The sequence below is a fragment of the Coregonus clupeaformis genome, chromosome 8 (assembly GCF_020615455.1).
Source record: "Coregonus clupeaformis isolate EN_2021a chromosome 8, ASM2061545v1, whole genome shotgun sequence".
In the NCBI taxonomy this organism is placed as follows: Eukaryota; Metazoa; Chordata; class Actinopteri; order Salmoniformes; family Salmonidae; genus Coregonus; species Coregonus clupeaformis.
The window spans coordinates 59,810,172-59,867,573 of NC_059199.1; the positions used below are offsets into that span (position 1 = coordinate 59,810,172).

Sequence of the window (57,402 nt, forward strand, 5' to 3'; positions counted from 1 at the left end):
CATCTCTTTAAACTAGGCCAAGCGCACAGGGAGGGGGGGAGTCCTCATCAAATGTTAAATCACCATCTCCCCCCTCTCTCTAAATATTTCAACCCCTAATTTAAGTTAATTTCCCCTTTGTATTCATGCAAATGATATAAAGGCATGAGAGATACTTATTTTCAATGTAATAATAAAACAATTTGTTATCTATAACTTTGTATAGGGAAAATACAAGCAATAAAAGGTAATAATAAGAAATGTAACTTTACTATGATAAAACATTCTATACAATTGCTGACCACACAGTGTGATGTCTGGTGTCCATATTAGGAAGGCCACAGTCTCATCCTGTTCTGTTTTGCCTCATCCATCCTGCTTATGTTTAATAACTGCAGTCACTCTGTGTAGTATTCAGAGATTATACCATAACAGTGTAGTATTCAGAGATTATAACATAACAGTGTAGTATTCAGAGATTATACCATAACAGTGTAGTATTCAGAGATTATACCATAACAGTGTACTATTCAGAGATTATAACATAACAGTGTAGTATTCAGAGATTATACTATAACAGTGTAGTATTCAGAAATGATACCATAACAGTGTAGTATTCAGAGATTATAACATAACAGTGTAGTATTCAGAGATTATACCATAACAGTGTAGTATTCAGAGATTATACCATAACAGTGTAGTATTCAGAGATTATACCATAACAGTGTAGTATTCAGAGATTATACCATAACAGTGTAGTATTCAGAGATTATAACATAACAGTGTAGTATTCAGAGATTATACCATAACAGTGTAGTATTCAGAGGTTATAACATAACAGTGTAGTATTCAGAGATTATACTATAACAGTGTAGTATTCAGAGATTATACCATAACAGTGTAGTATTCAGAGATTATACCATAACAGTGTAGTATTCAGAGATTATACTATAACAGTGTAGTATTCAGAGATTATACCATAACAGTGTAGTATTCAGAGATTATATCATAACAGTGTAGTATTCAGAGATTATACTATAACAACGCCAACAAAACACGAAAGTCCATAATCAGAAGTATCAGTGGTAAGATGATAAATAGTGACTGTGTATTATATTAATGGAAGAATATATTTGTAATTTTGTGACACAGTTACTCAGATGGGGGTCAGTCTGTGTTCGTGTGGATGTTAGCATTCATTTTCTTATTTACAGTAATATCCCTACTATGTGAGTGAGTGTCTGACAAGCCTTCGGAAGCCCAGGCTTCTCACACGAGATGAGATTTGGAAGGAAGTGCTGTCATCAACGTTACTTAACAAACAGAGCCATGTAGGAGCATATTTGTATTTATAAACTGGGGGGTTTGAGCCCTGAATGCTGATTTGTCATACCCGTGGTATCAGACCGTCTACCACGGGTACGACAAATCAGCATTCAGGGCTCAAACCACCCAGTTTATAAATACAAATATGCTCCTACTAAATACTTTTTTCCCCCACTGTACCACGGCTGTCAGCCAAACATTTATTTTTACTGCTCTAATTATGTTGGTAACCAGTTTATAATAGCAATAAGGCACCTCAGGGGTTTGTGGTATATGGCCAATATACCACAGCTAAGGGCTGTATCCAGGAACTCCGTGTTGCATCGTGCGTAAGAACATCCCTTAGCCGTGGTATATTGGCCATATACCACACCTCCTCGGCCTTATTGCTTAACTATGACATGACTGGAATACATAATTAAACAGCTATATTTAACGCTTCTGTATTTTGAGTGTCAGGATGTTTGAATAGATGAATACTAATAATGAGGTGGCAACATTATGTCACGCACAGGATGGAAACAGGAACAATAAACATCCCATATAATCCCAGAACTACAATCTAACAGAAATTAATATTCATTTACATTAGTCATTCTTTCAACAGATTGCAGCTTATACTGTGTGTCTGTAGGATAAAAAATCTTAGATACCAATATATAAAAATATATATTTGTCAATCTACACTATGGCATCTTTTATATGTCCAATAAAATCATATTTAAAAACAAAAAACAAATGCCAATTTTTTTTTTAAAGCAAAACAAATAAATCACACACACATAAGAAACATTTACATAAAAAGCCACTCAACAGCCCTGGGGAATGCGTGTTATAGACGGCACTATATAGGCATTGGTTGAAGCCCTACCATCATATCTAGGCCAATATGACACCATTCTCAATGAACATTTAAAAAATCAACCTGGAGGTAGACAACACACTCGTCAAGAGCCGTCCGTCCGTCACGGAGAAACCACATGCCGTTATTTTTTTTATCAGGGTTTTTCCTGTCTGTGTTTAACCTTGCATCTTACTCTGAGACACTTGAACGTAAGTGGGTTTTTTAGGTATCACTTTGAAAGAGGGGTGTTTTATAGGTTGGATGTTATAATACAATTTCATTATGAATAGGAGGGGTTAGTATATAAAAATGAAACCTCCCACATTTAGTTCACAGCCCGCTGTCATAACAACTGCTCCTATCCTTGTGTCAACAAGCATTATCAGTTGAAGAGGAAAGGAATAAAAAAATAATAAAAAAAACACCTTCCCAAGTCTATCTGTCCATTCTCTCCCTCCATACCTTTGCTTATCTGTGGGTGAACGGTCTCTGTCACTCACACAGTACATCACTGAGTACTGTAGAGACGTTGGCCCCTTACACACTCAAGTTATACAACTGATGTTACAATGCAATTGGTACAACAGTTATGATACAACGGAGAGTTTCACTGCGAAAATAAAAAAGGATTACATGAGCTTTGTGGAGACACTGCACAACACACTGGTTGTGGGGGGGGGAAATTGTGCAGACGAACTCTATTATTCTACAAAAAATATCTGTTGTATCACAACCATTGTGTCAAATGTGTTGTAGGCATACATTAGTTGTAGTACGGGGCCAGTGAGCGGCCAAATCTAGTGCAAACGCACGGTGTAATTTAATTCCCAGTTCAGTGGAATGTAGTAATGCATCATTGCACCGTGTGGTATTACTACAGGGCCGACCGCATCAAGGCCACCACCGGGCTGGAACACCGCAGAGGTGTTTACCCACTGAGGAGGTGGGCTTCACCAGAAAGCTAAATCGGGGCTTAAAGTGGAGCATTTCTTTTTAGGTGACTAATTTGACAACATGAAAGGCCAAAGATAGATAGAGAGTCAGCTTCACATAAGTACAAGGGGAAGTCCCATCTTTTAACCTACTAGCTTTGATTCAACTTGAACCATGAGAGCTTTCTGGTGGCCTTATTCAATCTCTATTTAAAAGTTGGTCTTGAAATCATGTCCATAATTGTCAGGTGCCTCAAAAATGATAACAAAAACAAAAAAAATCCTTTAAGAAATCCCATATCAAATGAAACAGTTGTCAAATATGATATTAAAACTCCAATGACCTATGAAAGTTTTATTAAATGTCACGTGAAAGTCTCTTTAGCTGGAAAACACCATGAAGGAGAGTTGACAGGGAAGTAGAACCTAAAACCGCATTAAACCAAAAGGTCAGTTGAAAGATAGAAGGCCATTCTAGACAGTAAGATAGCAACACTGTGAAATATAATAATAATAATAATATAAAATATCACCAGAAAGGAACAGACATCATTGTGGTGTATTGGTGTTTCCTTTATATTTTCCCCATTTCTATTTTTATTGGTTTTAGTATTGGCCTGAAGGTTACGAAATAAGCCCTTCCTGTCCTAAAGCCCAGTATTACTATATACATGACTATGTCTTGAGAAAGAGTAGAATGGAAGGAGTGGGATAGAATGGAAGGAGTGAGAGAGAATGGAAGGAATTGGAGAGAATGGAAGGAGTTGGAGAGAATGGAAGGAGTTGGAGAGAATGGAAGGAGTTGGAGAGAATGGAAGGAGTTGGAGAGAATGGAAGGAGTTGCAGAGAATGGAAGGAGTTGGAGAGAATGGAAGGAGTTGGAGAGAATGGAAGGAGTTGGAGAGAATGGAAGGAGTTGGAGAGAATGGAAGGAGTTGGAGAGAATGGAAGGAGTTGGAGAGAATGGAAGGAGTTGGAGAGAATGGAAGGAGTTGGAGAGAATGGAAGGAGTAAGAGAGAATGGAAGGAGTTGGAGAGAATGGAAGGAGTTGGAGAGAATGGAAGGAGTTGGAGAGAATGGAAGGAGTTGGAGAGAATGGAAGGAGTTGGAGAGAATGGAAGGAGTTGGAGAGAATGGAAGGAGTGAGAGAGAATGGAAGGAGTGAGCTTAAGCTTTGTGGAGAAACTGCACAGCACACTGGTTGTGGGGGGAAAATTGTGCAGACGAACTCTATTATTCGACAAAAATATCTGTTGTTTCACAACCATTGTGTCAAATGTGTTGTAGGCATACATTAGTTGTAGTACGGGGCCAGTGAGCGGCCAAATCTAGTGCAAACGCACAGTGTAATTTAATTCCAATGACCTATGAACGTTTTATTAAATGTCACGTGAAAGTCACTTTAGCTGGAAAACACCATGAAGGAGAGTTGACAGGGAAGTAGAACCTAAAACCGCATTAAACCAAAAGGTCAGTTGAAAGATAGAAGGCCATTCTAGACAGTAAGATAGCAACACTGTGAAATATAATAATAATATAAAATATCACCAGAAAGGAACAGACATCATTGTGGTGTATTGGTGTTTCCTTTATATTTTCCCCATTTCTATTTTTATGGTTTTAGTATTGGCCTGAAGGTTACGAAATAAGCCCTTCCTGTCCTAAAGCCCAGTATTACTATATACATGACTATGTCTTGAGAAAGAGTAGAATGGAAGGAGTGGGATAGAATGGAAGGAGTGAGAGAGAATGGAAGGAATTGGAGAGAATGGAAGGAGTTGGAGAGAATGGAAGGAGTTGGAGAGAATGGAAGGAGTTGGAGAGAATGGAAGGAGTGAAAGAGAATGGAAGAAGTTGGAGAGAATGGAAGGAGTTGGAGAGAATGGAAGGAGTTGGAGAGAATGGAAGGAGTGAGAGAGAATGGAAGGAATTGGAGAGAATGGAAGGAGTTGGAGAGAATGGAAGGAGTGAAAGAGAATGGAAGAAGTTGGAGAGAATGGAAGGAGTTGGAGAGAATGGAAGGAGTTGGAGAGAATGGAAGGAGTTGGAGAGAATGGAAGGAGTTGGAGAGAATGGAAGGAGTGAGAGGAAGGTGGTCACAGGTGTAATGGTATGACAAGTGAAACTGACAGGTAGAGAGAGGAGGATAGAGGGGCATTCAGAGCTCTGACTAAGTGAAACTCTGTGGCTTCCCTCCTTCCTCTCTATAGTAACTGTTACGCTGCTGCTGGTGGTGGTGGTGGGGTAGTGGAAGGTGTGAGTGGCAAATATTGGTCCACTAGTGGTTTAAGGTTAGGTTAGGTCGGGCCTCCCGAGTGGCGCAACGGTCTAAGACACTGCATCGCAGTGCTTGAGGCGTCACTACAGACCCGGGTTTCCTCCAACACATTGGTGCGGCTGGCTTCCGGGTTAAGCGGGCGAGTGTTAAGAAGCGCGGTTTGGCGGGTCATGTTTCGGAGGACGCATGACTCGACCTTCGCCTCTCCTGAGCCCGTTGGGGAGTTGCAGCGATGAGACAAGATCGAAATTGGATATCACGAAATTGGGGAGCAAAATGGGGGTAAAATAATTTAAAAAATAAATTAAAAAATAACAAGGTTAGGTCAGGATTTTGATCTATTCAATCTCTCATTCAATCTCCCACTGAGCTACTGTATAGCTTGGCACCAGTAGTTTAAATGACAAAAATCTAACAGCCCTGGTAACAGGCCTGGTCAAACAGTTGATAGGCCTAAATCTTGAAAATGCCATTGATGGATAGAATAGAATAGACCAGGGTTCTTCAATTCCGGTCCTGGAGGGCCGAAACACCTCTGTTTTTCATCCTCTCCTTCTAATCAGGGGCTAATTCAGACCTTCGGACACCAGGTGAGTGCAATGAACTACCAGGTAGAAATAAAACACAGAAGTGTTTCGGCCCTCCAGGACCGGAATTGAAGAACCCTGGTATAGACCCACCTTGTTGTCAACGACCCACGACTTCTCTACTTGTAGCCCCACCGTGTGGTCATGTCTGTTAAGTGTAACACATCCAAACAATTTCACCTCAAGGAGAGTAATAGGTTTATATGCTCTGTTTATAGGAGTTTTTCTTAACTTTCATCAATGCATATGTGGATGTGTTAATGTTAGCTTTTGATATAGAATTTTGAACAAGATCTCACATCTTCAAATAAATAGTCTTGTGCTTTTCAGTTTTCACCTAACTATCACTAAGGACTTAAAATGGTCAACACACACCTAACTATCACTAAGGACTTAAAACGGTCAACACACACCTAACTATCACTAAGGACTTAAAACGGTCCACACACACACGCACAGTTGTGAAGAAGACGCGACAGCGCCTCTTCCCCCTTGGAGAAGTTCTGCAAAGAACAGTGGAACAGAATCCCTCCTGAGATGTGTGAAAACCTGGTGGCCAACTACAAGAAATGTCTGACCTCTGTGATTGCCAAAAAGGGTTTTGCCACCAAGTACTAAGTCATGTTTTGCAGAGGGGTCAAATACTTATTTCCCTCATTAAAATGCAAATCAATTCATAACATTTTTTACATGCGTTTTTCTGGATTTTGTTGTTGTTATTCTGTCTCTCACTTTTCAAATAAACCTACCATTAAAATTATAGACTGATCATGTCTTCGTCCGTGGGCAAACATACAAAATCAGCAGGGGATCAAATACTTTTTTCCCTCACTGTATATACATAACAGAAGACTGAAATATAACAAAAATGTTTGACATAGAAACACCAGATTGTCGGCTGGTTTTTAAACAATAACATTTATTAATTAAGAAATAACATTCCACCCATGAGGCCACGAGGTCATTTGACTGCAGGAAAGGGCTCCCTATGTGGAGGAGGTGAGGAGGCTGGTCTTTTACAGTTTTAGATGTTCCAACTCTGGCTACGTCCCAAATGGCACCCTATTCCCTATACGTCCCAAATGGCACCCTATTCCCTATATAGTGCACTACTTTAGACCAGAGCCCTATTCCCTATGTAGTGCACTACTTTAGACCAGAGCCCTATTCCCTATATAGTGCACTACTTTAGACCAGAGCCCTATTCCCTATGTAGTGCACTACTTTAGACCAGAGCCCTATTCCCTATGTAGTGCACTACTTTAGACCAGAGCCCTATTCCCTATATAGTGCACTACTTTAGACCAGAGCCCTATTCCCTATGTAGTGCACTACTTTAGACCAGAGCCCTATTCCCTATATAGTGCACTACTTTAGACCAGAGCCCTATTCCCTATGTAGTGCACTACTTTAGACCAGAGCCCTATTCCCTATATAGTGCACTACTTTAGACCAGAGCCCTATTCCCTATATAGTGCACTACTTTAGACCAGAGCCCTATTCCCTATGTAGTGCACTACTTTAGACCAGAGCCCTATTCCCTATGTAGTGCACTACTTTAGACCAGAGCCCTATTCCCTATGTAGTGCACTACTTTAGACCAGAGCCCTATTCCCTATATAGTGCACTACTTTAGACCAGAGCCCTATTCCCTATATAGTGCACTACTTTAGACCAGAGCCCTATTCCCTATGTAGTGCACTACTTTAGACCAGAGCCCTATTCCCTATGTAGTGCACTACTTTAGACCAGAGCCCTATTCCCTATATAGTGCACTACTTTAGACCAGAGCCCTATTCCCTATATAGTGCACTACTTTAGACCAGAGCCCTATTCCTATATAGTGCACTACTTTAGACCAGAGCCCTATTCCCTATATAGTGCACTACTTTAGACCAGAGCCCTATTCCCTATGTAGTGCACTACTTTAGACCAGAGCCCTATTCCCTATATAGTGCACTACTTTAGACCAGAGCCCTATTCCCTATGTAGTGCACTACTTTAGACCAGAGCCCTATTCCCTATGTAGTGCACTACTTTAGACCAGAGCCCTATTCCCTATATAGTGCACTACTTTAGACCAGAGCCCTATTCCCTATATAGTGCACTACTTTAGACCAGAGCCCTATTCCTATGTAGTGCACTACTTTAGACCAGAGCCCTATTCCCTATGTAGTGCACTACTTTAGACCAGAGCCCTATTCCCTATATAGTGCACTACTTTAGACCAGAGCCCTATTCCCTATGTAGTGCACTACTTTAGACCAGAGCCCTATTCCCTATATAGTGCACTACTTTAGACCAGAGCCCTATTCCCTATATAGTGCACTACTTTAGACCAGAGCCCTATTCCCTATATAGTGCACTACTTTAGACCAGAGCCCTATTCCCTGTATAGTGCACTACTTTAGACCAGAGCCCTATTCCCTATATAGTGCACTACTTTAGACCAGAGCCCTATTCCCTATATAGTGCACTACTTTAGACCAGAGCCCTATTCCCTATGTAGTGCACTACTTTTAGGGCTCTGGTCACTATATAGGGAATAGGGTGCCACTTGGGACTCGCACAATCAAATCAAATCAAATCAAATTGTTTTCGTCACATACATGCCAAATACAACAGGTGTAGACTGTACCGTGAAATGCTTACTTACAAGCTCTTAACCAACAATGCAGTTCAAGCAATGATTAGCTTTACTCATCAACTCTTCTGTTATATTGACTGGGTTTGACTGACATGGGCCAAGGGCTACTGGCACCAGACGGAACATCTGCAACAGAGGGCTTTAGTCAAAGCCTAAAAGGCACTACAACGTTCTGGGTGCCTGCTCATCTGCAATAAGCAATATTATGATATCATCTTCCAAAGTAAGGCATTGCTGGTACATTGGCTTGATACAGTAAGGCCCTTTATCAATAATATCACATTATATCACCATATAATTAAAATGATTTGGTCTCAGATTGGCAATCCCTTAGCCCATGCTATATGGATGCTCTTGACTTCATAGTTTGTGGAAACGAACACAACTGTGTATTATACTGGACAGACAATAACCCCTTACCCTACAGTCTATCAGAATAATAGCAGTCTTGCAGCTTGCAGAGATCACTGAGACAGAGAACAGGTGCGAGCGTTAGAAGGCTCTGGGCTCGTTCATGAGACACCTTGGCTTTCCTAGCAATGATAACGAACAAGACCGGACACATTTACCGTAGTGCAATGTATAAATGCACACGTTTAACTTCAGGCTGTGTCACACGAACTGATACTGATTTTCTATCGAGGCATTTTAAAATGTTGTATCTTGCCATTGTTTATTTACTCGAGTTGTTTGAATTATGGACGTTTAGTAGACTACGCATTCATAAAAGGGTAGGCCGTGTTTTTTGGTTGTACTATGGTATCGCCTTTCCTGGGAGTGGCTCCAGTCCACAACAGACAGACAGGATTGATACAATATTACCACTGCATGGTCGGCCTTTTGATACTGTAGCTCGTAGGCAATTGATAACATGGTTTAGTGACTGTAAAATATTGCCAATGCAGTGTGTCTTCAGTGGCCAATGTTGCTATACTTCGAGGTTGCTAACGTCGTTAGCTAGCTTTGCTAACAGCAGTGATATTGTTTTCCCGAATTAGCTAGCTGGCTAGCCTAGCTCCACGTTAGAGAGCAATAACATCTGCGGGAGAACTGATTTTATACTACGAGATAGCCGCCTTTCAAGGAATATGGAAACCACTTTTGATGTAAACCATCTTTTCCCTGAAAAGATTACAGTTTTGGATCAAAACCTAATTGCAGGTGGAAAATCGCTGGGAAGGTAACGTTAGGCTATTCGTTTTCTGCAGCCAGAACAGATTTTAATTTAGCATAATTATTTTCGTTTGGCACATTCGCTGATGATATGTAAGTCTAATGTGTTTTACGCTAAGTTTACGATCTCTGGCTACATGTGATGTGCTTTATAACATGATTGCACAGAGTATCCGCCCTGTCAGCCCAATACAATTGTGCATGACGTCAATATTGTATCGATATGCCTCGTTCACGTGCCAGTCGGAACTAGTGCGGCGTTAAAAACAATTGGGATCTCGGAAATCTCAGACTTTAGTGTGTTCAAGACAACTGGGGAAATCGTTTTGAATTGTCATCCAATTCGGAATTCCAAGTCAGAAACTCGGGCATCTTTCTAGAACTCTGACTTTCCGACCTGAAGATAAAATATTGATTTTACCTCGTTTTTACCCCGAGTTCCCAGTTGTCTTGAAAGCACCACAAGAAATGGAAACGTCAGACTTGCTAACTGGTTGTATTTATACACATGCAGCATTCAATCAGTTATCAAGTCAGAAATGTCCGTTTTTTTAGTTCCGACTAGCACGTGAACGAGGCAATAATCATTAAATCCCTTCCCCAGCATGCTAATGCAAAGTGACAAACTGTCTATAAAGCCTATATGTAACCTACATTATATTCTTACGTTTTGACTATTTTGGATAAAAGATTACTGACCAGTTTGAAACACTAGGCTACCACATTAGACCAATACTCTAAAATACACATGAGATCAAAAGAGACCCACAGTATAGGTGTCATAATGCCAATAAAACCTGGCGGTCAAACAGGGAAATGGTTCCAATCGTTTTTCCATCATTCATTTTAGTCATTTAGCAGACGCTCTTATCCAGAGCGACTTACAGTTAGTGAGTGCATACATTTTCTTTCACATATATATATTTTTCATACTGGCCCCCCGTGGGAATCGAACCCACAACCCTGGCGTTGCAAGCGCCATGCTCTACCAACTGAGCTACACAGGGCCCCAAAGGGAATTTTATAAACACTTAAAATTTGATAACCATGTAAATCTCTCTCGGGCAAGGTGACTTTTAACAATATATTCGGCTCTATTTTACTCTGATTCGAAAATGCTAATTAGCATCAAGGTAGACATCATGCAAGACTAGCTCCTGCACATTATCTCTAGGTGACACCTTTCCTAACAAGTATTGTGTCAATTTAAAACGTACCAAGACAGTTCACAGAATTGTCAATTAAAGACATTTAGCCAATTTATTATTATTATATATATTTTTTTTGTGGTCAAATTGACATTTTAGTCATTTAGCAGACACTCTTATCCAGAGCAACTTACAGTTAGTGAATGCATACATTTTCATACTGGCCCCCAGTGGGAATTTAGCTAACATTACGTAGTTAATCCAGAGAATCTCACCTTTGCCTCGATTTGGCAGTCTTGTCCAGATCATCATGGCATTTGTAGTTCTTTATGATAGCAACATTAGCAGCTAATTAGCATTTAAAAAATTTTTTGGGGGGTAAATACAGGCAAATATATTGATTAAAGTCACCTTGTCCTAGAGAGATTTACACGGCTATCAAAACGTGATGCCAGGGTAAGCCTACACAAAACACAGCCCTTATTTTAAGTGTTTCTAAAATCCCCTATGTGAAAAATGAATGGTGGAAAAACGATTGGAACCATTTCCTTTTTCGACCGACAGGTTTTATGGGTATTATGACTCATAGTGTGGTACTTTATAGATGGGTTGGTTGTTTAGCAACAAAACCGACATGTGAGCAACTATGGGGCAAAACAGACGGGGCTTAGATTAACAACATGTAAACTATATTTAGTCTCCAAATGTTTATTAAAAACATAAATACATTTGCACAACGAGCTCTTGTTGTCTCTCAAATACATCCTTACAGTTGTTGGTTAGTTAGCACATGTTTTGCCATATTAGCATAGACATGACATCAGTCAAAATCAAATCAAATGTTTATTTGTCACATGCGCCGAATACAACGGGTGAATACCTTACCGTGAAATGCTTACTTACAAGCCCTTAACAAAAAATGCAGTTTTAAGAAAATAAGGGTTAAGAAAATATTTACTAAATAAACTAAAGTAAAAATATAATAAAAAAAGTAACAATAAAATAACAATAATGAGGCTATATACAGGGGGTACCGGTACCGAGTCAATGTACGGGGGTACAGGTTAGTTGAGGTAATTTGTACATGTAGGAAGGGGTAAAGTGACTATGCATAGATAATAAACAGCGAGTAGCAGCAGTGTAAAAACACCTCAAAAGGCACGGTATCATCAGTAACAAGATACAACAAGCTGAAACGAGCCACCTACGATTCACCACAAGGCAGCTTCTTGTCATTGTGGGTAGCTATCTGACTGTTCAGAATCATAACAAAGCGCGGCTTCCGGCCACATCGATGAGCGTGCATCATTTTGGTGTCAGCCAACCAGTCTATAGGAGATGTCCAGGGCCCTGCCCAGTATCTATGCCTTAGAGATCTCTTAATGGCCAGGAAGCTCCAATTCAAACTCCCATTAGACAGCTCTGCAAGCGTTTTAATGTCAAAATACATTAAATATGGAGTTTCGCTGAGCAACTATCTTCATTTACTGCACTTCTAAAAAAATAAAAAAAATAAAATTAAAACATTGTACAAAAGTACATACCGGCTGTAACGGGGATAAATTAAGATAGTTGCTCAGCGAAACTCCATATTTGGTGAGTAACAAACTTATTTTGACATTAAAACGCTTGCAGAGGTGTCTAATGGGAATTTGAATCTGAGCTTCCTGGGCGTTACGCCTCAATCACACCGACTGCGTCATTGCGCAAAATGGCACGCAGCATCATCAGTTCAACATTCACCTTCTGCTACCATTTCTGTCAAGCCGTCTATGCATAGAGTTTGATGCATCTGTTCGATAAATCCAATGTATGCACCACAAAGGACACACTGCAACTGCCTCTGCAACGCAATGCTGCAAGGCTAACGCAGCGTTCCATTGGAAATGAATGTACTTCTGGTGTACCAAAACGCAGTGATGCTGTCGGTGTGATCGAGGCATAAGAGAGCAGACCCGTCATACTCATCGTCACCATCTCTAACTCACAGATACTGGGGCACAGGGCCCGGTTTCCCAAAATCATCTTAAGGCTGAGTTAATCGTTAGAACCTTCGCAGGAGCATTGTTAAGTCTCCAAGCCGTTTCCCAAAACTACTAAAATTGCACTTGAAAACGCTCATTATTTACAGACTGCCTCAGACCACTCGTAGAACAGCTACGTGCGTCGTTAGATGCGTTTTTTTCCCCTACCGAGTCACTTTATACACAGAAGTATGAAAAATGTATGCACTCACTAACTGTAAGTCGCTCTGGATAAGAGCGTCTGCTAAATGACTAAAATGTAAAATGTAAGATCTCCGCTAAACATAGAATCAAGATGTTAATCTGTCTCTCTGTGACCGCCGATAACTTCACAATGAAGATGACTACAAAAACAATGTTGCCAAAGTTGTTAATGTCTTTTGCAATTGTTACAAACAAGAGATGGATAAAATGATGCCTCAAATGAAAACCGAGATGACTAAATATACTGTCATTGCCTATACTGAACAAAATATAAATGCTACAATTTCAACGATTTTACTGGGTTACAGACCCGAATCTATGGATTTCACATGACTGGGCGTAGGCCCACCCACGTGGGAGCCAGGTCCAAAATGAGTTTTTCCCCACAAAAGGGCTTTATTATAGACAGAAATACTCCTCAGTTCAATCATCTGTCTGGGTGGCTGGTCTCAGACGATCCCGTAGGTGAAGAAGCCGAATGTGGAGGTCCTGGGCTGGCGTGGTTAGACGTGGTCTGCGCTTGTGAGGCCGGTTGGACGTACTGCCAAATTCTCTAAAATGACATTCGAGGCGGCTTATGGTAGAAAAATGATCATTACATTATTTAGAAACAGCTCTGGTGGACATTGCTGCAGTCAGCATGCCAATTGCACGTTCCCGCACAACATGACACATCTGTGGCATTGTGTTGTATGACAAAACTGCACATTTTTAGAGTGGCCTTTTATTGTCCCCAGCACAAGGCGCATCTGTTAGATGGATGGATTATCTTGGCAAAGGAGAAATGCTCACTAACCGGGATGTAAACAATTTTGTGCACAAAATTAGAGAGAAATAAGCTTTTTGTGCATATGGAAAATTTCTGGGATCTTTTATTTCAGCTCATGAAACATGAAACCAACACTTTACATGTTGAGTTTATATTTTTGTTCAGTATATTTCAATGATATTAAAATCAATTTCATGAGGCACCATAGCTCAGTTCCATTACATTACACATACGAGTCATTGGATGAAGGTGTCTTCTCTAGGGGGGAGTTTTGTTAAGATCCCCGACACTCGGTCTGAACTTTAACATGCATCGCTTGTGGTACCGTTTTATAAGCATAAGGACCTTATCTTTCATATCAGTGAGATTTTTTTTTCTAAAAACAAAAGGTTAAATTGATACACACCTAAATAAGGTTAGGGTTAGTGTAGTTTAGTAGGATGGAGGCCCCATAGCTGTACGGATCTGTAACTGCTACAGTAAGTATCTTTTTTATTTTAAGGATACTTTCTCGCTGATAAAAAATAAGGGCCATATGTTTCGAAAGACGTATCACAAGTGATGATTATTGAAGTTTCTAAAACATCGTCGTGATTGTAGTTCACATGAGAACTGTAAAGAGAAGGCAGAATGGCTGAGAACTGTAAAGAGAAGGCAGAATGGCTGAGAACTGTAAAGAGAAGGCAGAATGGCTGAGAACTGTAAAGTGAAGGCAGAATGGCTGAGAACTGTAAAGAGAAGGCAGAATGGCTGAGAACTGTAAAGAGAAGGCAGAATGGCTGAGAACTGTAAAGAGAAGGCAGAATGGCTGAGAACTGTAAAGAGAAGGCAGAATGGCTGAGAACTGTAAAGAGAAGGCAGAATGGCTGAGAACTGTAAAGAGAAGGCAGAATGGCTGAGAACTGTAAAGAGAAGGCAGAATGGCTGAGAACTGTAAAGAGAAGGCAGAATGGCTGAGAACTGTAAAGAGAAGGCAGAATGGCTGAGAACTGTAAAGAGAAGGCAGAATGGCTGAGAACTGTAAAGAGAAGGCAGAATGGCTGAGAACTGTAAAGAGAAGGCAGAATGGCTGAGAACTGTAAAGAGAAGGCAGAATGGCTGAGAACTGTAAAGAGAAGGCAGAATGGCTGAGAACTGTAAAGAGAAGGCAGAATGGCTGAGAACTGTAAAGAGAAGGCAGAATGGCTGAGAACTGTAAAGAGAAGGCAGAATGGCTGAGAACTGTAAAGAGAAGGCAGAATGGCTGAGAACTGTAAAGAGAAGGCAGAATGGCTGAGAACTGTAAAGAGAAGGCAGAATGGCTGAGAACTGTAAAGAGAAGGCATAATGGCGTCTAAGAGTTTTAGAGAGCTACTCTAACAGAAGGTGTATTATTATTGGATAAGCATCAGAATAACCCGCCTCAGTATTAGCAGCCATTAGGCGATAACACCTCTCTGCGAGCTGATCCGTCGTCAGTATTGTGGAATAATTCCAATGTTAAGGTAATATTTGAATGGAGAAAGCTGATCCGAGAGCAGCGCTCCCTGTCTTTCAATCCTATCAGTATCGACACATGCCTCAACGATGCAGTTAGTGACCGTTCTCTCTGCGTGTTGTTTTGGGGAACGCATGTTACATCTTCGGCCGTTGTAGGAAAGATGCATCGTTAAAACAATCAGAAGCCTAAGTTCTATCGCTGTCTGGAAACCGGATGCTGGCTGGTTTGCTGTTACAGTATGACATGGATCAAACCTCCCATCTCCTCTCTTCACATTTCTCCTCTATTCTTTTTGAAACTCTTTTAATGTAGGTCAGATCCTCAACCCCAAATTGCTGCAGTCATTGATGAACTTGGAAGAGCCTCAGCCAAGGTGTGTAGCCAAGCTACTGTGGGTGGGTGGGTGGGTCCGTGCTGTGACCTATTTGTGTTGCCGTAGGCCCTAGTTTTATTCACTGCACTGTCTTTCCCCAGGCCCAATACTTGACAGCCCCAATCACAAGTGCATCCAAGCTGCAGACCAACAAGCACCATCTCTACCTGCTGAAGGATGGAGAAAGCAATGGGTACCGCTACCTACCTCCTCACTCACTCATCACAGAACACGCACACTCAGCTCCCTGTCTATAGCCTCGTCTGGAACATAGAAATAGGATTACTAGAAAAGCCTCCTAACTCCTCACTCCCCATCACAGATTGTGTTAGAAAACGTAATCATCTACTATTGAGGACATGTTGTCCAGCATCAGACAGAATCCGACAACAGAACATGCATGCACCTGTTTCTGGTCAGACCTCTCTCTGGAAGTCCTTCAATAATTAACTGATGTTCACTTTACAGTAGAAAGAGCTTTTCAAGGCCACCTGTCCACTACTGTACTACTGTCCACTACTGTCCACTACTGCACTACTGTCCACTACTGTCCACTACTGTCCTACTGTCCACTACTGTACTACTGTCCACTACTGTACTACTGTCCTACTGTCCACTACTGTCCACTACTGTCCTACTGTCCACTACTGTACTACTGTCCACTACTGTACTACTGTCCTACTGTCCACTACTGTCCACTACTGTCCTACTGTCCACTACTGTCCACTACTGTCCACTACTGTCCTACTGTCCACTACTGTCCACTACTGTCCACTACTGTACTACTGTCCACTACTGTACTACTGTCCTACTGTCCACTACTGTCCACTACTGTCCTACTGTCCACTACTGTACTACTGTCCACTACTGTACTACTGTCCACTACTGTACTACTGTCCTACTGTCCACTACTGTCCACTACTGTCCTACTGTCCACTACTGTACTACTGTCCACTACTGTACTACTGTCCTACTGTCCACTACTGTCCACTACTGTCCACTACTGTCCTACTGTCCACTACTGTCCTACTGTCCACTACTGTCCACTACTGTCCACTACTGTCCTACTGTCCACTACTGTCCACTACTGTCCACTACTGTCCACTACTGTCCACTACTGTACTACTGTACTACTGTCCACTACTGTCCACTACTGTCCACTACTGTCCTACTGTCCTCTACTGTCCTACTGTCCTACTGTCCACTACTGTCCACTACTGTCCTACTGTCCACTACTGTTACTGTCCTACTGTCCTCTACTGTCCTACTGTCCTCTACTGTCCTACTGTCCACTACTGTCCACTACTGTACTACTGTCCTACTGTCCACTACTGTACTACTGTCCACTACTGTACTACTGTCCACTACTGTCCACTACTGTCCACTACTGTCCACTACTGTACTACTGTCCTACTGTCCACTACTGTACTACTGTCCTACTGTCCACTACTGTACTACTGTCCACTACTGTCCTACTGTCCACTACTGTCCACTACTGTCCTACTGTCCACTACTGTCCACTACTGTCCTACTGTCCACTACTGTCCACTACTGTCCACTACTGTCCTACTGTCCACTACTGTCCACTACTGTACTACTGTCCACTACTGTCCACTACTGTACTACTGTCCACTACTGTCCACTACTGTACTACTGTCCACTACTGTCCACTACCGGCCACTACTGTCCTACTGTCCACTACTGTACTACTGTCCACCACTGTCCACTACTGTCCACTACTGTACTACTGTGCTACTGTCCACTACTGTCCACTACTGTCCACTACTGTCCACTACTGTCCTACTGTCCACTACTGTCCACTACTGTCCTACTGTCCACTACTGTCCACTACTGTCCTACTGTCCACTACTGTTCACTACTGTCCACTACTGTCCACTACTGTACTACTGTCCACTACTGTACTACTGTCCTACTGTCCACTACTGTCCACTACTGTCCTGCTGTCCACTACTGTCCTACTGTCCACTACTGTCCTACTGTCCACTACTGTCCTACTGTCCACTACTGTTCACTACTGTCCTACTGTCCTACTGTCCACTACTGTCCTACTGTCCACTACTGTCCACTACTGTACTACTGTCCACTACTGTCCACTACTGTACTACTGTCCACTACTGTACTACTGTCCTACTGTCCACTACTGTCCACTACTGTACTACTGTCCTACTGTCCACTACTGTCCACTACTGTACTACTGTCCACTACTGTTCACTACTGTCCACTACTGTCCACTACTGTCCTACTGTCCACTACTGTCCACTACTGTCCACTACTGTCCACTACTGTCCTACTGTCCACTACTGTCCACTACTGTCCACTACTGTCCACTACTGTCCACTACTGTCCTACTGTCCTACTGTCCACTACTGTCCACTACTGTCCACTACTGTCCTACTGTCCACTACTGTCCACTACTGTACTACTGTCCACTACTGTTCACTACTGTCCACTACTGTCCACTACTGTCCACTACTGTACTACTGTCCTACTGTCCACTACTGTCCACTACTGTACTACTGTCCACTACTGTCCACTACTGTCCTACTGTCCACTACTGTACTACTGTCCACTACTGTCACTACTGTCCACTACTGTACTACTGTCCACTACTGTCCTACTGTCACTACTGTCCACTACTGTCCACTACTGTCCTACTGTCACTACTGTCACTACTGTACTACTGTCCACTACTGTACTACTGTCCACTACTGTACTACTGTCCACTACTGTCACTACTGTCCACTACTGTACTACTGTCACTACTGTACTACTGTCCACTACTGTCCACTACTGTCCTACTGTCCACTACTGTCCTACTGTCCACTACTGTCCTACTGTCACTACTGTCCACTACTGTCCACTACTGTACTACTGTCCACTACTGTCACTACTGTCCACTGCTGTCCACTGCTGTCCACTACTGTCCTACTGTCCACTACTTTCCTACTGTCCACTACTGTCCACTACTTTCCTACTGTCCACTACTGTCCTACTGTCCACTACTGTCCTACTATCCTACTGTCCACTACTGTCCACTACTGTACTACTGTCCACTACTGTCCACTACTGTCCACTACTGTACTACTGTCCACTACTGTCCTACTGTCCACTACTGTCCTACTGTCCTACTGGCCACTACTGTCCTACTGTCCACTACTGTCCACTACTGTCCACTACTGTACTACTGTCCACTACTGTACTACTGTCCTACTGTCCACTACTGTCCACTACTGTCCTACTGTCCACTACTGTCCTACTGTCACTACTGTCCACTACTGTCCACTACTGTCCACTACTGTCCACTACTGTACTACTGTCCACTACTGTACTACTGTCCACTACTGTCCTACTGTCCTACTGTCCACTACTGTCCTACTGTCCACTACTGTCCACTACTGTCCACTACTGTCCTACTGTCCTGCTGTCCACTACTGTCCACTACTGTCCACTACTGTCCTACTGTCCACTACTGTCCTACTGTCCACTACTGTCCACTACTGTACTACTGTCCACTACTGTTCACTACTGTCCACTACTGTCCACTACTGTACTACTGTCCTACTGTCCACTACTGTCCACTACTGTACTACTGTCCACTACTGTCCACTACTGTACTACTGTCCACTACTGTCCACTACTGTCCACTACTGTACTACTGTCCACTACTGTACTACTGTCCACTACTGTCCACTACTGTCCACTACTGTCCTACTGTCCACTACTGTCCACTACTGTCCACTACTGTACTACTGTCCACTACTGTCCACTACTGTCCACTACTGTACTACTGTCCACTACTGTACTACTGTCCACTACTGTACTACTGTCCACTACTGTCCACTACTGTACTACTGTCCACTACTGTCCTACTGTCCACTACTGTCCTACTGTCCACTACTGTCCACTACTGTCCACTACTGTCCTACTGTCCACTACTGTCCACTACTGTCCACTACTGTCCACTACTGTACTACTGTCCACTACTGTACTACTGTCCACTACTGTCCTACTGTCCACTACTGTCCACTACTGTCCTACTGTCCACTACTGTCCACTACTGTCCTACTGTCCACTACTGTCCACTACTGTACTACTGTCCACTACTGTTCACTACTGTCCACTACTGTCCACTACTGTACTACTGTCCTACTGTCCACTACTGTCCACTACTGTCCACTACTGTCCACTACTGTCACTACTGTCCACTACTGTCCACTACTGTCACTACTGTACTACTGTCACTACTGTCACTACTGTCACTACTGTCCACTACTGTCCTACTGTCCCTACTGTCCACTACTGTCCTACTGTCCACTACTGTCCACTACTGTCCACTACTGTCCTACTGTCCACTACTGTCCTACTGTCACTACTGTCCACTACTGTACTACTGTCCACTACTGTTCACTACTGTCACTACTGTCCACTGCTGTACTACTGTCCCTACTGTCCACTACTGTCCACTACTGTACTACTGTCACTACTGTCCACTACTGTCTACTACTGTCACTACTGTCCACTACTGTCACTACTGTCTACTACTGTCACTACTGTCCACTACTGTCCACTACTGTCCTACTGTCCACTACTGTCCACTACTGTCTACTGTCCACTACTGTCACTACTGTCCACTACTGTCCTACTGTCCACTACTGTCCACTACTGTCCACTACTGTCCACTGTCACTACTGTCCACTACTGTCTACTACTGTCACTACTGTCCACTACTGTCCTACTGTCCACTACTGTCCACTACTGTCCACTACTGTCACTACTGTCTACTCATCTGTCCACTACTGTCCACTACTGTACTACTGTCACTGCTGTCCTACTGTCCACTGCTGTCCTACTGTCCACTACTGTCTACTACTGTCCACTACTGTCCACTACTGTCACTACTGTCACTACTGTCCCCTACTGTCACTACTGTCACTACTGTCACTACTGTCCACTACTGTCCACTACTGTCCACTACTGTCCACTACTGCCCACTACTGCCCACTACTGTCCACTACTGTCCACTACTGCCCACTACTGTCCACTACTGTCCACTACTGTCCACTACTGTCCACTACTGTCCACTACTGTCCACTACTGTCCTACTGTCCACTACTGTACTACTGTCCACTACTGTCCACTACTGTCCTACTGTCCACTACTGTCCACTACTGTCCACTACTGTCCACTACTGTCCTACTGTCCACTACTGTCCACTACTGTCCACTACTGTACTACTGTCCACTACTGTCCACTACTGTCCTACTGTACTACTGTCCACTACTGTCCTACTGTCCTACTGTCACTGTCACTACTGTCCACTACTGTCCTACTGTCACTACTGTCACTACTGTCCACTACTGTCCTACTGTCCTACTGTCCACTACTGTCCACTACTGTCACTACTGTCCACTACTGTCCTACTGTCCACTACTGTCCACTACTGTCCACTACTGCCCACTACTGTCCACTACTGTCCACTACTGTCCACTACTGTACTACTGTCCACTACTGTCCACTACTGTCCTACTGTCCACTACTGTCCACTACTGTCCACTACTGTCCTACTGTCCACTACTGTCCACTACTGTCCACTACTGTCCTACTGTCCACTACTGTCCTACTGTCCTACTGTCCACTACTGTCCACTACTGTACTACTGGCCACTACTGTCCACTACTGTACTACTGTCCACTACTGTCCTACTGTCCACTACTGTCCTACTGTCCACTACTGTCCTACTGTCCACTACTGTCCACTACTGTCCTACTGTCCACTACTGTCCACTACTGTACTACTGTCCACTACTGTCCACTACTGTCCACTACTGTCCTACTGTCCACTACTGTCCTACTGTCCACTACTGTCCTACTGTCCACTACTGTCCACTACTGTACTACTGTCCACTACTGTCACTACTGTCCACTACTGTCCACTACTGTCCTACTGTCCACTACTGTCCACTACTGTCCACTACTGTACTACTGGCCACTTTTGTCCACTACTGTCCTACTGTCCACTACTGTCCTACTGTCCACTACTGTACTACTGTCCACTACTGTCCACTACTGTCCACTACTGTCCTACTGTCCACTACTGTCCTACTGTCCACTACTGTCCACTACTGTCCACTACTGTACTACTGTCCACTACTGTCCTACTGTCCACTACTGTCCACTACTGTCCACTACTGTCCACTACTGTCCTACTGTCCACTACTTTCCTACTGTCCACTACTGTCCACTACTGTCCTACTGTCCACTACTGTACTACTGTCCACTACTGTACTAATGTCCACTACTGTCCTACTGTCCACTACTGTCCTACTGTCCACTACTGTCCACTACTGTCCTACTGTCCACTACTGTCCACTACTGTCCACTACTGTCCACTACTGTCCTACTGTCCACTACTGTCCACTACTGTCCTACTGTCCACTACTGTCCTACTGTCCACTACTGTCCACTACTGTACTACTGTCCACTACTGTCCACTACTGTCCTCTACTGTCCTCTACTGTCCACTACTGTCCACTACTGTCCACTACTGTCCACTACTGTCCTACTGTCCACTACTGTCCTACTGTCCACTACTGTCCTACTGTCCACTACTGTCCTGCTGTCACAGAATGCTTTTTCTTTCTTTCTTTCTTTCTTTCTTTCTTTCTTTCTTTCTTTCTTTCTTTCTTTCTTTCTTTCTTTCTTTCTTTCTTTCTTTCTTTTTTCTTCTTTCTTTCTTTTCTTTCTTTCTTTCTTTCTTTCTTTCTTTCTTTCTTTCTCTCTTTCTCTCTTTCTCTCTTTCTTTCTCTCTTTCTTTCTTTCTCTCTTTCTTTCTCTCTTTCTCTCTTTCTCTCTTTCTCTCTTTCTCTCTTTCTCTCTTTCTCTCTTTCTTTTCTTGTTTCTGTAATGTTGTGAGGTGACGAAGGGGGTGCAGTGTTAGTGGATAAACAGTATGGTTCTGAAACCAACACTACTGTATACTAGTTCTGGTTTCTCTCAGTGAAATTCACTCCAATGGAAAACTACACTACCAGTCATTCAAGGGTTTTTCTTTATTTTTACTATTTTTTACATTGTAGAATAATAGTGAAGACATCAAAACTATGAAACAACACATATGGAATCATGTAGTAACCAAAAAAGTGTTAAACAAATCAAAATATATTTTATATTTGAGATTCTTCAAATAGCCACCCTTTGCCTTGATGACAGCTTTGCACACTCTTGGCATTCTCTCAACCAGCTTCACCTGAAATGCTTTTCCAACAGTCTTGAAGGAGTTCCCACATATGCTTAGCACTTGTTGGCTGCTTTTCCTTCACTCTGCCATCCGACTCATCCCAAACCATCTCAATTGGGTTGAGATCGGGGGATTGTGGAGGCCAGGCCATCTGATGCAGCACTCCACCACTCTCCTTCTTGGTAAAATAGCCCTTACACAGCCTGGAGGTGTGTTGGTTCATTGTCCTGTTGAAAAACAAATGACAATCCCACTAATCCCAAACCAGATGGGATGGCGTATTGTTGCAGAATGCTGTGGTAGCCATGCTGGTTAAGTGTGCCTTGAATTCTAAATAAATCACAGACAGTGTCACCAGCAAAGCACCCGCACACCATAACATCTCCTCCTCCATGCTTTACGGTGGGAACTACACATGCGGAGATCATCTCACAAAGACACAGCGGTTTGAACAAAAAATCTCCAATTTGAACTCCAGACCAATGGACACATTTCCACCGGTCTAATGTCCATTACTCGTGTTTCTTGGCTCAAGCAAGTCTCTTCTTCTTATTGGTGTCTTTAGTAGTGGTTTCTTTGCAACAATTCGACCATGAAGGCCTGATTCACACTGTCCCCTCTGAACAGTTGATGTTGAGATGTCTGTTACATGAACTCTGTGAAGCATTTATTTGGGCTGCAATTTCTGAGGCTGGTAACTTTAATGAACTTATCCTCTGCAGCAGAGGTAACTCTGGGTCTTCCATTCCTGTCGCAGTCCTCATGAGAGCCAGTTTCATCATAGCTCTTGATGGTTTTTTGCGTCTGCACTTGAAGAAACGTTCAAAGTTCTTGAAATGTTCAGTATTGACTGACCTTCATGTCTAAAAGTAATGATGGACTGTTGTGTCTCTTTGCTTATTTGAGCTGTTCTTTCCATAATATGGGCTTGGTCTTTTACCAAATAGGGCTATCTTCTGTATACCCCCCTACCTTGTCACAACACAACTGATTGGCTCAAACGCATTAAGAAGGAAATCAATTCCACAAATTAACTTTTAAAAAGGCACACCTGTTAATTGAAATACATTCCAGGCGACTACCTCATGAAGCTGGTTGAGAGAATGCCAAGAGTGTGCAAAGCTGTCATCAAGGCAAAGGGTGGCTATTTGAAGAATCTCAAATATAAAATATATTTTGATTTGTTTAATACTTCTTTGGTTACTACATGATTCCATATGTGTTATTTCATAGTTTTAATGTCTTCACTATTATTTTACAATGTAAAAAATTGTTAAAATAAAGAAAAACACTTGAATGAGTAGGTGTGTCCAAACTTTTGACTGAGACTGTAGGTTAATCATTTTGTGACTTCTGCTCTCCTCTTGCTTCCAATGTAGCAGCTTGACTCTCTCTCTCCTTTCTCTCTCCTTTCTCTCTCGCTCTCTCTCTCCCCTCCCCCCACGCACACAGAGGAAGGGGACTTGCTGTGGGGTTTCTGAAGGTTGGCTATAAGAAGTTATTTCTGCTTGTGAGTCCCACTTTATTTACTTGGGTTTTTCCCCCAATGTATTTGATGCAACATATGCAAAAGTTTGTTTCCATTAATGCAATAGTGTGTTCCCTGTTTGCAACGTTTCTTTAGTAAGGGGTGTTTCAGCTCATTCCAGTGTAGGGCTGTGACAGTCTTGGAATTCTGGATGATGGTAATTAACCAGCCAAATGACCACGGTCACTGTAATAACTGTTCGAATAGCAAAAACAAAAAGCATATGTCCTCCACTCCTGAGTGCATGTGCTGCCATAGAAATGGAATGAATAGAACGGGCGTCCCCATTCAAGTCAATGATGGCATAATGGGTGTACTGGCAGTCATTGCAAGTGTACACATAGGAGCAAAGCAGGAAGTAAAATATGCGTTGTGATTTGTTGATTAAACTCAACTGAAATACATTCCATTGCATGAGGCACATCATTTAACATCATTTAAATGAACATTCTACATTACCATGGAAATGATTGCATCACAATACCAGGCAGCAATAGATCTATGTTCAAAGTGTACAGGTTAAGAAGAGGATTCTAATATTCCATAACCCTTTGTGCCACTATTCAACAAGGGACTAGTGATGGGAAGTTTGTCTCTTTTTACTGACTCTGATCTTTTCGAGTCTTTAAGTCAAAAGAACGAATCTTTCGACTCGTTTCGTTTTTTTGAGGCTGTCATTTGAGTCAGTAATGCTCAGAGCACGCAGGACCCCTACCGGCGAACGATGAACTGAAACTCGACAGAGTCATGATTCTACAAGCCTCTCATTCACGTGTCGTTCTCCATAGGGGGCTTATTGTAGCTCTCATTTGTGACTGAGACTTGTGAACGTGTGCTTTAAACAATGTCCATTTGTTGATTGCCAGGCATACAAATAAGATTATTTCTTGATACATTTGAAACGAGGTCTAGTTGTGTCCGCAACCGGATTAGATTGTGAATGATTCTTGGTGGAATGCATTGCTTGACTGCCGTGAGGGTGAAAAGCACGATGTCGTTTTGGTTCTACAAAGCTGTGTCCATCATAACATTCAATAATCAATTAATTGCATTAATTCTTGCACCATGCAATTAATATGATGAGTTCTAATAATGTATTTTTATTCTCTATGCGCCTGACCTATTTTCCTGATGACCTATTTTTGTGCGCGCATTTGACAGCTGGTGGTCGAAGCGCGTCTCTGGAGGTCAAAGGAACTGCACGTCACTACAAGGGACAAGTTTACGCATTTGGAATGATGGCGTGAATTGTAGCAGCACAGAAAGTTTGCCTTCAAGGTGAAAAACAAGCACAATCATAGTGAATTGTAGCTAAATACTCAGCGAACACATAGCTTAACTATAGCCTCCGTAAACAATGTTATCGCCACTGTTAATGCAATGCATTGGTCAAATGAATGCGTTATTTTAGGTGACTTAATAAGAATTGGCTAGATAAATCCTCTGCTAAGGATAGAAAAACTACTGAAAATAGGTATTTTATTCAATGAATTAAACAACGAACGAGAATCAACCCACACATTTATAAGGGGACTTTGCTGGGTTGGCTCTTGGTGACACGTCCTGACAGGATTATAAATTCAGGTGTTCTTCCAGAATGTTTCAGTGATCATTCCATCATCTACTGGGTTTGGTAAATGAACATACCTAAAGCACCACTCAAATTATTGATTAATTTAAGACGATGTAAAAATGTAAATATGGTGATTTCATTGATGACTTGATATCCATAAACTGGCAAAGATTCGAACTTATCCCAACAGCCCAAAATGCATGGGATCACTTTCTCAATGAATTCACAAAGGTATGTGATTAAACATGCACCTTGGAGAACAGTGAATGTTAAGGGACCTGCCCTGGGTTAGCTCTGTTGAGATAAAGGGATACATACAGGCTGGGCTAAGCACTGTAGAACCAAAGATCCAACTGATTGGGAGTTCTATAGAAAATGATGAAACGCCAGTAAAACTAGAAATGCACAAGCCTCGTTCTATATGGATAGTCTTACAAATAATGTAAAAAAAAATTGTTTATCCACATCAGTTCTGGAAATACACAAATAACTTTTAAATAAGTCAAATAATCAACCTATTCAGCAAATAATCCTAAATGGCCGTGTCGTTCAAGAGCCGGCAGATATAGCTAATGTTTTCATCAGCATTTCTCATCTATTAGCTCATCTACTACATCAGATAATAATTTCACCCACAATTCCATCAATGCCTTCAGAAAGTATTCACACACCTTAGCTTTATCCACATTTTGTTGTGTTACAGCCTGAATTTAAAATGGATTAAATAGAGATTGTGTCACTGGCCTACACACAATAGGCCCCATAATGTTAAAGTGGAATTATTATTATAATTTTTTAATTTTTTTTTACAAATTAATTACAAATGAAAAGCTGAAATGTCTTGACTACCTCATCTCTGTACCACACACAATTTCCTGTAAGGTCCCTCAGTCGAGCAGTGAATTTCAAACACAGATTCAACCACAAAGACCAGGGAGGTTTTCCAATGCCTCGAAAAGAAGGGTACCTATTGCTATATGGGTAAAAAATTAAATAAAAAAGCAGACATTGAAAATCCCTTTGAGCATGGAGAAGTTATTAATTACACTTTGGACGTCCTCCCGAGTGGCGCAGTGGTCTAAGGCACTGCATCGCAGTGCTAGCTGTGCCACTAGAGATCCTGGTTCGAATCCAGGCTCTGTCGTAGCCGGCCGCGACCGGGAGACCCATGGGCGGCGCACAACTGGCCTAGCGTCGCCCAGGGTAGGGGAGGGAATGGCCGGCAGGGATGTAGCTCAGTTGGTAGAGCATGGCATTTGCAACGCCAGGGTTGTGGGTTCGATTCCAGTATAAAAAATAAAAATGTATGCACTCACTAACTGTAAGTCGCTCTGGATAAGAGCGTCTGCTAAATGACTAAAATGTAAATGTAAATGTAATGGTGTATCAATACACCCAGTCATAGTTCTTAGCGATTAGTGCTTTTCTAGGTCGGTTCGGTTTCGGTTCGATTTATTTATTTAAAAATAATCACATTTTTCGATTTTGGATGAGATTCATTTCTATTTTTACATTCAGTGCATTATGAAATAATGACATAAATAATTTGAGCTTGTTAATGGAAATTCCAAATCCAAAAATGTTGAACATTCAATTGCCAAAATATTGAAAATATTCCTTGGTCTCTGTCAGGTCCACATTGGGTAGACCTCAATAGAAATGTTGAAAATTACTATGAAATAATAAAATATCAGTCGTTTTTATTTGATTACTGAATTATGTTTAATTCCTTAACGTCATCATCTCATTTCTGCTCAGGCAGTAGCAGCCAAACAGCCAGACAACGTTATGTCTGTGCTCCCCATACTGTACTGTCTTTAGTCATCCTATTTAGCTAGGCTCGCCTGCCTAAGCATGCTGTAGAGCTGTCTGACTAAATCATTTGACTAGTAGATAAGGTCTACTTTCACCAAATGTCTCTATCCCTTTCTCTCGTCTTTGTGTAGTGTACATTCCTCTCTCATGCGGTCTATGTGGTCTGTGTGTATCTAACCTAACGTAGCAGGCGTAAAAGTGTATCCATCTTATGCATCCATGGATTATGGTCATTGTAGTTAATTACCACGTTTCTACGCTGAACTAGATTTTGAATATTTGCTCAGTGAACACTACAACTCGCTTCAGCCCAGCGTCCCACATAGTTCTTAAATCGATTTTTCTCTTGAATTATTTGATTTCTCTCTAGAGAAACGGCGCGTTGGGGCTCACAAAAAAAAAAACGAACTAAATGGAATTCAAGTAATTGAACCGATGTCGGTCAATTAGTTGTTTTAATAAAAATAAAATAAAATGTTGGTTAATTTCTCACCACTACTCAGTCACTACAAAGATACAGGCGTCCTTCTTAACTCAGTTGCCGGAGAGGAAGGAAACCACTAAGGGATTTCACCATGAGGCCAATTGTGACTTTAAAATAGTTAGTTTAATGGCTGTGATAGGAGAAAACTGAGGATGGATCAACAACATTGTAGTTACCCCACAATACTAACCTAAATGACAGAGTGAAAGGAAGGAATCCTGTACAGAATACAAATATTCCAAAACATACATCCTGTTTTGCAATAAGGCACTAAAGTAAAACTGCAGAAAATGTGGCACACAAATAAACTTTATGTCCTGAATACAAAGCATTATGTTTGTGGCAAATCCAACACAACACATCACTGAGTACCACTCTGCATCATGTTATGGGTATGCTTGTCATTGGCAAGACTAGGGAGTTTTTTTTTTTTTTTAGGATAAAAGATTGATGAGGGTTTTTATTTATTTAATCCATTTTAGAATAAGGCTGTAACGTAACAAAATGTGGAAAAAGGGGAAGGGGTCTGAATACTTTCCGAATGCACTGTATATTCAAATCGGACTTTAGTAACCACATTATGGGGCCTGTTACAATATATAAATCATGACGTATTTGACTGATATCCACTTTGTTAGATCAGATTTGTTGAATGTGCGCCAGTCCGGCATCCTTCTACGTTTCATTGATCTCTTTACCGCATCTATTGCGAGTGTACCCATGAGTTGACCAGTCAAATGGCCAGCGCTAGAGGTTCCAAGACCGATCTATTCATTCTATTTCTATGAGTGCTGCTGCATTGTGGTCATTCAGTCAGCTGTTTGTTTGACAAAAAAATATATATATATATATATTTTCATGACAGTCTTCATCCATAACCGTCGGTTACACGGTTATACAGTAATAGTACCAGGCCTATTCAGATGTACTGGTTTCCCTAAGTATGATGCTTTTGATTACTCGTAATTTCCCCTGAAGGGATTAATCAAGTTGAATTGGATTCAGTTGAGAATTTATTTGAATTGTGAATTGAATTGCATTACATTGCGTTGAATCAAAATCATTGTAATGTCTCCCTAGGACCAGCGAGGGGCGCATGTCGAGACAGAGCCTCTGTGTGTCTTGGATTTCTTTGTGACAGAGAACCTTCAGCGGCACGGCTACGGACTGGAGCTATTTAGCTTCATGCTGCAGGTGAGACAGACACCAAGCCTTTACCTGGGACGGAAGCAGGGTTGGGGTTTACCTGGGACGGAAGCAGGGTTGGGGTTTACCTGGGACGGAAGCAGGGTTGGGGTTTACCTGGGACGGAAGCAGGGTTGGGGTTTACCTGGGACAGATGCAGGGTTGGGGTTTACCTGGGACGGATCCAGGGTTGGGGTTTACCTGGGACGGATCCAGGGTTGGGGTTTACCTGGGACGGATCCAGGGTTGGGGTTTACCTGGGATGGATGCAGGGTTGGGGTTTACCTGGGATGGATGCAGGGTTGGGGTTTACCTGGGACGGAAGCAGGGTTGGGGTTTACCTGGGATGGATGCAGGGTTGGGGTTTACCTGGGACGGAAGCAGGGTTGGGGTTTACCTGGGACGGATCCAGGGTTGGGGTTTACCTGGGATGGATGCAGGGTTGGGGTTTACCTGGGACAGATGCAGGGTTGGGGTTTACCTGGGACAGATGCAGGGTTGGGGTTTACCTGGGACGGATGCAGGGTTGGGGTTTACCTGGGACGGATGCAGGGTTGGGGTTTACCTGGGATGGAAGCAGGGTTGGGGTTTACCTGGGATGAATGCAGGGTTGGGGTTTACCTGGGATGAATGCAGGGTTGGGGTTTACCTGGGATGGAAGCAGGGTTGGGGTTTACCTGGGATGAATGCAGGGTTGGGGTTTACCTGGGATGGAAGCAGGGTTGGGGTTTACCTTGTACGGTTGCAGGGTTGGGGTTTATCTGGGATGGATGCAGGGTTGTAAATTGTAATTTGAAATCCAATTCAATTATTTAAAACATTTCATTTATTAGTAATGATTTCTCAATAAACTGTAAAGGAGATATTTATTTTTAAATGTATTTGTCCGATAAGAAACTCTCGTTTTCATTAAAGTTGTTTTGTTACTAAACTAAATTTGCTAAAGTTTGCACTAATGAATACACCCCTGCTCTCATCATTGTTGAGCACAGCGTTCTGTTTGGTTTGACCCGGGGTTGATTCATTACGCCACTTCTGTTGCAAAACGTTTTGCAACAGAAACCTTTTACCCCAAAGCTGTTGAGTTCCATTTTGTTCTTAAACGGAAGTTGTAGTTCAGTAGTGTCTCTCTTAAAAAAATAAGGGTCTGGAAGAAGTTGGAAGGGACCCCGCGGACTTCCCTCCACTTTAGAGCATGGAAGAATCGATCATTTATAGATGTGCAGCTTGTGCCAAAACACTTCGTAGACTATTCAGATTGGAATGGCAACGCGTGGAAAACATACAATTTAAAATGAACTACAACTTCTGTTTAAGAACCCAACAGCTTTTATGTCACGTTGAAGAGCGTTTGGAGTAAACAGTTTCTGTTGCCATGCATTTTGCAACAGATGAAATGTTTTGCAATAGAATCAGTGTAATGAATACACCCCAGGCTATGAAAACTAGAGCACACAGACTGTAATGTGGTGGAGGCGGGGGCAAAGTCACTGGATTAGAAATTGTGTTGCTAGAGATTACAGAGTGTTGCCAAGAGGGTGTTCTCCAAATGTCTGTTTTCTCGCTGAGACGTGTGGTAATTGCTCAGTTTGTTTTCTTCCCCCATGTTCAGCACAAAAAGGTGGAGCCAGTGCTGATGGCTTACGACAGGCCCTCCCCTAAGTTCATCTCTTTTCTGGAGAAGCATTACTGTCTGAAAAACAGTGTACCTCAGGTATGATTTGAGGGCGGTCTCTCCTGTGATTGCACCACCACTGCTTTTAATTTCCCAACACCGTGTCGTCACTCTGGTAAATGACTATACAGGTCTGACACCAACAGCCTGATATAATGAAAATAGATATGAAAATATCATAAACGAACTGTTTCTGACTGAGATAAGACAGGAGGTGAAGGGGGATGGGCTAAATATAGAATGACTGGTGCAATTAAGATATGATTTTATATTAATATGACGCAGGCAGGATGGTACTATTAGATAAAAGTAGATGTAATTTTCCATGAGTCCCCTGGCCATAACAAACTGAGATACAGTCAGCTATCAAACTGAGATACAGTCAGCTATCAAACTGAGATACAGTCAGCTATCAAACTGAGATACAGTCAGCTATCAAACTGAGATACAGCCAGCCATCATCAGTCATGTGACTCCAGTCATCTCCAGACGACTAAAGCAAAAATAGGTAAATTAAATAGTCCTATTTAAAAACCTTTTTGTAAGCAGAGATGGAATTATACAGAAACAACAACATTTTTTAGGAGTATTCAATCAATAAATCAGTTCAACGCATTTAAACCCGTTTATAAACATGTATAATTTCTTATAATGATGAAAGTTCAAAGTTTTAGCCTCACGTTTTATCTGATGAGACAATATTTCACTTGAGATCAAAATACTACCTCAGGTTGTTATAAGGGTGTTGTTAAAGAAAGGTGAGGATAGACAAGAGCCTGTCCCTATGGGGCCCTGGTCAAAAGTAGTGCACTATAAAGGGAATAGTGTGCCAGTTGGGACTGAACCGATGAGTCACCTTCTGTTTGTCATTACACCACAGTGTGTCCTCCAGACTGAGAGAACCTCCAAAGCCTTACTCATCAGGCTGGCCCTAAAGTTAATGCTTCTGTTAATAACCTCCAAAGCCTTACTCATCAGGCTGGCCCTAAAGTTAATGCTTCTGTTAATAACCTCCAAAGCCTTACTCATCAGGCTGGCCCTAAAGTTAATGCTTCTGTTAATAACCTCCACAGTCTTACTCATCAGGCTGGCCCTAAAGTTAATGCTTCTGTTAATAACCTCCAAAGCCTTACTCATCAGGCTGGCCCTAAAGTTAATGCTTCTGTTAATAACCTCCAAAGCCTTACTCATCAGGCTGGCCCTAAAGTTAATGCTTCTGTTAATAACCTCCACAGTCTTACTCATCAGGCTGGCCCTAAAGTTAATGCTTCTGTTAATAACCTCCAAAGCCTTACTCATCAGGCTGGCCCTAAAGTTAATGATTCTGTTAATAACCTCCACAGCCTTACTCATCAGGCTGGCCCTAAAGTTAATGATTCTGTTAATAACCTCCAAAGCCTTACTCATCAGGCTGGCCCTAAAGTTAATGCTTCTGTTAATAACCTCCACAGCAATACTCATCAGGCTGGCCCTAAAGTTAGTGATTATGTTAATAACCTCCACAGCCTTACTCATCAGGCTGGCCCTAAAGTTAATGCTTCTGTTAATAACCTCCACAGCCTTACTCATCAGGCTGGCCCTAAAGTTAATGATTCTGTTAATAACCTCCAAAGCCTTACTCATCAGGCTGTCCCTAAAGTTAATGATTCTGTTAATAACCTCCACAGCCTTACTCATCAGGCTGGCCCTAAAGTTAATGCTTCTGTTAATAACCTCCACAGCAATACTCATCAGGCTGGCCCTAAAGTTAGTGATTATGTTAATAACCTCCAAAGCCTTACTCATCAGGCTGGCCCTAAAGTTAATGCTTCTGTTAATAACCTCCACAGCCTTACTCATCAGGCTGGCCCTAAAGTTAATGATTCTGTTAATAACCTCCACAGCCTTACTCATCAGGCTGGCCCTAAAGTTAATGATTATGTTAATAACCTCCACAGCCTTACTCATCAGGCTGGCCCTAAGGTTAATGATTCTGTTAATAACCTCCACAGCCTTACTCATCAGGCTGGCCCTAAGGTTAATGATTATGTTAATAACCTCCACAGCCTTACTCATCAGGCTGGCCCTAAGGTTAATGATTATGTTAATAACCTCCACAGCCTTACTCATCAGGCTGGCCCTAAGGTTAATGATTCTGTTAATAACCTCCACAGCCTTACTCATCAGGCTGGCCCTAAAGTTAGTGATTATGTTAATAACCTCCAAAGCCTTACTCATCAGGCTGGCCCTAAGGTTAATGATTATGTTAATAACCTCCACAGCCTTACTCATCAGGCTGGCCCTAAGGTTAATGATTATGTTAATAACCTCCACAGCCTTACTCATCAGGCTGGCCCTAAGGTTAATGATTATGTTAATAACCTCCACAGCCTTACTCATCAGGCTGGCCCTAAGGTTAATGATTCTGTTAATAACCTCCACAGCCTTACTCATCAGGCTGGCCCTAAGGTTAATGATTATGTTAATAACCTCCACAGCCTTACTCATCAGGCTGGCCCTAAGGTTAATGATTCTGTTAATAACCTCCACAGCCTTACTCATCAGGCTGGCCCTAAGGTTAATGATTATGTTAATAACCTCCACAGCCTTACTCATCAGGCTGGCCCTAAAGTTAATGCTTCTGTTAATAACCTCCACAGCCTTACTCATCAGGCTGGCCATAAGGTTAATGATTCTGTTAAACAGACTAAATACATTACCTGGATGTCATGTATCTATTATATACCTGGTGATTTATTTATTTTCCTTAGTGTCATCTCTCTCTCTCTCGGTCTGTCTCTCTCTCTCTCTCTCTCTCTCTCTCTCTCTCTGACCCTGTTCCCCCCCACCCCTCTCTCTCTAGGTTAATAACTTTGTGGTGTTTGACGGTTTCTTCGCCAACAGATCAGGTAATATTCCATCTCTGTGCCTGCCTATATCTCTTAATTATATCTGTAATTTTGGATGAGTAGTGTTGTGTAACTGGCTATGTCCCAAATGGTTCCCTTTCCCCTATATAGTGCACTACTTTTGACCAGAGCCCTATGGGTCCTGGTCAAGAGTAGTGCACTAAATAGGGAATAGAGTGCCATTTGGACGCATCAACAGTGGTGTCTTCATGCCTGTGGTGGTGTGGTGACTGGTAATAGCAGCAGGGTTTGGACTAGCATGGGTGTCCACACCCTCACGGGGACCTGCTAGTGTCACTTCTAATGCAGAGTAGGCTGCCTCTCTCTGTTCCCACTAAAACACACTGGTGTTTGCAGCTGATTTAAGGCGTCCGCATTCTTCCCAGCCAAAACAGTTTGGAAGAGTTTGTGCATACAGCGCCTTCGGAAAGTATTCAGAACCCTTTACTTTTTACACATTTTCTTACGTTACAGCCTTATTCTAAAATGGATAAAACATTTTTTCCCCTTCAGCAATCTACACACAATACCTCATAATGACAAAGCGAAAACAGGTTTTTATAATTTTTTTACATTTATTAAAAATAGAAAACGGATACGTTATTCACAGAAGTATTCAGACCCTTTGCTAGGAGACTTGAAATTGACCTCCGGTGCATCCTGTTTCCATTGATCATCCTTGAGATGTTTCTACAACTTGATTGGAGTCCACCTGTGGTAAATTCAATTGTTTGGATATGATTTGGAAAGGCACACACCTGTCTATATAAGGTCCCACTGTTGACAGTGCATGTCAGAGCAAAAACAAAGCCATGAGGTGGAAGGAATTGTCCGTAGAGCTCAGAGACAGGATTCTGTCGAGGCACAGATCTGAGGAAGGGTACCAAAACATTTCTGCAGCATTGAAGGTCCCCAAGAACTCAGTGGCCTCCAACATTCTTACATGGAAGAAGTTTGTAACCACCAAGACTCTTCCTAGAGCTGGCTGCCCGGCCAAATTGAGCAATCGGGGGTGAAGGGCCTTGGTCAGGGAGGTGAACAAGAACCCGATGGTCACTCTGACAGAGCTCTAGAGTTCTTTGTGGAGATAGCAGAACCTTCCAGAAGGACAACCATCTCTGCAGCACTCCACCAATCAGGCCTTTATGCTAGGCCAGACAGAAGCCACTCCTCAGTAAAGGGCACATGACAGCCCACTTGGAGTTTGCCAAAAGGCAACTAGACTCTCAGACCATGAGAAACAAGATTCTCTGGTCTGATGAAACTAAGATTGAAACTTTTTTGCCTTAATGCCAAGCGTCACGTCTGGAGGAAAGTCGGGATCAAGGCAAAGATGAACGGAGTACAAAGTATAAAGAGATCCTTGATGAAAACCTGCTCCAGAGCGCTCAGGACCTCAGACTGGGGCGAAGGTTCACCTTCCAACAGGACAACGACCCTAAGCACACAGCCAAGACAACGCAGGAGTGGCTTCGGGACAAGTCTCTGAATGTGCTTGAGTGGCCCAGCCAGAGCCCAGACTTGAACCCAATCTAACATCTCTGGAGAGACCTGAAAATAGCTGTGCAGCGACGCTCCCCAACCAACCTGACAGAGCTTGAGAGGATCTGCAGAGAAGAATGGGAGAAGCTCCCCAAATACAGGTGTGCCAAGCTTGTAGCGTCATACCCAAGAAGACTCGATGCTGTAATCGCTGCCAAAGGTGCTTCAACAAAGTACTGAGTAAAGGGTCTGAATACCTATGTAAATGTGATATTTCAGTTTTTTTATTTTTTTTATTTGCAAAAATTTCTAAAAACCTGTTTTTGCTTTGGGATATTGTGTGTAAATTGATGCAGGAAAAAAACTTTCATTTTTAGAATAAGGCTGTAACGTAAGAAAATGTGGAAAAAGTCAAGGGGTTTGAATACTTTCCGAAGGTACCATATTTTTTCCGGCTGTTCAGGCACACAAAACATTTTCTGGAGGCAAGCCGAAGTCGGAAGCCAAAGTCTACACCCCTTCGTCTGTGATTGGTCAACAGTAGGGATTCTTCAATAAAGTCTTTGCTGTCATTCAACGAGAGACGACTCGTTTTTCACGCACATTTGTTCATTGAGAAATACTGCACCAAACATATTAGATAGATGTAAAATTGCGCAACTAATATCTCCTCTGCAAAAATTTCATAATTAATGACAGATTTCTTGAGTTATCTTAGATAAATTCTGACTATTTTGAGGACGTGGTGTCTCAAAATGGACAAACAGTATATTGCCTATTTTTTCTTGTTTTTCAAGCAAAGGTATTTTATACTCGTTCGGTTCACCTAGCCGAGTTTGGCTAGGTGCCAGCCGAACTGAAGCATGTGGAGGCCTTATGCCCCCTTGACTTTTTACAGCCTAAATTCAAAATGGATTAAAAATAATAATAAATCACCCATCTACATAACTACCCCATAATGACAAGTGAAACAGTTTTGTTTTTAGAAGTTTTAGCAAATTTATAGAAAATTTAAAGATCTATTTTACATAAGTATTCACACACCTGAATCAATACTTTGTAGAAGCACCTTTGGCGGCGATTACAGCTTTGAGTATGTCTGTATCAGCATTGCACATCTGGATTTGGGCATTATCACCCATTCTTCCTTGGCAGATTTTCTCAAGCTCTGTTAAATTAGATGGGGAGTGGCGGTGAACAGCAATTTTCAAGTCTTTCCACAGATTTTCAATGGGATTCAAGTCTGTGCTTTGGCTGGGCCACTCAAGGACTTTCACATTCTTGTTCTGAAGCCATTCCAGCATTGCGTTGGCTGTATGCTTGGGGTCATTGTCCTGTTGTAACGTAAATCTTCGCCCTAGCAGGTTCTCATCAAGGATTTGCCTGTATTTGGCTCCATTCATTGTTCCCTCTATCCTTACCAGTCTCCCTGTCCCTGGCACTGAAAAGTAAAGCCATAGCATGTTGCTGCTGCCACCATGCTTCACGGTAGGGATGGTGTTAGACAAGTGATGAGCTGTGCCTGGTTTTTCTCCAGACAAAGCACTTTGCATTCAGGCTGGCCCTAAGGTTAATGATTATGTTAATAACCTCCACAGCCTTACTCATCAGGCTGGCCCTAAGGTTAATGATTCTGTTAATAACCTCCACAGCCTTACTCATCAGGCTGGCCCTAAGGTTAATGATTATGTTAATAACCTCCACAGCCTTACTCATCAGGCTGGCCCTAAGGTTAATGATTCTGTTAATAACCTCCACAGCCTTACTCATCAGGCTGGCCCTAAGGTTAATGATTCTGTTAATAACCTCCACAGCCTTACTCATCAGGCTGGCCATAAGGTTAATGATTATGTTAATAACCTCCACAGCCTTACTCATCAGGCTGGCCCTAAGGTTAATGATTATGTTAATAACCTCCACAGCCTTACTCATCAGGCTGGCCATAAGGTTAATGATTCTGTTAAACAGACTAAATACATTACCTGGATGTCATGTATCTATTATATACCTGGTGATTTATTTATTTTCCTTAGTGTCATCTCTCTCTCTCTCTCTCTCTCTCTCTCTCTCTCTCTCTCTCTCTCTCTCTCTCTCTCTCTCTCTCTCTCTCTGTCTCTGTCTCTGTCTCTGTCTCTGTCTCCTGTTCCCCCCCACCCCTCTCTCTCTCTGACCCTGTTTCTCTCTCTCTCTCTCTCTCTCTCTCTCTCTCTCTCTCTCTCTCTCTCTCTCTCTCTCTCTCTCTCGCTCTCTCTCTTCTCTCTCTCTCTCGCTCTCTCGCTCTGTCTCTGTCTCTGTCTCTCTGACCCTGTTCCCCCCACCCTCTCTCTCTCTGACCCTGTTTCTCTCTCTCTCTCTCTCTCTCTCTCTCTCTCTCTCTCTCTCTCTCTCTCTGTGAAGTGCTGTAGAGACTTTTGTCCTTCCGGCAGGTTCTCCCATCTCAGCCAATGAACTCTGTCGTTCTGTCAGAGTGGTCATTGGGTTCTTGGTCACCTCCCTGACCAAGGTCCTTCTTGCCCGGTTGCTCAGTTTGGTCGGACGGCCAGCTCTAGGCAGAGTCTGGGTAGTTCCATATTTTTTTCAATTTCCCAGCGATGGAGACCACTGGTCTCCTGGAAACTTTAAACACTCTAGAAATTGTTTCATACCCTTCCCCACATATGCCTCATCACAATTCTATATCAGAGATCTACAGACAGTTCCATGGACTTCATGGTATAGTTTCTGCTCTGACATGCACTGTCAACTGTGGGACCTTTATATAGACAGGCGTGTTTCTTTCTAAATCATGTCCAAACAATTGAATTGGCCACAGGTGGACTCCAATCAAGTTGTAGTGACGTCTCAAGGATGATTAAAGGAAATTGGATGCACCTGAGCTCAATTTGGAGTGTCATAGCAACAGGGTGTGAATACTTATGTAAATGAGATATTTCTGTATTTAATTTGCTAAAGTGTCTAAAAACATGTTTTCACTTTGTCATTATGGGGTAGTGTGTGTAGATGGGTGAGAATTTTTTTTTATTTAATCAATTTTGAATTCAGGCTGTAACAACAAAATGTGGAAAAAGTCAAGGGATATGAATACTTTATGAAGGCACTGTAGATGGAAAGATAGATACTGTAGATACTAAGATAGATAGATCGATCGATGTTACGTCATCCTGTCAATGCATGTATTTGGCCTTAAACCACTCAAAGGTGTCGTACCAAACCCAAATATGTAGCGGCATGCTTGTTGTGATTTGATAATACTGTCTGTAGAGACACATTGCCAAGACAAGCACCGTGTTCAGTCCCCAGAAGCATGTCAATCTGCACTCCATAGTATGAGATAAGCTAAAAAGCTACTTTTTGGAAGTACTATATTGTAATTTTCATTAAACGAACACAAGTAGGCTACCAATAAAATCCCAATTCCCCATTTGCACCCTCCTCCAGTATAATGTAAATTTTTCGAGAGTCACTAAACCTGGAAAGTGCTGTTCTTTTGAAGTGCACTACTCACGAGCTGATTTTCTGTTATTCCGGTTTCCAAACGCGGCTTTTGTTTCACCAAACTTTCACAGGCTCGCCTCCCTCTCTGACGGATCAGGGAATGTACGGCTTTTTGTAAGGAACTCTCAATCTCTTTCTTTTTATTATTTTTCATCATCTTTCCTCGCATCCACTCCCCCGTTCCTTTCTCGTTTAGCTGCTCTGTCCCTTTGTTGATCTCAGGACCCCTGTTTCTCCTCTCTCGCTTTCTCTTTCTCTCTCTTTCTCTTTCTCTTTTTTCTCTCTCTCTCTTCTCTCTCTTCTCTTTCTTTTCTCTCTCTCTTCTTTGTTTTCTTTGTATCACTACCCTGCTTCTCTCCCAGCTGGGTCCAATATATGACACAATCTACAATATATATCTGACCAATATACTGTAGATATATGCTCATATATTGGATCTAGTCTCCCAGGTACCAGGCTGCTATGGTTACCCTAAGATCAGATAGATACACCACCCCTAACAATGTCCCAGGCTGCCTTCCTCACACCACTGATAATAATAGACCTGTTTGTAGTCCCACCCACTACCAGATCCATATACACAGATATGAGACAAGTAGAGATATGTTTGTACAGTACCAGTCAAAAGTTTGGACACACCTACTCATTCCAGGCTTTTTCTTTATTTTTTACTGTTTTCTACATTGTAGAATAATAGTGAAGACATCAAAACTATGAAATAACGCATATGGCGTCATGTAGTAACCAAAAAAGTGTTAAACAAATCAAAATATATTTTACATTTGAGATTCTTCAAAGTAGCCACCCTTTGCCTTGATGACAGCTTTGTACACTCTTGGCATTCTCTCAACCAGCTTCATGAGGTCACCTGGAATGCATTTCAATTAACAGGTGTGCCTCCTTAAAAGTTAATTTGTGGTATTTCTTTCCTTCTTAATGCGTTTGAGCCAATCAGTTGTGTTGTGACAAGATAGGGGTGGTATACAGAAGATAGCCCTGTTTGGTAAAAGATCAAGTCCATATTATGGCAAGAACAGCTCAAATAAGCAAAGGGAAATGACAGTCCATCATTACTTTAAGACGTGGTCAGTCAATCCGGAACATTTCAAGAACTTTTCAAGTTTGTTCAAGTGCAGTCGCAAAAACCATCAAGCGCTATGATAAAACTGGCTCTCATGAAGACCGCCACAGGAAATGAAGACCCAGAGTTTCCTCTGCTGCAGATGATAAGTTCATTAGAGTTACCGGCCTCAGAAATTGCAGCCCAAATAAATGCTTCACAGTGTTCAAGTAACAGACACATCTCAACATCAACTGTTCAGAGGGGACTGTGAATCAGGCCTTCATGGTCGAATTGCTGCAAAGAAACCACTACTAAAGGACACCAATAAGAAGAAGAGACTTGCTTGAGCCAAGAAACACGAGCAATGGACATTAGACTGGTGGAAATCTTTCATTTGGTCTGATGAGTCCAAATTTGAGATGTTTTGGTTCCAACCGCCGTGTCTTTGTGAGACGCAGAGTAGGTGAACGGATGATCTCCGCATGTGTATTTCCCACCGTAAAGCATGGAGGAGGAGATGTTATGGTGTGGGGGTGCTTTGCTGGTGACACTGTCTGTGATTTATTTTGAATTCAAGGCACACTTAACCATCATGGCTACTACAGCATTCTGCAGTGATATGCCATCCCATCTGGTTTGGGCTTAGTGGGATTGTCATTTGTTTTTCAACAGGACAATGACCCAAAACACACCTCCAGGCTGTGTAAGGGCTATTTGTCCAAGGAGAGTGATGGAGTGCTGCATCAGATGGCCTGGCCTCCCCAATCACCCGACCTCTAACCAATTGAGATGGTTTGGGATGAGTCGGACGGCAGGGTGAAGGAAAAGCAGCCAACAAGTGCTCAGCATATGTGGGAACTCCTTCAAGACTGTTGGAAAAGCATTCCTCATGAACCTGGTTGAGAGAATGCCAAGAGTGTGCAAAGCTGTCATCAAGGCAAAGGGTGGCTACTTTGAAGAATCTAAAATCTAAAATATATTTTGATTTGTTTAACACTTTTTTTTAGTTAGTACATGATTCCATATGTGTTATTTCATAGTTTTGATGTCTTCACTATTATTCTATAATGTAGAAATTAGTAAAAAGTAAGGAGTAGGTGTGTCCAAACTTTTGACTGGTACTGTATAGATGTCTCTACCTGTTTGTATAGATGTCTCTACCTGTTTGTATAGATGGCTCTACCTGTTTGTATAGATGGCTCTATCTACTACCATTCAATGTCTCATCAAAATGTCCACCATAATGCTCTTGGACAAAGACATTTACTCAGGATTATGTGACATATGGTATGTATAGTGTACATCCAGTAGGTTGCAGTGTTCTCAGTAGTGTGTTTGTTTGTATGAAGGTAAGACGGCATGTTAAAGTCCTCTCACTTTGTACCCAGGCATGCCATAATGTTGCTATAAGGTTGCTATAATGTTTTCCCCATTGCTGACTGTAATTCTTCAACAGTGGCGCAGTTGAGAAAGGTTCCCCCAAAAAAGCCGGACGGAGAGATCAAGCCCTACTCGCTAACGGAGAGAGAAGGTGAGCCACCGTTGAACTTGGACAGAACAAAAAGAGGCTAACCCCTAATGGGCCAGTTTCCCAGACCCAGATTAAGGGTAGTCCTGGATTAAACACATGTTTAATGGAGATTCTTCATTGAAATCTTAGTCCAGGACTAGGTTTAACCTGTGTCCAGGAAACCAGCCCATGTACAGTACAGTCGTGGTCAAAGGTTTTGAGAATGACCCAAATATAAATTTTCACAAATTCTTCTGCCTCAGTTTTTATGATGGCAATTTGCATATACTCCAGAATGTTATGAAGAGTGATCAGATGAATTGCAATTAATTGCGAAGTCCCTCTTTGCCATGAAAATGAACTTAATCCCCAAAAAACATTTCCACTGCATTTCAGCCCTTCCACAAAAGGACCAGCTGACATCATGTCAGTGATTCTCTCATTAACACATGTGAGAGTGTTGACGAGGACAAGGCGGGAGATCACTCTGTCATGCTGATTGAGTTAGAATAACAGACTGGAAGCTTTAAAAGGAGGGTGGTGCTTGAAATCATTGTTCTTCCTCTGTTAACCATGGTTACCTGCAAGGAAACACGTGCCGTCATTATTGCTTTGCACAAAAAGGGCTTCACAGGCAAGGATATTGCTGCTAGTAAGATTGCACCTAAATCAACCATTTATCGGATCATCAAGAACTTCAAGGAGAGAGGTTCAATTGTTGTGAAGAAGGCTTCAGGGCGCCCATAAAAGTCCAGCAAGCGCCAGGACCGTCTCCTAAAGTTGATTCAGCTGCGGGATCGGGGCACCACCAGTGCAGAGCTTGCTCAGGAATGGCAGCAGGCAGGTGTGAGTGCATCTGCACACACAGTGAGGCAAAGACTTTTGGAGGATGGCCTGGTGTCAAGAAGGGCAGCGAGGAAGCCACTTCTCTCCAGGAAAAACATCAGGGACAGACTGATGTTCTGCAAAAGGTACAGGGATTGGACTGCTGAAGACTGGGGTAACGTTATTTTCTCTGATGAATCCCCTTTCCGATTGTTTGGGGCATCTGGAAAAAAGCTTGTCCGGAGAAGACAAAGGTGAGCACTACCATCAGTCCTGCGTCATGCCAACAGTAAAGCATCCTGAGACCATTCATGTGTGGGGTTGCTTCTCAGCCAAGGGAGTGGGCTCACTCACAATTTTGCCTAAGAACACAGCCATGAATAAAGAATGGTACCAACACATCCTCCGAGAGCAACTTCTCCTGTAAGTCGCTCTGGATAAGAGCATCTGCTAAATGACAAAAAAAAGAAGAAAAAAAAAGAAACGAGGTTGGTGGACAAACAAAAACACACAAATTCTGACTAACTCCAAGCATTGATTATGCAAGAATGGGCTGCCATCAGTCAGGATGTGGGCCAGAAGTTAATTGACAACATACCAGGGCGGATTGCAGAGGTCTTGAAAAAGAAGGGTCAACACTGCAAATATTGACTCTTTGCATAAACTTAATGTAATTGTCAATAAAAGCCTTTGACGCTTATGGAATGCTTGTAATTATACTTCAGTATACCATAGTAACATCTGACAAAAAAAAATTAAAAACACTGAAGCAGCAAAGTTCGTGAAGACCAATACTTGTGTCATTCTCAAAACTTTTGACCACGACTGTACATCATAAACTGTAGCTGGAATATACACTACATGACTAGAAGTATGTGGACACCTGCTCGCCAAACATCTCATTCTAAAATCATGGGCATTAATATGGAGTTGGTCCCCCTTTGCTGCTATAACAGCCTCCACTCTTCTGGGAAGGCTTTCCCCTAGATGTTGGAACATTGCTGCGTGGACTTGCCACGAGCATTAGTAAGGTCGGGCACTGATGTTGGGCGATTAGGCCTGGCTTGCAGTCGGTGTACCAATTCATCCCAAAGCTGGTCGATGGAGTTGAGATCAGGGCTCTGTGCAAGCCAGTCAAGTTCTTCTACACCGATCTCGACAAACCATTTCTGTATGGACTTCGCTTTGTGCACGGGGGCATTGTCATGCCGATACAGGAAAAGGCCTTCCCCAAACTGTTGCCACAAAGTTGGAAGCACAGAATCATCTAGAATGTCATTGTATGCTGTACCGTTAAGATTTCCCTTCAATGGAGCTAAGGTGCCTGAACCATGAAAAACAGCCCCAGACCAATTTTCCTTCTCTACCAAACTTTACAGTTGGTACTGTGCATTCGGGAGGTAACGCTCTGCTGGCATCCGCCAAACCCAGATTTGACTGTTGGACTGCCAGATGGTGAAGCGTGATTCATCCCTCCAGAGAACGCATTTCCACTGCTCCAGAGTCCAATGGCGGTGAGCTTTACACCACTCCAGCCGACACTTGGCATTGCGCGTGGTGATCTTAGGCTTGTATCTGGCTGCTCGGCCACGGATTCCCATTTCATGAAGTTCCCGACGAACAGTTCTTGTCCTGATGTTGCTTCCGGAGGCAGTTTGGAACTCGGTAGTGAGTATTGCAACCGAGGACAGACGATTTTTACGCGCTACGTCACGTTGACGGTGCCACGTTGAAAGTCACTGAGCTCTTCAGTAAGGCCATTCTACTGCCAATGTTTGTCTATGGAGATTGCATGGCTGAGTGATCGATTTTTATACACCTGTCAGCAACGGGTTTGGCTAAAAATAGGCACTAATTTGAAGGGGTGTCCACATACTTTTTGTAGCAGCGTTACATCATTTACATTGTACTAAAAATGCACAGTCATGAAATTGTATGCCAGCATAATTAGAATACATTGTATTTTCTCTGGACTAAACATATAATTAGTTGTAGGGATATTTCCCACTTCATTGCAGCCATTGTAAACAGAGGCAGTTGGCATTCAGCGGCATTTGTGTGGCATCTATTCTGCCTGGTTAGGTAAGTTTTAGTCAGAAAAGCCATTGAGACATTCACCAGGGTAAGCATTGAGAACATCTTTGTAAACATTAGGGATGTGCCACTGACGGGACCTCTGTCCAGTCAGATCTCATCATGTCTCTGCAGTTGCTTGATTTGTCTTCTGGCCTCAGTGAAGTGTTAACATAGTTGGATAGAGTTTACAGTGGCTTGTGAAAGTATTCACCCCCCTTGGCATTTTTCCTATTTTGTTGCCTTACAACCTGGAATTAAAATGGATTTTTTGGGGGGTTTGTATCATTTGATTTACACAACATGCCTACCACTTCGAAGATGCAAAATACTTTTTTTTGTGAAACAAACAAGAAATAAGACAAAAAAACAGAACTTGAGTGTGCATAACTATTCACCCTGAAAGAGGTTTCCCTCAATAATTTCCCTGTATTTAGCGACATCCGTCATTCCTTCAATTCTGACCAGTTTCCCAGTCCCTGCCGATGGAAAAACATCCCCACAGCATGATGCTGCCACCACCATGCTTCACTGTGGGAAAGGTTTTTTTCTGGCCATCTTCCATAAAGCCCAGCTCTGTGGAGTGTACGGCTTAAAGTGGTCCTGTGGACAGATACTCCAATCTCCGCTGTGGAGCTTTGCAGCTCCTTCAGGGTTATATTTGGTCCCTTTGTTGCCTCTCTGATTAATGCCCTCCTTGCCTGGGCCGTGAGTTTTGGTGGGCGGCCCTCTCTTGGCAGGTTTGTTGTGGTGCCATATTCTTTCCATTTTTAATAATGGATTTAATGGTGCTCCGTGGGATGTTCAAAGTTTCAGATATTTTTTTATAACCCAACCCTGATCTGTACTTCTCTACAACTTCGTCCCTGACCTGTTTGGAGAGCTCCTTGGTCTTCATGGTGCCGCTTGCTTGGTGGTGCCCCTTGCTTAGTGGTGTTGCAGACTCTGGGGCCTTTCAGAACAGGTGTATATATACTGAGATCATGTGACAGATCATGTGACATTTAGATTGCACACAGGTGGACTTTAACTAATTATGTGACTTCTGAAGGTAATTGGTTGCACCAGATCTTATTTAGGGGCTTCATAGCAAAGGGGGTGAATACATATGCACGCACCACTTTTCCCTTATTTATTTTTTAGAATTTCTGGAAACAAGCAATTTTTTTAATTTCACTTCACCAATTTGGACTATTTTGTGTATGTCCATTACATGAAATCCAAATAAAAATCTATTTAAATTACAGGTTGTAATGCAACAAAGTAGGAAAAACGCCAAGGGGGATGAATACTTTTGCAAGGCACTGTATATAACCAATGTATATGAATACTTCAAAGCCTTCAAAAAATACAAATCTAGAGCAATGATATTCTCTTAGCCATAATCAAATTTTACATTTACGTCATTTAGCAGACGCTCTTATCCAGAGCGACTTACAGTTAGTGAGTGCATACATTTTTTCATACTGGCCCCCCGTGAGAATCGAACCCACAACCCTGGTGTTGCAAGCGCCATGCTCTACCAACTGAGCTACAGGAGACAAATCTTGCTTTAGCTAGCCATGTTTATGAATGTCTGTCAGAGACACTAGTCAGCCTAGTGATGATGCACTGTACTGAGGTCAGCTTGTTAGATTCTGAGTAATGTAGTAGCAGTGGTACTCTGTTTGACAGTCATCTCTGTGTGACCCCCTCTCCCTCATGGTAATATCTCCCCCTCTCCCCTCTGGTAATATCTCCCCCTCTCCCCCTATGGTATTATCTCTCCCTTCTCTCCTCTCCCTCATGGTATTATCTCTCCCGCTCTCCTCTCCCTCATGGTATTATCTCTCCCGCTCTCCTCTCCCTCATGGTATTATCTCTCCCGCTCTCCTCTCCCTCATGGTATTATCTCTCCCGCTCTCCTCTCCCTCATGGTATTATCTCTCCCGCTCTCCTCTCCCTCATGGTATTATCTCTCCCGCTCTCCTCTCCCTCATGGTATTATCTCTCCTGCTCTCCTCTCCCTCATGGTATTATCTCTCCCTTCTCTCCTCTCCCTCATGGTATTATCTCTCCCGCTCTCCTCTCCCTCATGGTATTATCTCTCCCGCTCTCCTCTCCCTCATGGTATTATCTCTCCCGCTCTCCTCTCCCTCATGGTATTATCTCTCCCGCTCTCCTCTCCCTCATGGTATTATCTCTCCCTTCTCTCCTCTCCCTCATGGTATTATCTCTCCCTTCTCTCCTCTCCCTCATGGTATTATCTCTCCCGCTCTCCTCTCCCTCATGGTATTATCTCTCCCGCTCTCCTCTCCCTCATGGTATTATCTCTCCCGCTCTCCTCTCCCTCATGGTATTATCTCTCCCGCTCTCCTCTCCCTCATGGTATTATCTCTCCCGCTCTCCTCTCCCTCATGGTATTATCTCTCCCTCCCCCCTCATGGTATTGTCCCCCTCTCTCCCTCATGGTATTATCTCTCCCTCCCCCTCATGGTATTGTCCCCGTCTCCCCCTCATGGTATTGTCTCTCCCTCCCTCTCCCCCTCCAGCTGTGCGAGAGGAGCAGAAGGCTCTCCCCTGGCCTTTGTGTCGCCCCCCGGCTCCTCCCCTCTCTCCGCCATTGTCGGTATCCTCCCCGTGCTCCCCAAGCAGGGCCCGCCAGCGCCCCGACCCGGCCCTGGCCCCTGCCCCTGGGGGCTACAGGGGCCCGACCCCCCACCCCCCACTCATCAACAGCCTCAACTACAGGGCAAAGCGCACCAGGTATGGTATTCCGGGAATAGGTCCCACAATTCCCTGGTTTTCCAGGAATCTCGGTTGGAGTGATTCCTGACTCCCAGACTCGGGAGGGAATAAACAGAGGGAATCCTCCATCTTGGAATCATCCAACATGGGAATTTTGGGAACGTTTCTGTGAAATGTGCAACCCTGCTTCTACTACTTTCCTGAAAACTCTATCTAACCTAATCCAGTATTATGGGAGAGTGTTAATAATATAATAATAATAATAATATACCATTTAGCAGACGCTTTTATCCAAAGCGACTTACAGTCATGTGTGCATAAATGTTTACATATGGGTGGTCCCGGGGATCGAACCCACTACCCTGGCGTTACAAGCGCCGTGCTCTACCAGCTGAGCTACAGAGGACCAGTAAATCTGAATGGCAGTGTGTACTCTACGCTGAGGGCCTGTCTGTGTCTCTGCCAGGTTTGGAAGGCTTGGCAGTGGGACACAGCGTTCCTCTCATTAAGATTATTGTTCCATTCAAAGATCCAGCCTCAGAGCACTGTGGCTGAGTCCCAAATGGCTCACACTTCCCTTTATATTATATAGGGAATAGGGTGCTATTTGGGACAGACCCTGGGTAAAGTGCCTCCTTCGCTCCTGCTCTCTCTCCTCTCTCTCCTACCTAACTGTCCTGTGTGACCAGCGCTGCTCTCGTTGTGGCCTCTCTTTCTAAACATTGTTTCTCTCTTTCTCTTGTTCTCTACCGTTCTCTCACCACCCCCTTTTTATATAATTTCTCCACTCTCACAAATTCAATAATCTAATCCTCCTTCCTCACATCCTCCTGGCTCTGACTCCTTCTCTTCACCCTTAACATGAGGACAGTTCCCTTAACCGATCACAGCTCAGCTTCCATTGACCACCTTTTGACTCCTCCCACCACTGTTTCCTCCTTTTAAAAGGAAGGACTGTCGTTTTTAGCCTGTTAGCTAGCCTACGGCTGCATCCCAGTTCTCCACCCTTCTCTTGAAGTGTGTACTTGCACACTTCCCGCCATGGATTTAACAATGGTGGAAACTACCCCCCACCCAATGTTTACACCAATCCAAGGCTTTTGGATCCATAACAGAAAGTGTATAAGTGCACACTTAGAGAGAAGGACGGAGAATCAGGAAGCAACCTACCTGTCTGTCTGTCATGGCCAGGGAGTTTAGTATTATTTCAATTATTAATTTACTACGAAACTGAGAAGAACAAAACAGAACGAACATGGCTCCCAATGTCGGTTAGAACTTTTTCAACTTTTCCTAGTGTGCTGGTCGTCCCATTGAGGGAATTATGATGCTGCCTGTAACTTTTGCCTGCCGTTTTCTAGACGAAGCCATTAAAACTATCTCCAAACAAAACTAGAAAAGTGAGATTGCTTTCTGTTCACCTGGTACACCATTTTACAGCTTGTTTTTCACTAATAGTTTGACCTTTAACCTACACTACTCTCATTAACAGTGTATGAGGCCACTAAAATAATGACTTTTGTAGTCATATTCATTATACAGCATAACACGTTTATTTATTAATTTAAAAAAATTCTCACAATAATATTTGTTAAATAAAATACTTGACCCCAATGGGAAACATTGTCTAGAATTTGACCAGAACATGTTTTCCCATCAGGCCCTACTAGTTCCACTAACTCCTCCCCCATGACTCTAAGGATCTCTCTTTTGGCATCACATGATTATTGGCATTTTCTTTTGTTATTGTCTGTATGATTTGTCAAGCATTCACTTATACCTTTTGTTTTGCTAATTATGTTTTCATTTTGTGTTTTTCTTATGTTGAATTCTGTTGCTTTTCTTCTCTTGGTCCTTTTCCTTGGCCCTATACTATCGCCACTGTTTCCGTCTCTCTCCCTACCTTTCTCCGTGCCCTATTCTCTCCTGTCCCCTTGTCTTTTTTTCCCATTCCCTTGTTCTTCCTATCCTCTCCACCTTCCTTGTTCCATCGCCGTGGTAGCCAACAGGGCCTAGTTGCCAGGGGCAACCTCTACAGCCGCCACATCAACACCCGGGGCTTTGGGCTGTTGTTGGAGACACAGCAGAACACCTTAAAACTGCCAGGTAACCAGATCTGATTGGCTACGGGACATGTGTAGTACACCGTAACAACACACCTGTAAGGACTACGGATGTGTCCCAAATGGCACCCTATTCCCTATGGACCCCGGTTAAAAGTAGTGCACTACATAGGGAATAGGATGCCATTTGGGACAGACAACATTACCCAGCATGCCCATGGATGTACTGTGTAGTCCTGTCTGACCTCTGACCTGTTAGTGCTGTGTGCCTCCTCAGGTTTGAGACCAGTGTTGAGAGACAGAGAGACTGACATAGGAGGACAGACAGAGCCACTGGGACACAGAGACACAGACAGGTTTGACATTCCCCACACGCCACCAAGGAGTCCTCACTCACATAGACACACTCTCAGGAGACCGTATGCATCATAAATGCATGTAGGGGATTGGAAAGGCATTGAATAGTGTCGGAAACAAATGCAAACATGACGTATAACCTTGAATTACAGAAGACCTGTGTTTTGACAATGACCTTTTCTTCTCCCTCTCCGGCACACAAACGAGTTGTCTTCCCTCTTTCCTCTCTCCATCACTCCTCCCCTCTCTCCTCCATCATGCCTCTTCTTCTCTACGTCCCTCCCTTTCAACCTGTCCAGGTCCCTGCCTATACAGTGAGCTCCAAAAGTATTGGGACAATGACATTATGTGTTGTTGTTTTGGCTCTGTACTCCAGCACTTTGGATGACTATGAGGTAAAAGTGTAGACTGTCAGCTTCAATTTGAGGGTATTTTCATCCATATCGGGTTAACCGTTTAGAGATTACAGCACTTTTTGTACATAGTCCCGCCATTTTAGGGGACCAAATGTATTGGGACAAATTCAGTTGTGTATTAAATTAGTACAAAGTTTAGTATTTGGTCCCATATTTCTTAGCACGCAATGACTACATCAAGCTTGTGACTCTACAAATACTCCACTTTACTACTTTAATACACTTAAGTGAATTTGTCCCAATACCTTTGGTCCCCTAAAATGGCGGGACTATGTACAAAAAGTGCTGTAATCTCTAAACGGTTAACCCGATATGGATGAAAATACCCTCAAATTGAAGCTGACAGTCTACACTTTTACCTCATAGTCATCCAAAGTGCTGGAGTACAGAGCCAAAACAACAACACATAATGTCATTGTCCCAATACTTTTGGAGCTCACTGTATAGGCAGGGACCTGGACAGGTTGAGAGGGAGGGACGTAGAGAAGAAGCAGAGGCATGATGGAGGAGAGAGGGGAGGAGTGATGGAGAAACAGAGAGAGTAAAGAGGGAAGACAACGCTATAATCCAAAGGAGTATAGAGCCAAAACAACAAACAATGTGTCACTGTCCCAATACTTTTGGAGCTCACTGTGTCTCTCCCACCTCTGCCCCTATCGAGGATGGAGCTGCCCCTATCCAGGAAGGCGCCGCACAGCGCCCAGACCACCATGATGACCACCAGAGAACCAGACAGACAGGCCGAAACGGAGACCAGGGTGCTGGTGAAGGGGCTCCGGGTGGGGGTAGGGGGAGAGCCCTGGCCAGGGAGGGGTGGAGGAGAAGGAGGAGGGCCCCTGGAGGTGGTTGAGAAGGGACCACCGGGGGCTGAGAGGGACATGGGTAGAGGAGGAAGGTCCTGGGTAGTAGCAGGAGGGCCCCTGGAGGTGGTTGAGAGGGACAGAGGTAGAGGAGGAAGGTCCTGGGTAGTAGCAGGAGGGCCCCTGGAGGTGGTTGAGAGGGACAGAGGTAGAGGAGGAAGTTCCTGGGTAGTAGCAGGAGGGCCCCTGGAGATGGTTGAGAAGGGACCACCGGGGGCTGAGAGGGACAGAGGTAGAGGAGGAAGGTCCTGGGTAGTAGCAGGAGGGCCCCTGGAGGTGGTTGAGAAGGGACAGAGGTAGAGGAGGAAGTTCCTGGGTAGTAGCAGGAGGGCCCCTGGAGATGGTTGAGAAGGGACCATCGGAGGCTGAGAGGGACATGGGTAGAGGAGGAAGGTCCTGGGTAGTAGCAGGAGGGCCCCTGGAGATGGTTGAGAAGGACAGAGGTAGAGGAGGAAGGTCCTGGGTAGTAGCAGGAGGGCCCCTGGAGATGGTTGAGAAGGACAGAGGTAGAGGAGGAAGGTCCTGGGTAGTAGCAGGAGGGCCCCTGGAGATGGTTGAGAAGGACAGAGGTAGAGGAGGAAGGTCCTGGGTAGTAGCAGGAGGGCCCCTGGAGATGGTTGAGAAGGGACCACCGGGGGCTGAGAGGGACAGAGGTAGAGGAGGGTGGTCGTGGACGGTGGGAGAGAGATGCTGTAACACAGCCCAGTGGGTCAGGCAGGAGTATAGGAGCACCAGACCCTGGTGACGCACATGGATAGATAGACAGACAGACAGACAGACAGACAGACAGACAGACAGACACAGACAGACAGACAAATGAGAAACATAGAGAGAGGAAAAGATGAACAGGGATCAAGAGAAACAGGCGGAGTGGGGTGAAAAGAGGAGGAGAAAAGGGGGAAGAGAATAGAGAGAAAAGGAAAGAAAAGCCATAGCCAATCCTCACCCACTTCCCTTCCTCCCTTCCTCCATTTCTCCCTTCCTCCCTCTCTCCTGATCACTGATTAGTGCTGCTATGGTTACAAGACAGAATAAGTGAGGGGTTTGGTTGGTATGCAACAATAGTCAGCCAGACGTCCCAAATGGCACCCTATTCCCTATATAGTGCACTACTTTAGACCAGAGCCCTATTCCCTATATAGTGCACTACTTTAGACCAGAACCCCTATTCCCTATATAGTGCACTACTTTAGACCAGAGCCCTATTCCCTATCTAGTGCACTACTTTAGACCAGAGCCCTATTCCCTATATAGTGCACTACTTTAGACCAGAACCCCTATTCCCTATCTAGTGCACTTTATTTATTTTTTAACCAGCGCCCAGGTCAAAGGTAATGCAGTATGTATGTAGGGCATAGTGTGCCATTTGGGACGTAGACATGTAGTAGTGAATACTGAATAGTAGTCAGTAGGCTTGTGTGTTGTCATGAGAACTAAAGCTTTAGAGACCTAAATCTGCTCTACAAGCAGCTATTATTTGCTTGAAGCAAAGGCAATGGAGCCATGCTCGAAATTTCCATTAGACTTGAGTTTACCAGACATATTATGCACATTGTATGCCACTTTAATTAATTTGGTTGTAACTATTTCATTCAAATGCATTTTATTTTTTTATCTGAGGAGAAAGTATTATGCTATGAATGTCAATGTTTTTTTCTAGAAATAAATTGCCTACACTGAAACTGACTAATGTTAGCCCTGTGCCATGTACCAATGTAGTACAAATCATAATCAATGAAAAATGTTAAATCAAATCCCGTCTACGATAATATTCTGTTGAACCAGCTGCACTGATCTCTACTGGCTGGGTCCAGTACTACCACGAAACCTCACCAGACAGTCAGTGCTATACAGGGTTGTGTTCATTAGGCACCAAATGGAAGAACTACTTGGATTTGACCAATAAGAAATGGCAATTTTTGTTTTGTTTTACAAATATTTTGCTACAGTGTACCCTAATGAACACAACCCTGCTTCGGTTATTTCCTCCACACAAACAGTAAACTGATTACTATCATCACCAAAACATCAGTGCCCTGATTACATGTTCAACATGAACTACTCAGTACCCCGGTCAACACAGGCACTCCTCCCTGATTACATGTTCAACATCAACTGGTCAGTACCCCGGTCAACACAGGCACTCCTCCCTGATTACATGTTCAACATCAACTAGTCAGTACCCCGGTCAACACAGGCACTCCTCCCTGATTACATGTTCAACATCAACTGGTCAGTACCCCGGTCAACACAGGCACTCCTCCCTGATTACATGTTCAACATCAACTGGTCAGTACCCCGGTCAACACAGGCACTCCTCCCTGATTACATGTTCAACATCAACTAGTCAGTACCCCGGTCAACACAGGCCTTGGAGATATAGTATCACTTCATCACTCCCAAATGTATTTATTTTTTATTTTATTTTATTTAGTAATTTAGCAGACGCTCTTATCCAGAGCGACTTACAGTTAGTGAGTGCATACATTTTTTTTTTTTTCATACCCATACAAGATAGTACTGTTACGTGTTTTCCCTCATCAATCTAAGTATTCAGACCCTTTGCTATGAGACTCGAAATTGAGCTCAGGTGCATCCTGTTTCCATTGATCATCCTTGAGATGTTTCTACAACTTGGAGTCCACCTATGGTAATTTCAATTGATTGGACATGATTTGGAAAGGCACACACCTGTCTATATAAGGTCCAACAGTTTACAGTGCATATCAGAGCAAAAACCAAGCCATGAGGTCGAAGGAAATGTCCGTAGAGCGCCGAGACAGGATTGTGTCGAGGCACAGATCTGGGGAAGGGTACCAAAAAATGTCTGCAGCATTGAAGGTCCCCAAGAACACAGTGGCCTCAATCATTCTTAAATGGCGCAATTCCTACGTTGAAGCATGGTGGTGGCAGCATCATGCTGTGGGGATGCTTTTCAGCGGCAGGGACAGGGAGACTAGTCAGGCTCGAGGGAAAGATGAACAGAGAGATCCTTGATGAAAACCTGCTCCAAAGTGCTCAGGACCTCAGACTGGGCTGAAGGTTCACCTTCCAACAGTACAACGACCCTAAGCACACAGCCAAGACAACGCAGGAGTGGCTTCGGGAAAAGTCTCTGAATGTCCTTGAGTGGCCCAGCCAGAGACCGGACTTGAAGCCGACCTAACATCTCTGGAGAGACCTGAAAATAGCTGTGCAACGACGCTCCCCATCCAACCTGACAGAGCTTGAGAGCCTGTTTTTGCTTTGTCATTATGGGGTATTGTGTGTAGATTGACGAGGGGGGAATAAAACAATGTAATCAATTTTAGAGTAAAGCTGTAGCGTAACAAAATGTGGAAAAAGCCAAGGGGTCTGAATACATTCCGAATGAACTGTACATGTGGGAGTGGTTGACAGAATTATGACCACTACTCATTAATGTACAGAAGAGGGTATAGACGTACACTGAATGGACAAAACATTAGGAACACTTTCCTGATAATGCATTGTCTTGCCCTTTCTCAATCTGAATGGCACACATACACAATCCATGTCCCAATTGTCTCAAGGTTTAAAATCCTTCTTTAACCTGTCTCCTCCCCTTCATCTACACTGATTGAAGTGGATTTAACAAGTGACATCAATCAAGTGACATCAATACGTGATATCAATCAAGTGACATCAATAAGGGATCATAGCTTTCACCTGGATTCCCCTAGTCAGTCTATGTCATGGAAAGAGCATGTTCTTAATGTTTTGTACACTCAGTGTATATCAACGTGTATCATTAACCTGTCAGACAGAAAGCACAACAGACCGCTCACGATGGACTGTATCATTAACCAGTCAGACAGAAAGCACAACAGACCGCTCACGATGGACTGTATCATTAACCAGTCAGACAGAAAGAACAACCCAGAGCTTCCAAGGCTTTTGTCTTGCTGTTTGTTTGTCTTGGAGTGGTGGTCCATGATGATGCGTACCGCACGTCCCGTCCATCTGGCTCTGTCCCCTATTTATGACACGTACTGTACACGACAGGCTTAGTATCCCGGCAACACCTCGACAAGCCAAAGGGGGGTCACACCATAGAAATATAATCCATAGAAAGGGCTAGGAACCTCCATCCCATTATGCCACCATTGACTTGAATGGGGAGGTCCCATTCTAAAGATTATATTTCTAAATGGATCACACAGCCTTGGATTGAACACATGGCATTTGAGCAGCGTGTTATGCCATAGGTTATTGCTCTCACTGAGCAACCTAAGCATTACTGAGCAACCTTACCATGCTTAATGTCCAAGGACTACAGTCACACGTACAAAAATCTAGATTTATTTTTCTTTAAAATAGTCTGACAACCAACATTCAACATGAGGTTCAGTAACAAACAAACGATACACTTGAAATAAATCATATATCCTTTGTTTATCTGTTGGATTCTCTTCAGATTTCTGTTAAAAATATTTACAATGGAGCATGAAGTAAAAGAGTTTCTCTCTCGGTTTCCCCCAGTTAAATGGAGGCTGTTTTCATACGCTGTTTAGAACACTGCAGTCACATAAGAACAGCAACAAACCAACAATGACTTTGTTTGCCGAGGCCTGATGGGGCATTTCCCTACTTGGGTACACAGTTACTATGAGATGGCCTACATGGAAGCAATACAGGTTTAGAATTATCTAGTGCCAAATTATTTATGATCTAGCAACAAATGATCTGTCTTGATGTGTTAATAAAACCGTCCATCTGATCTGAGGGATTTTAACGTGACGTCTTTGAAGGGAATTGCTTTTTCAGAAAGAGTTCCCGGAGGCAATCTTTTAAAAAGGTTACTTCCTCTACCAGTGTGAACGGCTTTGGGCTTCACCTGCACTACACTGCAAACAGCACCTGCAGAAAGTATTCACACCTCTTGACTTTTTCCACATTTTGTTGTGTTACAGCCTGAAATAAAAAAATAGATTAAATTAAAAGATGTATTTTGACTCACTGTGTGCAATAATATTGTTTAACATTATTTTTTAAATGGACTACTTCATCTCTGTACCCCACACATACAATTATCTGTAAGGTCCCTCAGTCGAGCAGTGAATTTCAAACACAGATTCAACCACAAAGACGAGGGAGGTTTTTCAATGCCTCACAAACGGCACCTATTGGTAGATGGGTACAAATAAAAAAAACTCAGACATTGAATATCCCTTTGAGCATGGTGAAGTTACTAAATACACTTTGGATGGTGTATCAATACACCCAGTCACTACAAAGATACAGGTGTCCTCCTTACTCAGTTGCTGGAGAGGAAGGAAACCGCTCAGGGATTTCACCATGAGGCCAATGGTGACTTTAAAACAGTTACAGTTTAAATGGCTGTGATAGGGGAAAACTGAGGATGGATCAACAACATTGTAGTTACTCCACAATGCTAACCTAATTGACAGAGTGAAAATAACTTTTTGTCCTGAATACAAAGTGTTATGTTTGGGGCAAATCCAACACAACACATTACTGAGTACCACTCTCCATATTTTCAAGCATAGTGGTGGCTGCATCATGTTATGGGTATGTTTGTAATCGTTAAGGATTGGGGAGTTTCTCAGGATTAAAAAAAGAAACAGAATCGAGCTAAGCACAGGCAAAATCCTAGAGGAAAACCTGGTTCAGACACTGGGAGATGAATTCACCTTTCAGCAGGACAATAACCTAAAACACAAGACCAAATCTACACTGGAGTTGCTTACCAAGAAGACCGTGGATGTTCCCGAGTGGCCGAGTTACAGTTTTGACTTAAATCTACTTGAAACTCTATGGCAAGACTTGGAAATGGTTGTCTAGCAATGATCAACAACCAATTTGACAGAGCTTGAAGAATTTCTGAAAATAATAAAATTGGCAAATGTTGCACAATCCAGGTGTGGAAAGTTCTTAGAAACTTACCCAGAAAGACTCACAGCTGTAATCGCTGCTGCTAAAAGGTGCTTCTACAAAGTATTGACTCAGGGGTGTGTAAATGTCATATTTTTGTATTTCATTTTCAATAAATGTGTAACGAAAATCTAAACACGTGTTTTCACTTTGTGATTGTGGGATATTGTGTGTACATGGATGAGAAAATATTATTTAATCCATTTTGAAGTCAGGTTATAACAACAAAATATGGAATAAGTCAAGGGTTATGAATACTTTCTGAAGGCACTGCAAGTAACTCAAAGTGCTTTAACTAGTGCTCCGTCCTGTTTATCCTTCCTGTCAGCGCTGTCCGTATTGTGCTCATTGGACCATGGGGGACCATTCGGCTACTTAGCTGCTCTGCTACGAGTGAAAAAGAAGATGTTTAATGATTACAAACAATGAGATCTGCATAGTTTCACGC

The 57,402-nt window shown here is 43.0% G+C and overlaps 1 protein-coding gene across 4 annotated transcripts; it reads left to right on the top strand.

Moving 5' to 3' along the window:
• Positions 1–9,282: 9,282 nt before the first annotated feature.
• Positions 9,283–50,053, top strand: LOC121572234 (alpha-tubulin N-acetyltransferase 1). Of its 4 annotated transcripts, XM_041884182.2 has the most exons (12): positions 9,283–9,774; positions 15,705–15,765; positions 15,867–15,958; positions 24,475–24,532; positions 29,503–29,616; positions 31,220–31,321; positions 34,125–34,170; positions 39,219–39,261; positions 41,667–41,741; positions 47,150–47,363; positions 49,348–49,451; positions 49,686–49,806. In XM_041884182.2, exons 1-12 carry the CDS (start codon positions 9,683–9,685, stop codon positions 49,717–49,719), a joined length of 1,035 nt encoding a protein of 344 aa, XP_041740116.1. In that variant the 5' UTR covers positions 9,283–9,682; the 3' UTR covers positions 49,720–49,806. The 4 variants fall into 4 exon arrangements, with proteins under 4 accessions (XP_041740116.1, XP_041740114.1, XP_041740117.1 ...); XM_041884180.2 differs by lacking the exon at positions 39,219–39,261 and having other exon boundaries at positions 9,290–9,774; positions 49,686–50,053; XM_041884183.2 differs by lacking the exons at positions 49,348–49,451; positions 49,686–49,806 and adding an exon at positions 48,217–49,338 and having other exon boundaries at positions 9,331–9,774.
• Positions 50,054–57,402: the final 7,349 nt, after the last annotated feature.

Coding starts and splice junctions, on each gene's coding strand:
- LOC121572234 (XM_041884180.2), top strand. CDS start 9,683: ATGGAAACCACTTTTGATGTAAACCATCTTTTCCCTGAAAAGATTACA. Junction 15,766..15,866: donor TTGGAAGAGCCTCAGCCAAG/GTGTGTAGCCAA, acceptor GTCTTTCCCCAG/GCCCAATACTTGACAGCCCC. Junction 49,452..49,685: donor GAACACCTTAAAACTGCCAG/GTAACCAGATCT, acceptor GTGCCTCCTCAG/GTTTGAGACCAGTGTTGAGA.